General features: G+C 35.5%; 1 long non-coding RNA gene across 1 annotated transcript; it reads right to left on the bottom strand.

Moving 5' to 3' along the window:
• Positions 1–45,235: 45,235 nt before the first annotated feature.
• On the bottom strand, positions 45,236–68,073 carry LOC145679866 (uncharacterized). The gene is made up of 3 exons (XR_014130586.1): positions 68,034–68,073; positions 46,216–46,270; positions 45,236–45,518 (listed from the first exon to the last, which is right to left on the bottom strand). It is a non-coding gene; the product is annotated as an uncharacterized LOC145679866 (long non-coding RNA).
• Between the last annotated feature and the right edge of the window lie 4,016 nt (positions 68,074–72,089).

Here is a 72,089-nt window from a genome sequence, read left to right as displayed (position 1 = left end):
AACAAGCAAATAACATTAATAAGTATAGCCACATACTTGAAGGAGGACACCAGAAAACCCAAACAATTATATAACAAAAACATTATGTTTGTGGAAAATGTGAAATCAGGGTTTTCATGCATACGTCACAAAAACTATTATTTCATAGTCTAGAATGCACTGGTTCCGAAGGACATGAGAAAGAAAATAACAAATGAGGCACATATAAAAACTTATGGTTCCTAGACCAAGGTATTCAATTCTATTCAGTAATTGAGACAGGGTCGCTCGGTCGGAGTCTCGTCTCGTCTCGACTTGCTTTATTAAGTCGGACAGTATCGGGCAGGTGGTACAATTGTATTGACCACTGTAGAGACGCGGACATATTGTCGTCATTCCTGTGTGACAACGATGGATCTGAAAAGGTAACTTGCATATTACATGGTTTTCTATTACACTCTTACATATGATTATGACAGGACGGTACATATCAATTGAATTCTCATAACTGTAGATTATGATAAAACCGAATCGATTACCTTTTCAATTTTTCCTCCAATTATTCTTATAGGTATTTCAATGTGTCAATTATTGTTCATGCAGATCTCAATATATATTGGGATTCTCTAACTTACGAGTATTTTACTCACTCTGGGTGACCCATGTACTAATTAAGAGATGTATTTGGAGTAGAATAGCCCTCTGAAGGATTCATCCACAAGATATTGTAATTATCATAATAAAATGAGATAGCCTAGGGCAATTACTGTGTAGTTATTATGTCTACTCATAAGTAACTCCTTAACACCGATCCCATTGCGTATAGGTTAAGAGAGGATTGGTAAATATCTTACCCTTTTCCAACTTGCTACTGAGGTAATCAACGGATATGGATCTAATATTATTAGCTATCTTTTAACAACATTAATTATCACATTCTCCGTCTGTATCCGTAATTAGTTATCACGTTACCCCTGATATATATATATATATATATATATATATATATATATATATATATATATATATATATATATATATATATATATATATATATATATTACTTGTGATGTTATTGAGGCTTAACAACAATTGAAAATGTATTATTATGCAAAAACATTTTGGGTAGGCCCTACCCGAATGGGGTTCGGTGTACCAAGGGGTGCCTAATTTCTGAATTTTTAAATAGCTTGAAACATTTGTCTCCGAAATGTTTTAAAGAACGTTACAATTAATCGAAAACTGCAACTCGCTACACCTCATGGTTACCGAAATACGGGCAAGTAAATAGTGATACAATAGATATGTGGAGTTTGCGTACTAGATGGCGCAATTTCGGAAAACTAATTACAAATGCCTAATAATAACCCCAAAAGAACTTTAAATCCAAAACAAACACACACACACCTGTGGAGTTTTAAGGGTATCATGGGGGTCAGAAAAGATACATTACCAAGCATGTCTTAACGAAGTTTTTAAGAACAAAATAAGTGTGTCTTTATCGAAAACCATAAGACGCTACACCTAACTGTTACGGATATGGGGAAATAAAAAAAAAGGGGGTCAACATAGATTTGTGTGGTTCGCGTGCTACAAGATAAAGTTTAGAAAAGCTAATTATTCAGGCCTAACGACAACTAGAAGAATACTCACTTTCCATAACAAACGTACACCCCTATGGGGTTTGTGGGTACTACGGGGTTTCTAAACCCACACTTCTACTTCAGTTTTCAATTCCTTTCAGGTACAATAAACAAGACACACAGCTCTGTCCAAAACTGAAAACTGCATGTCAATTGAAAACTGCAAAGGTTGTGGATAGTTTAAAACAGAAATAAGAAGGAGTGTAACAAGTATTTTTTATTTAATTTTTATACAATACAGTCAAACATTCAAAAATGATGGCGTTATTTCATTTTAGTTCTATTGTTTCGTTATAGTAAGTGGAGCCAAATTTGATTAAAATGATCATCATCATCTAACCAACAATTCCTCCAACGATTCCACCTCCAAGAGATCCGAAACCACCATAACCATGGGGGAATCCATAACCAGAAGCCAAACCATACCCACGGAGACCATAGATTCCTGGGTAATGGCCGTGGCTAATGCCATAGCCGTAGCTGCTTACACCACCTGAAAGATAAAACCAATAGGAAAATCAGCAATTAAATTGGCAAATCAGCAATTAAATTCTCAAATAAGAAACATTAGACAAGAAAAGAGTTTAAACACAATTGAATCAGTCATTGCGAAAGGCCATGTGTCCATCCCCACTACATTTTGATTTTATTGCAAATTGGAGACGTATGCGAAAAAACTCGCATCCTCTGTGAAAAAGACCAATTGTCTGGTCACATTATGTTACATATCCTACACTATTGCCTCAATATAATCGATGCCGTTGTACTCGTCGAGTTCGCAATCCAAAGTTTTTTCTTTCTCCTCAACAATTTACTTTGGTGGATATATGGCCTTTTCGAAACGACTGATTCAATTTATGTCGAAAGCGGCGGAAGTTACCTCGTGAGTAAGCGGTTAGTGTGTGGTACTATTGGTTAGGAGAGCCAAGTTCGATTCCAGGAAGTAGCTCATCGGGTTCGGATTCCACGTTAAGCTTTAACTCCACGTCTTATATAGCCTTGCTGCTACAGAACAAGGGACACTAAGCTCAACTCAAATCAAACAAAATAAAAGCGGAGAACACAAGGACAAATTTGAAACACGTTTCTCTTTACTTTCTGTTGCACAAAAACTTACAAAGCACTAAGACTACTAAGAATTTAAATTAATAATTTATTTTAGAGTTTAGATGTCGATAAAAGAGCACACTAAACTATCTTGAACAATGCGATTTTTGATCTGATACGCTTTTTGGTTTATTTATAACTTATTTATAAATTGTTACGAAATTGCATGCGAAATGTGTATATTCCTCCTAAAGTCTTCTTCTATTTAATATTATATTGTCAATTAAAGATAAATTACAATTAAACTATTAAATATTTAACATACCGTATCCAATTCCTTGAACAGCAAGGACGAAAGCAGCCAAGACGAGTAAAATAATCTAAAAATATAACAGAGAACATATATTATCAGCAAGCAACAAAATACTCAGAAGTAAAATATTTCACTTGCCGTACATTGAAGTAGATTTTTCCAACGTGATTAATAAAACAAATGAGCAACCTAAAAGGAGATAAAGTGTAACAAAATATGGATGCTACCCTGAACATAACATTATCTAAGATTCCATATAAAACTAATTTTAAAACCATCCTTTTTAATGAAACACAGAAACATAACATGCAAAATAAGGCATAATTATTGGGAAATAACTCCGTGTTAAATTGTGACTCTATTTATTGCAACCAAAAATTAAACACACAGTAAAGGAACGATTATTCGCAGAATTCGGTGGCAAGGACAACACCGATAATCCGAAGAAAGACTAAAAATGAGGTGCTAACATAAACCAAAATATTTCAGCTAACACGAACAAAACTAATAACTATGTTTCATTGTACAAAAAACGTAACAAAACGTCCGCTATTTTTTGGAAATATTAATGTTTTCTAATTTAATTTTTTTGTGTGTTTGAAAGTTCACAGTACTTACCTGCGTAGGGTGTGCCAGTCTTCAGCGACACTCCCGGATAATCTTAGCTTTACTGTATTAATTACCTTAATAAGTACAATTTAATTAAATGATGTTTCCACGTGTATTACTGCACAAATCTACTGAGAGTTATTTTAATACTATTTCTTTATGCAGTGTCTATTGACTTACTTTTGTTTATTAATTTTATCGCGGTATCTACTATTTAAATGGTAATAGTAGTAACAATAAAATAATAACATAATGCATATGACACTAGGTATGGATTAATTGCAAATTTGAAATGATTTAATCAATCTTTATTCATTATTTATATTTTTTTTAATTCATCAATAATTTTCGTGAACGAACATGTCATGCAAATAATTTAATTTGGTATATCAACGAAAAGTATAATGGCTTCGGAAAGTTGTGTTCGCAGAAGAAAGCAAAAACAAGTTCGCCGCATATCTAATGTTGACCATTCTATATTGCATTGTTTACAATGAGAATTCTCGCGCCAAATGCTTTTCCAAAGTTAAGTCTATGGGCATCCCGCTTTACGATGATTATTTCTGAATGGTATGTGCAATCGGGACATGCGACTCTCAGCACGCGCTCTCAAATGACCGTGTTAAATTCGGTTAAGAATAGTTCAGGCATATCAGAGGATATTGGGATACACGAACGCCTAAGTCGAGTAAAGAAGAAATTCATTAAAATTAGAGCTTTTTCGTATACGAAAGAAATATTTGAAAACCCACAACGTCCAGTCTAATTATACAACCTTTCAAATTAATTAAATGATTTCTATTCTCAAACTTCTGTTTCTAAGGTATACAAAGTAAGATGCGTCATTTAGTGTAAGACCACAGGACAGAACGGGAGCAGGTGCGGACAAATAGGGCCTTATGCAGAGTCGTTTTGTAACGTGATTAGCTCCAAACTAAAGAGTTCGACTAACATATGTTTCCTGTAGTAGTCAGGTTTTTAGTAGTACGCTAACCATGGGTCAAAACGACTCTGCATAAGGAGGATAAAGTTTTGTTGGGAGACACAAGTGTGACTACAAGGGGCGAAATGGGGGTCCGGCCCCCTAAATGGCTTCCAACACCCATAAATGGAATTCTTCTGTTAGGTGTTTATTTATACCTGTTTACCAGAACAAATGAAGAATTTTTATAATAGAACAAGTTCAGTTCCCCGTTTTTCGATAACAAGAATGAGGTTTAATGGATATTTAAAAAGTGCCCGTCCTTTTCCATTTACGAGTGGATTTTTCGAAATTGCAGCAACATATGTTCACTTATTCTTGATCGTAAGTTCATATATCGAATGCCATCCCTTTAGCTCAAGCAAATAACATATTAGGCATTTTTTTGGAATAAAGAAACAAAAACTTGTAATACTAGAAACTCGCTAATTAGGAGCCGAACTTTGAAAAGGCTGAATCTCGTTTCCGAATTATTTCAATTAGAAATTTATATACCGGATTTCATACCGCCTACTTAAAGTAAAACTCACATTGAGTGTACAAAAAATTGGAAATTGGAATATTATACAGAATACCCTTTTACGTATTTGAGGCGGAATTTTCGAAAACGTCGAGACATACGTTGTCTTACTTTTAATTAAAAATTTAAGTGTCGAATTTCACATATGTAATCTTAATGAAACCACATTTGATAGTTTCACAATAAAAGCTTGAAAAGTGTAATGTATAAATTGACCGAATTTTCGGAAATATGCTTAAGCACGTTTTCAGTTATTGTTAACAGGGAACTGATATCTTCCTAGCGTGAATTGCTTCACTTTTGGAAAAAGGTTTCAACACACATTACCCTAGCACTAAAAGGCTTCGGACACGTATTCCGAAAGGAATTTCTTGACATAAATAATGTTTATGTTATATTTCTAGCTATAGTAGTATGGCTCTGATGTAGATAAGACATTCACTTTTATACATAATACAATAGTATAGATAAGAAAGAGAAAATTCTAAACCATTTCAACAAATTATTATAATTACGAACTTTTCAAATGCAAATTAATTAATGGAACACAGATTAGTGTTATTGAAAGAAACACATCATGGAAGGTGTTAATAATTGCGACTGCGAAGTGCACTTGCACACACACATATATTCATACACAAAGCATTATGTGACTTCAATGGCTAAAATGTGGCTCATATAGTCGGCTAGAGTACTTCATAGGCTTTTCCGACACAAAGTTTAATATTTTTTTTTTTCAGTGTACAGAGTTGAAGCGAATAGCGAGAGGAATGGATAGGAAAGAAAAGGAAATGAATTTTTTCTGTTTAACATCCCACGATTATGCCGTCTAGGCTAACGGGAGACGATGAATAAAGCAAGTGAATGATGATGGAAGGGTTGATGGAATGCGAAAGTGGGTGGAGACCTGAGTACCACAATAAAACTCATACGAACACGATGTTATCCACCACAAACTTACTTGACCGGGGATGAACCAGGGACTCCACACAAAGTTCGTAATCACTCTACCAATGAGCCCCCGTGTCATCAAAGATAAGAGTTACGTTTTAGTTTTCTTTGCCTACCAACATTAAAATGGTAACGACTTTTATTAAGTGGTCATAATTTAAGTTTTTGGGACTACAACCCATGAAAGGTTATGCAAGCGCGATGGTTTCTGTTCAGTTAGTTAATGCATTGCCAGCACATTGGTTCCAAGGTGATATTATTTATGGCTCTCTGGACTTGATTTCTGGAAGAGCGCCCAACCCGCTAAACCCTTAACAAGCGTGAGCCTCTGTAGAGCATAGTTTAAGCAGACCAGTAGGGCCAACTGTTGTCGCCCTGAGGTAGAGAAATACTTATGTTTCAACCAGTTGTAATATCGAATGCTAGTAAAAAAAAATATGAAATTCTTATAGAAGTGTAGAATCTTATATCCCCTTCCCCCATGCAAAATCTGAAATCATGCTGCTGGGGGACAGACATTCTGAAACTCTCTCATTTTTAAAAAGTATTATATCATTAACCTAAACCTTACCTGGGATTGGAAAGCCATTTCTGGACTAATTGTTGTAGTGTTTTCTGAACGAACTACTGATGTTAATCCGTGTGTGGTACGTCTTTTTATTTAGTGTACCTCCGTAGGAAAGTTCGTTAGAGAAACTACGGAAAGAAAATTCCGAAACGATTTTGATTGTTAATTCCATTACTTTAATGTTATTGATTTAATGTAACCTTTGAATTCTTTAGTAATTAAATAACGGAAGAGAAATATTCATAGGAAAATCTTTCTTGTATTGTTAAGTTTCATGTCCGAATGGCAATTGATTTTACCTTTAATTAAATATGACATTGTTGTATTGGCAGTTTAATAACCTTAGTCTCTGATTACTAGTAAGCAGTAAATATACGTAATATTCATGTGCAGATTATAAAAATGAGTGTAAAAATATTTGTTCTCGATCTCCTCCTAGACAACTGGATCGATTTTGATTACTTTTGGCACCTGATATGACTTTTATGTTGCTTACGTTTTCATCGTGACAATTGATTAAAATATGCATCTTTACTGGGAGCAAGATTGGGTCAAAACTATAGAGAGAGAGAAAAAAAATATATATCTCGATTCTCTGAACTAACAAGTAACACTTTCCAAGTGTAACGGTCCGATTTTGGTAAAATTTGGCAGGTAAATACTACACATGAAATAAACGAAAACTTGTTTTTTATTTTCTGCGGAAAAACGGTTTTAGGGGGCAAAAGACCTCCATCCAAAATTTTGGAATTTTGACGCCCAAAGGCAAAAACAACCTATCCGAAGTGAACGAAATTGTGCACATGTATTGTAGACGTAAAATGAAGGAATATATAGTTCGTATTTTCCTAGAAAAAAACGGTTAGGTGAGGCACGGACCCCTCCAAACCTTGATCAAGAAATATTAGAAGTGCTAATAACAGTATGTCAGATGTGTGTAAAGGACATGGAGAATTGCAACGAAATTTGTGCAGCGAAAATACGCAAAGAAACGAATACGTTCTTTTTTTTTTTGCGGAAAAACGGTTTTTTGTGGCAAAAGCCCCCACCCAAAATTTTGAAATTTGACGCCCGGAAAGCAAGAAGAAGTTCACGAAGTGAATGAAATGTATATGAAAAATATTGTTAATTATCTGTAGTAGATGGAGGAAAATCTGTTACTTGTAAGTCGGTCATCACAAAAATTAATTTTATTTAGCTCACTTTAGAAGATTTTTATTAGTTTAATTTGTTCAATACCTGTTTTCAAAGATGTAGGAAGGGAAAACAAACAAATACATTTTATGATTATCATATTATTTTGCCTTAGTGCGTTTATTCCCTTTCCCAATATTACTTTTTTTTAAATAAAGGAGCTGAAGTACCTTGGGGGGGGGGGGTGAAACGAAAATAACATTCGTTAATGTGTATGTATGACTTTAGTCTGCAGCGTGGCCATATAGGACAAGACCCACTATTTAAGATGGGTTTTGAATCATTTTAATGCGCTTGATTCGTGGCTCTCTGCCCTAAAAACTTCAAATGTTTCCATGGCAGTGTTTCCTAGTTCTGATATATTTTTTAGAAGAGAGAAGAATAAAATGTTACAATGTTGAAAGCCGTATTTACGGAAAATGTTGGAAAAGAGTGATCCCCACCCGGATAGAAAAGCATTGTAAAAAAGGTTTACTTACTTGTTAATTTATAAGTATTATGAGCGCAGAAGCAACTGCTAGAATTATGCGCATCACTGTCAGGAGTCGCGCATCAGTATTAGAAGTATATGTGTTAATATTACAACAGATACAACCTGCTACTTGAGCGTGTATTTTTCATATACACTAGATAAGTAAGTAATGACCTATAATAGCACCCACTAAACGTTGATAATCTATAAAATTGAAAATGACTATGTGACTTCGAACTCTTGAACCACCTTACCAATGTCGATCAAATTTTCAACATAGATGAGGTTCGACTCTGAGAGTGATATTATCATCACATTTTGACGATTCAATGTAGGGGAGAAGGAGAGGGAGATACATCAAAATAATGCAAAATGACAGATAGTGTTGAATCTATACTCTTCGGTGTTGCTGAAACGAACAGTGACACTTCTGATGCCGTTTAAATCCAAATTCAGCCTCCATTGTCCTTTATGTCCAAAATCAAACGTATTATCCCCGTGTGAAGAACGGGCACCTTCGAATCTTTCATCAGCACGCTTAACTTTTCCAGAATACGCTAAACCTAACAAATTTACCACTTGATCTAATAATTATTGTAATATTTAATATGTTTAATATTACACTATTTTTGATACTGTAAATAACAATTGTAAATAAAATATTTAACTGTATTATAAAATTGAAATTAAATTTCTAGTTTAAATTCCACATGTACTTTTTAAGCAATAAGAGACGGAAAATTAGTGGAAGTACAAGATTATGAGGAGTCCTTATAATGTAGGAAGAAACCGGCAAAGTATGGTGTCGACCCACAATCACCATGGTGTCCACCACAAACACCCGTAGAGAGTCTAGCTGGGGACCGTTATATCAGCAGTATAAGTTGTAAACTAACAAAACATAACAGTAAGAAAATCTGCTGTATCTTTTAACGTGTTATAAGTTGCGGTAAATATACACATGTTTTCGTCATACACCATTAGATATACCTATTCACGCGAGATTTACATGGCTGAGAACTAGATTTATGACCAAAATGAAATGAAATGATATCTTTGTTTTACGTCCCACGTTTATACTGGTTAGGCTAAAGGAGACGGTGATGATGAGAGATGAGTGAAATGGTGGAATGAAGAAAGTGGGAGGAAACGGTTGAACTCCGAGAAAATCCACGAGCACGGTTTTTATCCACCAGAAATAAGGAGACTTAGAGAAGTGTCACTCACCGATTTGTAAGAAACTTTACATACTTGTAGAACATCGAAAAATATTCGACACGTATTTTTTATTTCGGCAATTTGGCGGGCTTAAGGGTAGAAACCACCCTTTGAACATATGGGATGGTATCAAAGAATAGACACAAAACAGTCATTTAATATACAAGAAAACATACTGCCAGGGGAAGGGGGTAGGACAGCTGATTCTGAATCTGGCGTCAAAATTGCAAATTCAAAATGGCGGATCCAATATGGTGATCACAATTACTAAAACTCTTCTCGTTTGAAATGCTTTGCAGTTAGCCAAAAACATTTCATGGTTGGCAGGGGTTACTGCAAGAAGCTTACAGACCAATTTGGAATCCCTTTTCTGTGCTTATTTTAACATACTACACTTGAGGCGAATTAACTCAGTTTTAATAAGCATTCTAAGTAAAGTGAGTCTCTCCAGCTCTCACTACTCAAGGATATTTATTGAAAGTAAGTCTTCTCGCCTCTCCCTATTCGTTTGCTTATTTAAAGCGAACCCCCTGGTCTCTCCGTATATCAGAACTTCATATACCCTCAATTGTTATAATTATGAATTTATTGAGAATACGTTTTACTGTAATGATATTCAGTAAAACAAAGTGAGTGATTCATAAACATTGTTTACACCTAACATATTTTATCACGGCAAAAATTGTACTTAAATAGCAAAGTGCTGCACAACTGAAACAAAATGTTAAATGATTTTCAAACGCAAGTGGGTTTCCTTAAAAATAATAGCTTTTTGTAGCACTCATATCTAATAAGATTTGTAAATCTTGGAGAACAAAACTGATTATGAATTATGATTGGATCTTAATTATATTATTAGGTTGATGTAAATTTATGTTTTAGTTGTAGAGAATAGCAATGTCAGAAAAACGTGTCTAGAATTCTTTTCCAGTGCCTAAAGAAGAACACATGAAAACGCTGAATTCTACTAGTTGTCATTGCAGGAATGATTTCTATTTTAAGGTACTCTTTTGTTCTTAAAATAGGTTCAAAACTTGATGAATTAAAACTACTCCACGAATCTAATAATAAACATCCTGTTAAAATAAGTACAGAAAGGGGTTCCATATTGGTCTGCAACGTTCTCGCAGTAACCCTGCTAACCATGAATGTTCTTGGCTAACTGCACAGCATTTCAAACGAGAAGAGTTTTAGTAATTGTAATCACCATATTGGATCCGCCATTTTGAATTATGTAATTTTGACGTCAGATTCAGAATCAGCTGTCCTACGTCTCTCCCTGGCAGTATATTTTCTTGTATATTAAATGACTGTTTTGTGTCTACACTTGGAGATTTTTCCTAACGTTCAAAGAGTGGTTTCTACCTTTAAACCCGCGTCATTGCCGAAATAGAAAACGCATGTCAATTATTTTTCAATGTTCTACAAGTATGCAAAGTTTCATTCAAATCGGTGAGTGACACTTCCGTAAGTCTCCTTGTTAGTGATGACAACATGAAATGTTATAAAATCCTATCTCGAGAGGCAAATATACCCATTTTGCTCTTGCATTTCCTACGCTATACTAATAACAAAATTTTCTAAACTTAGAAAACATTAACAACGCAAGTAGTGTACATCAATAATTTTCTTCTATGTATGAGTGAACTACTCAAAAATTCCGCTCGTCTATGTTCATCAAACAGTTTATGAACAAGTATTTTCCTTAACTGAAAAAGATAATTGAAAATGCCAGTGAAAATAAGTACATTTTGTGGTGAGTTTAGTATTTTCATCACACTTTTGTTTCACATTCTTCTATTGAACGTAATAAAACTACATAAATTTCGTTGTTCATTCATTTCGCATGGAACGATTTTGAAGTTGGATGTTTCTCGTTTTATTCTCTTCTGTTAAGTCTGTTCTTTCTTTCATTCTATCTCTCTTTTTTTTTAATACCAGATTACAATTAAATTCCTTGACACTTGTTTTTTTGAGATTCACAAGTCACTGCATACACCTAACATTACACTGCAATTGATACTACTTGTCCCTTGTGACAGATCGCTGCGCACACGTGGTGTTCAATGCTGCGTTGCCAGCTTTTGCTTCGAATATTGAATCTACACGAGTGGAAAAAGTGATTTGTTTCTTGTTCCATATATTAACATTTACTGACTGTAGAATGCTAAATGGCACAAAAATGAACTAAAAGGAATGCTTTCAATAACAACCAGATCCAGTATTTAAGTTGACACTCGACTAAAACAATGCGCATTTGTTTAAACTGGCAACGTGCGGAAAAGGTAGAATGTTTACATCTGCAGAGCGAGAGAAATGAACCACTATAATTGGCTGAACGTGCTGTTGCCATAGAAACAGTCTTTCTTGGCTGATTGTTATGACCACGTGCAGCAAAGAAAAAAAAAAACCGAGGAAAGCAACTGTCACAAGGGACAAATTGTATCAATTGAATTATAATATACATTTTATAGCGCTAATAACAAAATTTGTCAATTATCATTAATTTCATATTTATTGAAAATACATTTGTCTACCTCTCCCCCATTGACAATTTTGATGTCGTTAATGGAATAGACATATGAGAAATCCCATAGCTCCTAATAATTTTTTACCAAAATTCCCTTTATCCCATTTCAAGAAATCATTGTCAGTAAGGGAGCCGCGGAGGCTCAGTGGTAGAGCGTTCACCTTTGGTGCTTGGGGTCCCAGGTTCGATCCCCGGACACCGCCAAGTGAACTTTGTGGTGGACAAACACCGTGTGCGTTGGTTTTCTTGCGGTTCTCCCGTTTCCTCCCACTTTCTTCATTCCACCATTTCATTCATTACTCATCATCAACGTCTCCTTTAGCCTCACCGGCATAATCGTGTGACGTAAAACTCAAAGATTTCATTTCATTTTTCATTGTCAGTAAATCCCACAATTTGGGATCTTTCCCCACGGGTTGACATCACTGGCAATACTTCGTAAATTACTTTTGAATTTTAAAGTTCGTATCAACAGAAATACAACTTACATTTATCGGCCGGGTATACAATTTTGGCATTCGGGTAGATCAACGATGAATTTCGAAAAAATACTTATTATTACGGACTTGATCGAAATTTTTTATAATTTCGAAAATCAAAGAGCAAAATTATTTTAGTGTATAACAATGTCACCTTGGAAAAAACCAAGTAACATTAATAAGTATAGTTACACACTTGAAGAAGGACACCAGAAAACCCAAACAATTATATAACAAAAACATTATGTTTGTGGAAAATGTGAAAGCAGCCTTTTCCCGCATACGTCACTAAAACTATTATTTCATAGTCTAGAATGCACTGGTTCTGAAGGACATGAGAAAGAAAAGTAACAAATGATGCACCTATAAAAACTTATAGTTCGTAGACCAGGGTATTCAATTCTATTCAGTAATTGAGACACGGTCGCTCGGTCGGAGTCTCGTCTCGTCTCGACTAGCTTTATTATGTCGGACAGTATCGGGCAGGTGGTACAATTGTATTGACCACTGTAGAGATGCGGACATATTGTCGTCGTTCCTGTGTGACAACGATGGATCTGAAAATGTAAGTTGCATATTACATGTTTTTTTATTACACTCTTACCTATGATTATGGCAGGACAGCACATATCAATTGAATCCTCATAACTGTAGGTTATGACAAACCCGAATCGATTACCTTATCAATTTTTCCTCCAATTATTCTTATAGGTATTTCAATGTGTCAATTATTGTTCATGCAAATCTCACAATATATTTGGGTTCTCTAACTCACGAATAGTTTACTCACTGTGGATGACCCATGTACTAATTAAGAGATGTATTTGGAGTAGAATAGCCCTCTGAAGGATTCATCCACAAGATATTGTAATCATCATAATAAAATTAGATAGCCTAGGGCAATTACTGTGTAGTTATTATGTCTACTCATAAGTAACTCCTTAACACCGATCCCATTGCGTATAGCTTAAGAGAGGATTGGTAAATATCATACCCTTTTCCAACTTGCTACTGAGGTAATCAACGAATATGGATCTAATATTATTAGCTATCTTTTAACAACATTAATTATCACATTCTCCGTCTGTATCCGTGATTAGTTATCACGTTACCCCTTATATATATATATATATATATATATATATATATATATATATATATATATATATATGTATATATATTGCTTGTGATATTATTGAGGCACCCAAATGGGGTTCGGTGTACCAAGGGGTGCCTAATTTCTGAATTTTTAAATAGCTTGAAACATTTGTCTCCGAAATATTTTAACGAACGTTACAATTAATCGAAAACTGCAACTCTCTACACCTCATGGTTAACGAAATAGGGCAAATAAATAGTGATACAATGGATGTGTGGGGTTTGCGTACTAGATGGTACAATTTCGAAAAACTAATTACAAGTGACAAATAATAACCCCAAAAGAACTTTAAAACCAAAACAAACACACACCTGTGGGGTTTTGGGGGTATCATGGGGGTCGCAATATACATTTCCAAACATGTCTTAACGAAGTTTTTAATAACGTAATAAGTGTGTCTTTACCGAAAGCCACAAGTCGCTACAACTAAGGATATATGAAAAAATAAAAAAAGCGCCAAATAGATTTGTGTGGTTCGCGTGCAACAAGATAAAGATTTGAAAAACTAATTATTGAGGCGTAACGACAACTAGAAGAATGCTCACATTCCATAACAAACGTACACCTGTATGGGGTTTTATGCACCATGGAGTTTGTGAACCACCACTTCTACTTCAGTTTTCAATACTTTTCAGGTACAATAAACAATACAAACAGCTCTGTCCAAAACTGAAGACTGCATGTCAATTGAAAACTGTAAAGGTTGTCGATAGTTTGAACAGAAATAAGAAGGTGTGTAACAAGTATTTTTTATTTAATTTTTATACAATACAGTTAAACATTTAAAAAAATGATGGCGTTATTTCATTTTAGTTCTATTGTTCCGTTATAATCAGTGGAGCCAAATTTGATTAACATGCACATCATCATCTAACCAACAATTCCTCCGACGATTCCACCTCCAAGAGATCCGAAACCACCATAACCATGGGGAAATCCGTAACCAGAAGCCAAACCATACCCACGGAGACCATAGATTCCTGGATAGTGGCCGTGGCTAATGCCATAACCGTAGCTGCTCACACCTCCTGAAAGATAAACAAATAGGAAAATCAGCAATTAAATAGAGAAATCATCAATAGGTTCTCAAATAAGAAAATTTAGACTAGAAATGAGTTTAAATACAATTGAATCAGTCATTGCAAAAAGGCCATAAGTCCATCCTCACTACATTTTCATTTTAGTGCAAATTCGAGATGTATGCGAAGAAACGCGCGTCCCCTGTGAAATGACCAATTATATAGTGACATTATGTTACATATCCTGCACTATTGCCTCAAAATCATCGACGCCATTGTACTCGTCGAGTTTGCAATCCAAAGTTTTTTTCTTTCTCCTCAACAATTTACGTTGGTAGATATATGACCTTTTCGAAACGACTGTTTCAATTTATGTCGAAAGCATCGAAAGTTCCCTCCTGGGTGAACGGTTAGCGTGTGGGACTTCGGCGTAGGAGAGGCGAGTTCGATTCCAGGAAGTAGCTCATCTGGTTCGGATCTCACGTTAAGCTTTAACTCCGCGTCTTATATAGCCTTGCTGCTACAGTACAAAGGTCACTAAATTCAAATGAAATCAAACAAAATAAAAGCGAAGAACATTAGGACAAAGTTGAAACGTTTCTCTTTACCTTCTGTTGCACAAAAAGTTACAAAGCACTAAGACCACTAAGAATTTAAATTAATTCACTTTAGCTTTTGTACTTTAGATGTCAATGAAAGAGCACATTAAACTGTTTTGAACAATGTGATATTTAATCTGATACGCCTTTTGCTTTATATATAACTTATTTATAAATTGTTACGAAATTGCATTCTTTATATGTATACATGTCCTAATGTCTTCTTCCATTTAATATTATATTGTCAATTAAAGATAAATTTCAATTAAACTAATAAATATTTAACATACCATATCCAATTCCTTGAACAGCAAGGACGAAAGCAGCCAAGACGAGTAAAATAACCTAAAAATATAACACGAAAATATATTATCAGCAAGCGACAAAATACTTAGGTAGTAAAATATATATTTCATTTACATTGAAGTAGATTTTTCCAACGTGATGAAATAAAACAAATGAGCAATCTAAAAGAAGATAAAGTGTAACAACATATGGATGCTACCCTGAACATGACATTATCTAAGAGTCCATATAAAACTAATTTTAAAACCATCTTTTTTTAATGAAACATTGAAAAATAACATGCAAAATAAGGTATAATTGTTGGGAAATAACTCTGTGTTGAATTGTGACTCTAATTATTGTAACCAAAAATTAAACATACACTAAAGCCACGATTATTTGCAGAATTCGGTGGCAAGGACACCACCGATAACCCGAAAAAAGATAAAAATGATTTGCTACCCCCCAAAAAAATATTTCAGGTAACATGAACAAAAATATTTCACGAACAAAAATAATAACTATGTTTCATTGTACAAAAAACGTAAGAAAACATCCACTATTTTTAGAAATATTGACTTTTATAATGTATTTATTTTTTAATGTTTTACAGCTCATAATACTTATTTGGATGCGGTATGCCAGACTTCAGCGACTGCAGTAGGATTAGAAAACTTCGCGATACTATCGGATAATCTTAGCTTTACGGTATTAAATACTTTAATAAGTACAATTTAATTAAACGGTATTTTCAGTTGTATTACTAAACAAATTTACTGAGTGTTATTTTAATAGAATTTCTTTGTGCAGTCTCTACCGACTTAATTTTGTTTATTAATTTCCTCGCGCTATCTACTGTCTGAAATGGTAATAATAGTAATAATAAAGTGATAACATAATGCATATGACACTAGGTATGGATTAATTGCAAATTTGAAGCGATTTAATCGATCCTTATTGGTTATTTATAAAAATGTTTAAAATTAATCAATTATTTTCGTGAACGAACATGTCATGCAAATAGTTTAATTTGGTGTATCAATGAAAAGTATAATGGCTTCGAAAAAGTTGTGTTCGCAGAAGAAAGCAAAAAGGGGTTCACCCTATTTCTAATGTTGACAATTCTATTTTACATGGTTTACAATGATAATTCTCGCGCCAAATGCTTTTCCAAAGTTAAGTCTATAGGCATCACGCTTTACGATGATTATTCCTGAATGGTTTATCCAATCGTGACATGCGACTCTCAGCACGCTCTCTCAAATTACCGTGTTAAATTTGGTTAAGAATAGTTCAGGCATTTCAGAGGATATTCGGATAAACGAACGCCTAAGTTAAATAAAGAACTTCGCTCCACTTACAACTTTTTCGTATACGAAAGAAATATTTGAATAACCACCACTTCCAGTCTAATTATACAACCTTTCAAATTAATTAAATGTACCTGTTTACTACAAAAAATGAAGAATTTTTATAATAGAACAAGTTGAGTTTCCCGTTTTCGCACACAAGAATGAGGTTTAATGAATATTTAAAAAGTGACCGTCTTTTTTTTTTCAATTAGGAGCGGATTTTTCGAAAACGCTGCAAACATATGTTCACCTATTCTTGATCTTAAGTTTATATATCGAATTCCATTGCTTCGGCTCAAACAAATCACATATTAGACATTTTTTGAATAATGAAACAAAAACCTGGTAATACTAGAAATTCCCTGATTAGAAGCCGAACTTTGAAAAGGGTTAATCTCATTTCCGAATTATTTCAATTAGGGATTTATATACCGGATTTCATATCGCCCACTTAAAGTAAAACTCACATTGAGTGTACAAAAAGTTGGAAATTGGAATATTATACAGAATACCCTTTTCCGTATTTGAGGCTGAATTATCGAAAACGTTCGAGACATACATTGTCTTATTTTAATTAAAAGTTTAAGTGACGAATTTTACACATGTAATGTTAATAGAACATCACATTTGATAGTTTCACAATGAAAATTTGAAAATTGTAATGTATAAATTGACCAAATTTTCGGAAAAATGCTTAAAACACGTCTTCAGTTCTTCCTAACAGGAAACTGATATCTTCCTAGCGTGAGTTCATTCACTTTTGGAATAAGGTTTTAACACACATTACCCTAACACTGAAAGACTTAGGACACGTATTCCAAATGGAATTTCTTGACATAAACAACGTTTATGTTATATTTCTAGCTGTAGTAGTATGACCCTGATGTAGATGAGACATTAACTTTTACACTTAATACAATAGTATAGATATGAAAGAGAAAATTCTAAACCACGTCAACAAATAATTACGAACTTTTCAAATGCAAATTAATTAATGGAACACAGATTAGTGTTATTGAAAGAAACACATCATGGAAGGTGTTAATAATTGCGACTGCGAAGTGCACTTGCACACACATATATACATACACGAAGCATTATGTGGCTTCAATGGCTAAAATGTCTGTCATATGGTCTTCTAGAGTACTTCATATGCTTATGCGACACAAAGTTTAATATTTTCTTTCAGTGTACAGAGTTGAAGCGAATAGCGAGAGGAATGGATAGGAAAGAAAAGGAAATGAATTTTTTTTCTGTTTAACATCCCACGATTATGCCGTTTAGGCTAATGGGGGAGGATGAATAAAGCAAGTGAATGATGATGGAAGAATTGATGGAATGTGAAAGTGGGTAAAAAGGTGAGTACAACGAGAAAACTCATACGAACACGATGTTATCCACCACAAACTTACTTGCCGGTGATTAACCAGGAATCCCACACAAAAGGGATAAGCACTCTCCCAATGAGCTCCCGTGTCATCTAAAATAAGAGTTACCTTTTAGTTTTCTTTGGCTACACAACATTAAAATGGTAACGACTCTTACTAAGTGGAACTATATTTAAGTTTTTGGCACTACAACCTATGAAAGGTTTTGGCCAGCACAATGGTTTCTGTTCAGTTAGTTAATACATTGCCAGCACATTGGTTCTAAGGTGATATTATTTCTGGCTCTCTGGACTTGATTTCGAAACTTCTTAACTCAAGCAGCTCCCCCGATTGCCTCAAGATACTGACGTAATACCGCAAAATTTTATTCTTCCCATAGAGAATAAAATAAGGGATCATACACGCTAAGAATTCGGCTAAACATTAGCTAAATAATAATAATATTTGAAGATAACTTTGTTTCTTAATGCTTTCTATTCGACCCTGCAGATGGTAAATTTGACACATATATTAACGGCAAAGAGTTGAAAAAGATTAACAACACAGTATATAAATAATCTGTTCAAATCTTGCTTACAAGTATTAAAGAAAAAGCTTATGGGAAGTATTTTTCGTAAGATGCTTGTTTTCCGTGACAAATTATATAACATTGGGGATCACCAATCGAGCATACTTCATGAATACAGAATTCATTTCACTATCACTGTACTGAAGTGGGGATGGCTTGAGACGAGTTGGTTCCCTGTCTACGTCACTGATTACCTAACTGAATGCACACATTTACGTTTTCGTTACTATAGTGGTGCATAGTATTGCCCGAGTGTGACCTTGTCCTTTTCCCCAGTTTTATCATATTTCATTCATATAAAGTGAACAAGTTGAATTCCTAGAACATTTTCTTATAAATAGTTTATTAGCATATTTCCTACAGCCTGTGATTTCAATTTTTCATTCTTAAAACTCAAATAATAACATAATAATATGTATGTGTGTATGTAATCATATATGTATATGTATTCTGTGTATGGCAAATTAGTTATGGTTTCACATCCGGAAACGAGACTTCCGTTTTGCTTTAGCATGTAAAAGCCTGGCCTCCATGAAAAAGTATTGGCCCACCCAAGAAAAACTTGCTGAGCTCACACATGTTGGGAAGGGTCAAAAGTTTGGGGGATTTAATATTACAAGATACTATGTCTATGAACTAATGAGTTGGTATTATTTTACTTCTGAAAAGACAATAAGCAATTGTTAAATACTACCATCTATATTCTAAGAAAACGTATTAGAACTAACCTAAGTTATTTATATAAGAACAGAAGGAGTATAGTTGAAGTGTAATATCAAATTTCTATGCTAATCAATCATTTCTCTGTTAAACAAGTATAGTTTTATTAAGAATGTGTACAAATATATGTCTAGTTATAGAGTTTCTTTTTTGTGGGGGAGGGGGAGCGCCCAACCCGGTAAACCCTTAACAAGCGTGAGCCTCTGAAGAACATAATTTTAAGCAGACCAGTAGGCCCAACTGTCGCCGCCCTGAGGTAGAGAAATGCACATGTTTCAAACAACTGTAATATCAAATGCTAATTAAAAAATATAAAATTCTTATAGAAGTGTAGAATCTTATATCCCCTTCCCCCATGCAGAATCTGAAATCATGTTGCTGGGGGCACAGACATTCTGAAACTATCCCATTTTTTTTAAGTATTATATGATTAAACTAAACCTTACCTGGGATTGGAAAGCCATTTCTGGAGTAATTGTTGTAGTGTTTTCTGAACGAACTACTGATGTTGATCCGTCTGTTAAATGTCTTTTTATCTAGTGTACCTCCGTAGGAAAGTTTGTTAGAGAAACTACGGAAAGAAAATTCCGAAACGATTTTAATTGTTATTTCCATTACTTTAATGTTATTGATTCAGTGTAGCCTTTCTATTCTTTAGTAATTAAATAACGGAAGAGAAATATTCATAGGAAAATCTTTCGTGTATTGTTAAGTTTCATATCCGAATGGCAATTGATTTTACATTTAATTAAATATGATATTGTTATATTGGCAGATAATAAGTCTTAGTCTCTGATTACTAGTAAGCAGTAAATATACGTAATATTCATTTGCAGAATATAAAACTGAGTGCAACAATATTTGTTCTCGATCTCCTCCTAGAAAACTGGATCGATTTTGATGATTTTTGTTACCTGACATAACTTTTATCTTGCTTAAATTTTTATCGTGTCAATTTGATTAAAATATGTATTACTACTGGGAACGAGAGAGGTCAAAACTATGAAGGAAAAAATATCATCTCTCGATTTTCTGAACTAACAAGTAACACTTCCCAAGTGTAACAGTCCGATTTTGGTAAAATTTTACAGATAGATACTGCACCTGAAATAAACTAAAACATTTTTTTGTGCGGAAAAACGGGTTTTTGGGTCAAAAGATCTTAACCCAAAATTTTGAAAGTTGACGCCCGAAAGGCAAAAACAAGCTGACCGAAGTGAACAAGATTGTGCACAGATATTGTAGACGAAAAATGAGGGAATATGTATTTCGTATTTTCTTAGAAAAAACGGTTAGGTGAACCACAAACCCGTCCAAACCTTGCTCACGAAATATCAAAAGTGCTAATAACAGTATGTCAGATGTGTGTAAAGGACATGGAGAATTGCAACGAAACTTTGTGCAGCGACAATACGCAAAAAATAAACGAATACGTTTTTATATTTTTGCGGAAAAACGGTTTTAGGGGGCTAAATTCCCCACACAAAATTTTGAAATTTGACGCCAGAAAGACAAGAAGAAGTGCACCGAAGTGAATGAAATGTATATGAACAATATTGGGATTCATCTGTAGTAGACGGAGGAAAAACTGTTACTTCTAAGTCCGTCATCACAAATTAATTTTATTTAGCTCATTTTAGTAAATTTTTATTAGTTTAATTTGTTCAATATCTGTTTTCAAAGATGTAGGAAAGGAAAACAAACAAATACATTTTATGATTATAATACTATTTTGTCTTAGTGCGTTTATTCCCTTTCTGAATATTACTTATTAAAATAAAGCAGCTGATGTACCTTGGGGGGGGGGGGATGAAACGAAAATAACATTCGTTAATGTGTATGTATGACTTTAGTCTGCGGTGCTGCCATATAGGACAAGACCACTGTTTAAGATGGGTTTTGAATCATTTTAATGCGCTTGATTAGTGACTCTCTGCCCTAAAAACTTCAAATGTTTCCATATCAGTGTTTCCTAGTTCTGATATATTATTTAGAAGAGAGAAAAAGAAAATTTTACAATCTTGAAAGCCGTATTTACGGAGAATGTTGTAAAAGAGAGACCCCCAACAGGATAAAATAGCATTGTAAAAAAGTTTACTATTTTTTTTATTTATAAATACTGTGTGCGCAGGAGTAACTGCTAGAATTATGTGCATCACTGTCAGGAGTCGCGTACCGGTATTAGAAGTATGTGTGTTAATATTACAACAGATACAACCTGCTACTTGAGCGTGTATTTTCCATATACACTAGATAAATAAGTATTGACCTATAATAGTAGAATAAAACCAGCCAAATGTTGCACTCTGTCACATAAACAATAAACAACATATTCTTTAGAACCATAAAATTTTTTTTCTTTTGATTTTCTCAAACCCTACGCATGAGGTTTCCACTGACCGATATCATAATGTTCCGCTCAATAATATCTATTGATTTGTATATGTATTATCTTTGTTCATTTTCACCCACTAAACGTTGATAATTTATAAAATTGAAAATGACTATGTGACTTCAAACTCTTGAACTACCTTACCAATGTCGATCAAATTTTCAACATAGATGAGGTTCGCCTCTGAGAGTGATATTATCATCACATTTTGACGGTTCAATGTAGGGAAGAAGGAGAGGGAGATATATCAAAATGATACAAAATGACAGATAGTGTTGGATCTATACTCTTCGGTGTTGCTGAAACGAACAGTGACAGTTCTGATGCCGCTCAAATCCAAATTCAGCCTGCATTGTCCTTTATGTCCAAAATCATACGTATTATCCCCGTGTGAAGAACGGGCACCTTCGAATCTTTCATCAGTACGCTTAACATTTCCAGAATACGCTAAACATAACTAATTTACCACTTGATCTAATAATTATTGTAATATTTAATATGTTTAATATTACACTATTTTTGATACTGTAAATAACAATTGTAAATAAAATATTTAACTGTATTATAAAATTGAAATTAAATTTCTAGCTTACATTCCACATGTACTTTTTAAGCAATAAGAGACGGAAAATTAGTGGAAGTACAAGATTATGAGGAGTCCTGATAATGTAGGAAGAAACCGGCAAAGTATGGTGTCGACCCACCAACACTATGGTGTCCACCACAAACCCGCATGGTCAGTCTAGCTGGAGACCCTTATCTCAGGAGTATAAGTTGTAAAATATCAAAACATAACACTAAGACAATCTGCTGTATCTTTTAACGTGTTATAAGTTGCGGTAAATATACACAGGTTTTCGACATACACCATGAGATATACCTATTCACGTGAGATTTGCATGGCTGAGAACTAGAATTATTACCAATACTCAGTGATGCCAACATGAAGTGTTATAAAATCCCATCTCGAGAGGCAGAAATTTCCATTTTGCTCTTAAATTTCCTACGCTATACTAATAAAAAAAAATTCTAAATTTAGAAAACGTGAACAGCGCAATTAATGTTGTTCAATCATTTTCTTCTATGTATGAGTGAATTATTCAAAAATTCCGCTCGTCTACGTTCATCAAACAGTTTATGAACAAGTATTTTTCCTTAACTGAAAACAATAATTGAAAATGAAATGAAATCTTTAAGTTTAACGTCCGACGATTATGCCGGTTAGGCTAAAGGAGACGGTGATAATGAGAAATGAGTGAAATGGTGGAATTAAGAAAGTGAGAGGAAACGGGAGAACCCCGAGAAAACCCACGAGCACAGTGTTTGTCCACCACAAAGTTCACACGGCGCGAGCTGGGATCGAACCAGAGACCCCAAGCACCGGAGGTGAACGCTCTACCACTGAGCCACCGCGCTCCCGAAAACGATAATTGAAAAATGCCAGTGAAAATATAGTACATTTTGTTGTGTATTTTCATCACACTTTTGTTTTATATTCTTCTACTGAACGTAATAAAATTACATAAATTTCGTTCTTCAGTCATTTCGCATGGAACGATTTGGAAGTATGATTTTTCTCGTTTTATTTTCTTCCGTTACTTCTGTTGTTTCTTTCATTTCTATCTCTTTTTTTTAAATACTAGATTACAATTAACATCCTTGACACTTGTTTTTTGAGATTCACAAGACACTGCATACACCTAACATTAATATGCATTTTATAGGCCTAGTAACAAAATTTGTTAATTATCATTAGTTTCAAGTTTATTGAAGATTCATTTGTCTACTTCTCGCGCATTGATAATTTTGAGGTCTTTAATGAAATAGATGTATGAGAAATCCCATAATTCCTGCTATTTTTTTTTTTTTTTTTACGAAAATTCCCTTTATCCTATTTCAAGAAATCATTGTCAATAAATCCCACAATATGGGATTTTTTCCAGCGGTTGGCATCACTGCCATACTTCGTAAATTACTTTTGAATTTGAAAGTTCTTATCAACAGGAACAGAAATACAATCTACATTTATCTTAAATTTCAATTTATGTTCTTTTTTTTTATGTTCACTTGAATTATATATTTCTACTCATTTTTTTCATTAATTTTGTTGTATGTGCAGATAACAAGTAGATTATTCGTTCATTATAAATATTTTAGATACATCCAAACACGGATTTTCATTGGAATAAATAACAATTTGATACCCGCAGTAATGAAAAATATAATAAAATAACATTAGTAACTGAAACTCTAGCAATTAAAAAATATTTCGATAATAGACACCTAGGGGGAAATTTTGGCAGCAAGATGACGTAATTTGTAATGCAGGATGAATATTGTTCCAGAACTTAGAGTGTCAATAGAATATCTGGAATCAGTGAAAATTTGAAATCATTTGAAACTAGTTGATTTATGACGTGGAAGCGTTGTTTTGGAATCTGAGAAAAGCAGAAACACTATGAAAAAAGCAGAGTAGGGGCTGACTTAGTAGAGCAAGTATTGGCAGTGTATGAGTTAAGTAGGCATGTACCCAAGAGTAGTGTGTTACCAACATTGTCGAATACGCTATGTAAGTTCTTGTTTGTCCCTTACCACTGGCTCTTATCAAACTCTACGTTACCTGCTAGTTCTTTACCATCTCAGCAAAGCGCCCCCAAAGCTAATGTGGGCCCCTCTATAATATTTATGAATATACAATATTTGGCAAACTCGAGTGCAATTTGTCTTAAAATCTTCATATATATATACCTTCTGCATCTGAATGACCCCCCCCCCGAATTTACAGAGAAATCGGCGCCCTTGCATCTCAGTATGGTTTCTTGTAAACAGGATCTGCACATCATGACGTCATAGAATGTTCAGTTAGAAATTACTAGGCTAGTCTGTTTATTTAGTAGGGTGGTTGTAATACTTGTTTCGATTTACCACGGATATACACTTCTGATATTAGTGTTTCAGATCTGTGTTTGTCAAATGAAATTTGAAAAAGTACAATATTTCAAATTACAGTAGAGCGTCGATTATCCGAAGTAATTGGGGGACATGGGTGTTCGGAAAACTGGTTTGTTCGGATAATCGAACTGTACTGTACTGTACTGTACTGCACTGTACTGGACTGTACTTCTACAGCCAATGCCAAACCGACAGAAGTGTGCTGATTGTTGAAACACAGCGACTGGCGGCTTGGCCAGTCAGCAGCGCCTTATGAAGGCCCCATTAGAAACAATGTTCCGCCAGCGGTGGCTCGGTGCGGCGACTACTGTGGGAAACTTGGTTTGGGAGTGAGGGGGATGATGGACGGTAGGGTGGGAGAGAACAGGTGCGAGCGAGTACACAGTTCGGTTAAGCGGTCGTTCGGTTGACCGACGTTCGGATAATCGACGCTCTACTGTAATAATATTGAATGTCAGGTTGAGGAATATTCAGTGTTTCTAAGACTGCTTGTTTTCTCACGGCGCGTTTGTGAAGTACAATGAAGAGTACTATTGCAAGAGAGTAACTGAAAACTGAATTTAGCCTAAGGAGATTAGTTGGAGCTTTCATTGGCCTAATATATTGACAATAATCGGAGTTTGTCCGAATTGTCAGAGTTCTACACTATGCTAGCCGTGACATCACACTCTGGTGCTTGTTTTCAAGGTAAGATTCTTACGGACAGAAAGAAGAAGACAGCAAACCTACCTTGATAGACCCAATGTTAACAGAGGGGGCGCGGTGGCTCAGTGGTAGAGCGTTCACCTCTGGTGCTTGGGGTCCCGGGTTCGATCCCAGCCTCCGCCAAGTGAACTTTGTGGTGGACAAACACCGTGCTCGTGGGTTTTCTCGGGGTTCTCCCGTTTCCTCCCACTTTCTTCATTCCACCATTTCACTCATCTCTCATTATCACCGTCTCCTTTAGCCTAACCGGCATAACCGTGGGACGTAAAACTCAAAGATTTCGTTTTCATTTCCAATGTTAACAGACAAACATTATCAATATAGTCGTTTGTTTTTGCAGAGATATTACTCGTGGATTAATTATTAATCAAACGTTGTTGGTATTGTTTTATTCCATTTCAAGTGCTTCGTCTTCTCCGTTTTTCCCAGTTTATTCTCTGTCTCCTGTCTCTGATAGTAAAAAGAGTAAAATGGTAAAATGGTAAGCCCGTGTTTCTGATCCTGCCTCTAGCTTCTATATCATACATTTCGGAGAAATAACTAACATTAAGCTTTCTCGTGCTGAAATCTGGGTCTCTGTACGTCTTGACATCGAGTCAAATAGATATTGAGTTTTTCCCTTACAATCATGTAGCACGCTGCTTGTATGCAAGTTCACATGACCACCTACAGTTTCTGCTACACCATATACTCGCACCAATTTTACGGAACGAGAAGTCACTTTTACATAGGCTGATAATGTGAACCCGTTAGAACGAAGTTATCTGTGCCATTCGACGTATAGAGTCCTTTGTGAACACATTTCCTGTTCATTTGTACTCCCATTTGTGATATTGTTATCGTATCTGGCTCAGTCTGCACGTTAGAATTTTAAATGCATTAGTTGTGCAAATCTAGATTAACGGTGACATGGTCTCTGTCGATATACTCTAAAACTGTAAACTTGATGTCACTCACTCCAAGTACAGAACCGAAGACGTTACTGGTTCTGTGTGTGCACCATCCTGCTGAAACTATAATTGTTTATATCATAGCCTGCCGTATAAATCCATTCTCGTCGTTCCTTCTTGGTGCTGGAAATTTTCATAAATAGCAATTCACTTGGAGATAATGTGACAAACGCTAGATGCCGATATTATGGCGAAAGTCGTGGCTTATTAGCATTGATGGTGTTTACCCGGTATGTGTTGTCAATACTACCTCGAATGAGGGTATTTTGAATTGTTATTCTTTAAGATTTTATTAATGATTATACTGAAATGTTATTAGTGGGTTGATTTATATTTCTCTGTTCGTGATGTCGCTACGCTTATGTATTCAACGTTGTCTGTACATTCATAAATAAGAAATTTATTTACTTATTTATTTTTAAGTTCTGCTGCCAATGAGTCTACAACTAAGATGTTATTATATGAAGGGCTTATTGAGAAGGCAATGATTATATCTGGAGTAGCATTGTTAATTGCATGGTATCGGATAAAAGCTGTACAGATGCTAGCATTGTTATTGTGCTTAGCATTAAGTGTCTGTTCTCACATCTTATAGCTACCTTCATCATCATCATAGGTATTCGGCCATTATTGGCAGGATACTTGCCGCAATTCAGAAGCTTCCATGCTCCACGGTCCTCAGCTAACCTTCTCATCTTGTAGTACTACTTTTATTCTTTGTTCCCTTCCAATAATTGTAGACTCCTTCTCCCCCTCCCACTCTTTCTTCCCAGCATACCATCTAGCACGTCCCTCATGATACAATTCCTTCTTAACTAATTTCCCAATCAAATTCTCCTTTTCTTTTCAGTAATATCTAAAATTGTTCTTTTCTTTCGCACTATTTGTAACACACTCTCATTCGTTTCCCGCTCGACACAGCTAATTTCTTCAATATTTCTTCACAGCAACAATTCGAAAGCTTAGAGTCGATTTTCATCACATTTGCGAAATGTTCAAATTTCTGTCACATACACTACAGAACTCCACGCAAATAATTTTATCAACTTTTTATTCAAGGTCGCACACAATAGACTTTTCTTCCTCCTAAATGCTTCTTTCGCCGTTCCTATGCTTGCTTTTATTTGACAATTGCATTTCATATCATCACTACTATGGTAGCCGCAACAACTCGTGAAGCCCTTGGCTCTTCAACAACCATAAAACTGTTTTATGTCACGTGTGATGCATTGGAAGAATTCGATATGATTCGTAAAGTTGCCTTCCGAATACGTATTTGAGAAAACGTGAAAGAGCAGAAGTACACCAACAAAGTTGTCAAACATAGAAAATAATGGTGAACAAGCGATAAAAAATTTAAGGAACTTTAATATGAACTCTAACAATTATACGAATAAAACAAAATATAAAACCACGACAGCAACAATAACAACAAAAATAAACAAAATGAAAGTTACCGGGTGTCCGACAGTACTGTGCCCTTCAGATGTTCTTTGTATAGCACAAAAGCTGACACTGGCACAATTTCATGAATGGGAGGGTTGACAACCGGGACACATACTCGCGTTCTATTGCCTGCTGAAATTGGTAGATCTAGGACAAGCTTCATAACTCCTTACCACTACTATAATATTACACAGATATAGAAAATTAGTCACCTGATGTATTTTCTCCCCTTCTACTTCTTTATTTTTTCACCGACCGCTTCGTTCCAGTCACCATGGCCTTTGTGTTTCCAACATTTATTTTCATCCCATATTCACAGCCTTTCTCAAGTTTCCTAATATCTTATTGATTTTCTTTGCAGATTTCGTAACAAGTGCCATATCATCTGCGAATCGTATACGCCTAATCTTTCTACTTTCTACCGAAATGTCAACATCATTATGTACACTCTTTTTCACTATTTCTTTACAATAATGTATCCTTATCGAACTCTCCTTCCAATTGCACTCTTCTCTGTCACTTTCTCCTCTACTCTAACACTCCTTTTTGGTTCCTATGAGTAGGGTATCTTTCTATTCCAGCCCAACTTTCTATAGAACTCTCAACAATAATTCCCTATCCATGGGACCAAAAGCCACTTCTAGATCAATAAATACAATACACCACTTTTTCTTTTTTTCTGTAAATCTTTCACTGATTATATTTTTATAATCCACACTAGTTCTTTTATTAAGTAAATCAATACCACACCAAGATGAGATATGCAAATTACATTTACATTTTGTTCTACGTGAGATCATGATATTACTGCAAAAATAACACTTTTTGTACAGGAAAACATAATTAATCACAATAGTTACATTAATGTTATCATTCTTAAAATTTTTCTTCAAATAATTAAATCAACAATTCCTTAATCCCTGTCACCTACTGGCCGAATTTTAAATTAACATTAATTCGATCTGGAAAGGAGATATCTTGTATCTATCTGTAGAATTTTTCAGACATTATCCTGCAAAAAATTCCATCTTATATATATACAGGACCGGATCCAGGATTTTCTGAGGGGGTTGCACCAATAACTATCAGTACATTTGAATCATTTTTTAAAAAATGCCTTTAGGCATCTGTGATGTGTATAAGGAACTGACTTAAACTATTGTGTTTAGCAAAACCGCTTTCGTTTAAGCCCGAAACGGAAACATGTCATGAAATTTTAGGAAGGTATTGCTATTTCCACTGGCAGTTTGTCACTTTAGATAGTGTATATTCAGGACCATACACGTAACCAGGATTTCGGAAAGGGGAGGTCCGTGATATGAAATACTGTGGTCATCATACCAGGAGGAGCTCGATCATAATAAACTATTATACTGGAATATATATTGGTTCGTTAAACCAGGAGTTCGAAACGGGGGGGGGGGGGGGGCGTGACATGAAATTCTGAAAGCCCAGGAGCTCGATTAATCTAAACTACTTTACTATCAACATATATTGGTTTGTTAGAACAATAAAATGAGGATATGTTGGTAAGTATTTTAATAAACTATGAAGAAGTCTCGAATAAAATAAAATAAAAAAAATATTGAAAAAGATTATGCAATATTTACGTCCTTCCCCTGTTTATTCAAATATAACAATTTTCCTTTCATTATGACCTCAACTATTATAAAAAGTACATATTCACTATTATAAAATGTACATACTCAATAATGTCTTGTAAAATATTTTACAATATCTGCGTTCCTTTCTCTGTTCAATCAAATGTTAACAGAACTTTCTTTTCACATAAATTTTTGTTTTTATTATTCCATCAACTACTGTCTGTTCCAAATGACAGGCTAAAGAAGCAGTAGAAAATTGTTCTTGAAATAACATGTTTGATACTGCAAGGATGCGGTGAAGAAAAATTATGATAAAAAATGTCCATGCTGTTACAGAACTTCATTATACTTTCCGAAGCTTGAAATCTCCGTTACTAGAAATTCTGAAAAATCGGTAACTTTTCTAGAAATTTCAAATTCCCTAACTCCTCCAGGATATCTCGCTCACTTCGCCACAATGTATTGCAAGTGATACAAATCTCCTCATAAGAAAGAGTAACCAAAAGCTTCCTGTAGTTTATTTTTAACTCTGATTCTTCTTTTTCTCATTTCATTTTGTTTCATCCTTCCTTAATTTTTCCATTTGTGGTCTCGAAGGGGGGGTCCGGCCCCCCGAACCCAGCTGGCTACGTGCATGGTTCTACTCCGTTTACAATGGGTCTATTATTGTATTCATAAAAATGGACGCGAGATCATGCCAAACGAGAAATGAAGTTTTCGTCTTGTCTCGCACTTTTAAAAGTAGTTGTATTCTTGCTTCATGTCTCTTTTAGCACATTTCATTTCTTATCTCGCGCCAGCCTTCTTCCACTGGTCTCGTAGTTTCATAAATTCAAGGTCAGACTTTCCTGTCTTATTTCCTGTTCTCATAATATTATATTTAAAAGAAAAAAAAAAACCAGAAAGCTAAAGATTATTTTGTTCTAGTCAATCTTTATATTATTTAATAGAATCTATACAGTTACAAAAATGGCTGTGTTAATTAAACATAATGGCTTAATGTCACCCGAGTTATGTTAAATTTTGACACATACCTGATGATACTTCAACTCCATTGCACTTTGGAGTAAAGTGTTAAAATGGTAGTCGCTCAATAAACCAACCACCTGTTATGCTAAGGAGTAATTTTTGCTACACCCACTGTTTTCTTTTGACAGTTTCAATTCAACTACTTTTACAAAAAAAAAAAATCTTTCTTCTTAAACGAACATGACTTCTATCGGGGCGCGGTGACTCAGTGGTAGAGCGTTCTCCTCTGATGCTTGGGGTACCTTGTTCGATCCCAGCTCGCGCCGTGTGAACTTTGTGGTGGACAAACACTGTGCTCGTGGGTTTTCTCAGGATTCTCCCATTTCACCATTTTCATTCATTTCTCATCATCATAGTCTCCTTTATCCTAACCTGCATAATCGTGGGACGTAAAACTCAAAGATTTCATTTTCATGACTTTTATGACAGGTAATAAAGTGTGGGATAAATTATTGGTATGCGATTATGGGGAAAGAAATATAGTCAGCAACGAAAAGAAACATACTATGTAGTGGAACGACGGATGGCAGCACTTCTACTTATGTAAATGCCTGAAAATTCATACACTTACAAAACCATTTTCATCTAAGATAACAGCACGTTGTTCGTTGTTTGGTATAAATGTTAAATACACTGCTCATAAAGCTTTGCTCATAACAATGAATTAAAATTGATACAAATTCTAAACGTCAGATACTGGAGATTTGTGATGTCCTTGGAAGACAATCTGCAAGCTGAAAATTATAGTATAGGTGTCTCCATGTGTTACACAGCATTGTGAGGTAATTGTATTACCCTTGTTAAGTCACTGCTCTTAACAAACGACAGGTTTCACTGACCAATTTTTATCACTGTTCTGCGTTTGCCAGACGAAAGGTGGTTTTAAAATAACAAAATTCCATCGTCTTACAAAAAAGCTAATAAACAATATACTATTTTTTTTTATCTATCACGCAACATTTAACAGAAACAAGATTTGCCAGGCACAAGCCTGTAAAGAGTACACAACCGTGCCGTCATTTTATTCTCTACACAAAACCGTTTAATAGAACTTTTTAAAAGTAAATTTTAACAACAAACACCAAATTAAATGAACTACCACTTCAACCACATTAGAGGCAAAGAATTGTCTCTAGGCCAAATCGCTAGCCAAAATCTGTAGAAATCTATCACCGCAAAAAAGAATCCAGCCCTTCATTAAAGTACCATCGTTTAAGCCACAAGCATCCTTTTATTGGTTCCGGCAGCTTGACAGGGGTGCACTGAAATTGCGCAAATTTTCACTCCCTTGTCTGTTGATAGATAAAGTCTTAACGAGCATGTAACAAAATTGGAAATTGCGCAAAAAAATGTTGTGCAGCGTTGCCATCATTACTATAAGCATTTGGACTAATAAAAACAATCTCCAAAACGAAAGTCGGTTTGGGGAAAAAATTACAAAGTAATTGATGACAATAGCATTTTCAGTTCTCGCTATTACATGTGTGCACGGACGTTGTTAGAGAGGGAGACGGGGGAACATGTTGCAATCAATAATTTTCTGTATCTTGTCTAGCTTGCCTGTAAGAAAATAGTTATCGGATAACTGTAAATAAAACAAACTTACATAAAATTTAACAAACAAAAAATATAAATATTTCTAGAAGTACCCATTACATATCGTGGACAAGCGTTCAACCAATCACGGATAAAGTACTGGTTTATATTTTCAGTTTTGGTCAATCACAAACAAGGATTTGTTTACATATTTCAGTCTACTACGTATCTTAGTAACTGTCCCTTTACCTTCCTTATAAATAATCCTTATATTTGCACTTGCGTTTCAGTTTCTGTTCTTAGGTGTTGTGCGAAAGATTAGTTATAGCTATATTATTAGCATATTGCAATGTTCCACATGGTGTTGTGTATAAACAACTCTTCACGTTAATGTTTGCAAACACCACCACATGGTTTTGCAAGAAGATTCTACACACCAGATGGATCCACTATCACTTGCAGACGACTGACTTCTTGCTCCTCCTACGAAGCAGACGACGACGACGAAGCAACCGCGCCACCACTGTCTGCGGACCTCTATAAATTTGATGGACGACAGCAGATCTGTACCAGTGCTCTGGTGCCCCTCCTGTTGTTTGTATCGGAACATTAGGAGTAATCTAACCCCAGGCCTCTAGTCTGCTTCGTGATTCTTGACATTTCCTTTCTCCTGGCCTAGCCTGCTTCGGGGCTTTGTCGGGAATCCCATCGTCAGCCGCTTAGCCTTCTTCGGGGCTCTGTGGTAGAGATGCAAGAGTTCGGAAAAAAGCCGGCTTTTTTGGGGAAAAAAATGTTTTTTTCTGCTTCCCTTTTTTGCTTGGGAAATTTTGGGCTTTTTTGAAAATTTTGCTTTAAATTGATAAAGCAGGCTTTGTTTCGCTTCTCTACGCACAAAATCTCATTAAATTAGTGATTGATGTAGGTAATAATATAAAACCTAAAATAAACCATAAATCTCGAGAAGATTTTTTAAAAATTCTTAACATATTTACATTATGAATTCCTAAGGATTAACCAATAGATGTAATAATTTGTTAACCTCTTATACACAAAAGTAAGCACTTTTATTTAAAAAGTGATACACAAATAACTAGCAAAATTGTATGTAGTACTTTTATATCAAAATATCACACACCCTCTTGTTGAAACAATATAAAATAAAACATGAGAGAAATACATTTATATGATAATCTTAACGGCTGCACATCAAGAGCTTGGTTTCAGGTGGTTCTGCACATTCTTGAAACTTTTAAGTTTTAACTTTCATATACATTGTATGGATATGGATATGGTTTCCTAAGCTTATAACCACCCTCACGGTTTACCCAGTCCTGAAGGTTTCTGAATTTTTAACGACAGGAATTAAATTTTTTGTTAAAAAAAAATTATGGAATACATTTAAGAAGAGTGGAAAGAATCAATCACTGTTTCAATTCACAAGAAAGGCGACAAAACTTATTGTAATAATTAACGAGGCATTTCTCTTAACATTCTACTAACAAGATTGATTCCATACGCAGATGAAATTATTGGAGATTATCAGTGTCAATTTAGGGAAATCGATCAAGTATCGACCAGATATTTACTATTCGATAAATACTCGAAAAGAAATGGGAATATATTACCCAGTATAACAGCTGTTTATTGATTTTAAAAAGGTTTACGACTCGGATAGGAGGGCAGTATTGTACAATTCTTACAGAATTTGGAATACCGCAAAAGCTAGTTAGATTAATTAAAATGTGTTTAAATGAATTGCAGAGTAAAGTCCGAGTAGAAAAATTCTTGTCCATGAGCTTCAACGTCGAGAATGGTCTGAAGCAAGGAGATGCGTTATCGCCATTATTATTCAGCATTGTTCCGGAGTACGCTATAAGGAAAACTAAAGATAGCAACCAGGCCCTAGAGCTGAATGGTATTCACCAGGCTATGACGTATGCTGATTATGTAAATTTAATAGGGAATGATAAGAGAACAATAGAAACAAATGCATAGGCCTTACTAAACGCTTGCAGCGACATTGGTTTAGAAGTAAATACACGAAAGTTCACCGGGATCGTCATACGGCAAATTGTGGATGCGTTAAAATTTCAAATAATACTTTCGACAAAGTGGATACTTTCAAATATCTAGGATCAATATTACCAGACCACAATCATATCCGCAAAGAAATTAAATGTCGACTGAAATCAGGAAATTCGTGTTATTATTCAGTTCAATATATTTTGTCGTAGCGAATTCTGTCGAGAAATTTAAAGCTTAAAATATATAAAACTATAATCATGTCTGTTGTTCTGTATTGTTGTGAAACATGGTCGCTTGCGATGAGGAAAGAACGCAGACTGAAAGTATTTGAAAATAAAATCCTGAGACGAATATTCGGACACAATAGGAAGGGGAATGGGGGAAACTTCACAACGAAGAACTGCATAATTTATACGGTTTACTAAACATCGTTACGGTCATCAAGTCTAGGAGGCTCAAGTGGGCAGGTCATGCAGCCAGAATGAAGGTAGGAACGCTTTCAAAGTTTTAACTGGAAATCCAATCGGAAAACGTCCATTAGGAAAACCTAGGGGCAGATGGGAGGACAATATTAAGATGTTTGGTTTCTATTAACATAGAAACTGGATGCAGTTAGCTAAGGATAGAAGTCAATGGAGAGCTTTTGTGAACGCGGCATTGAACCTTCGGATTCCACAAGCCATAGAGAGAGAGAATATATTTAAGTTAAGCACAACTGCACAACAACCATGAGTGAGTGATTATTTTTTGCACTTCTATCGGGAAGTCCGGGATTCAACCCCGAATTCGAGCATTTTGACAAAAGTTTTTCTTAACTCCATCTGTGAATGTAGAGATAGTGCGTGTACTGTGAATCCTGGCCGACTTCCTTTATCGTTTTTAAATCGTTGTTATTACTAATTACCAGCAGTGACGGATTTGCGAAGGGGGTTAGGGTGGGGATGTCTTACAGATTGAAGCCTGTAGTACATGAAAACTTGACCCACGACCCACTGACTCACCACCCACCATGACCCACTCTGACCCACCACCCACCATGACCCACCACCCACCGTGACCCACTGTGACCCACCACCCACGGTGACCCACCATGACCCACCACCCACGGTGACCCACTCTGACCCACCACCCACCATGAACCACTTTCATCCACTTTGACTTACTCTGACTCACCAAAATCCATCGTCATCAACTCTGAACACGATCCACGGCCTCTTCTGAACTGACTAAAGAGTTTACACTTGTATGAAATTGTCACTAATCGGAGATTGAATTTCTAGTCAATCGCTCAAGCACCACTCTATTACAATAACGGTGGATCTGACCTTTGCGCTATAAAATGGTAAAGTGTTTGTCAGTGAGGAAATTGAAACAGTTCGAGGTGGGGGGAAATTAGTGTGTGCCTAAAATATACTTGTACTAAAAGAGTATTCTTGCAAGTGTTCATTTCTAAACGCACTCCAAAAGAAACTTCTATTCGCAGGAAAATACCCCTGTACAATATGGAAAAGATTATGGTTTCTCAGTTCACAGTATTTTTCTCACAAAAGACTTGAAAAATCAGTTGTTCATAGGGTATAAAGGTGCTCGGGTACCCTATTTGAGAGCATCTCCATAAAGTATGCTCATAATTGTGATTTGTGTAATCACTAAAACACCACGTTAAATTTAAGTTACAAATATGCATAATTGCAATTATTATGAATATTTATTCAAAGTAGTTTACCTAAAGCAAAGAAGAGACTTACTAAAAATTAGGTACAAAGTTGAATAACACAAATAAGCCATTAGTAATACAAGTATACATTTTCCATAACTCGTAATTTTCCAGCTTAAAACAAATCTGAAATCGGATTTATTTCCTGTTGGTAACTTTTTGGCGGTAAATCATCCGCAGTGGAATGATGTCCATCTTTCAGCCGAGAAATAACTAGCTCGTCTACTTTGAGCATGTCTAGCGGTGGGCCATTAACATTGATGAACAACAAATTAGACAATGTTTGAGCACTTAGTCTATTTCTAATATCAGTCATCTGTAAATTCATAAGGGGAAATCCCAGTTCGCACTCTGTCGTGGAAATTGGTAATACTTCTATCCGACGTAGAAATTTCTGCAACTCCTCATCGACAATCTACTTGTTAGACTTAAGTCTGATAACGATTTTTCTTGGTCAGGTTTGAAATACTCAGCAAGAAGTATCATCTCTCTATCACCATACAACATCTTTTCCATATCTACCATGTCAGTTGGCAATGCCGACCCATGTAGAACAGAAACTTCATCTACCACGCCTTCGATAGGGAATATTGTGCATAAATTATCAATTAAAGCCTGATAAACTCATGATTTCTTATTTGCTTATAAATTTAATTTTTGTAATTACACATGAAGGTTTGATACCATTACCAAGTTCCCTCCCCCGTCTAGAAAGCGAAAGGGAACGAGGTTCCTGGAAAGTGTTCAGAGGTGAATGGGAATTTCCCTCCTTCTTCAACTTCAATTACCACACTGCTATTACCATGTCAATTTACCACCATGTGTCAAATTATGATGAATTTCAATTATATTATCATAGTATAATTATTTCCTTGTTGAATTATCAATACTTTTCAGTGGAAAAAAGGATGAAATTTCGAAGTTCCAAATCAAAGTAAGTAGACCAACGTAAAGGGAAAAAAGTGTAAAATTTTCCATACAATTATGCGTACAATCCAAACTTCAAATTTCCGTGTAATTAAGCTTACAGTACAAATTTCGTGCCTCTTTTTCTCACAACTTGATGGGTTGATTGGTCTGTGCTGTAAGCGCTCCATATTATAAACATAAGCCTCAGCAATTATTATAGCAGAAAGCAATGGGTATATGAAGCCAAGCACTGTATTTTTTGTTTCTGATTTTTTTCTTAAATAACATCGATCGTTTTCGATCATTTTTACAAACCAACTCACTACCAATTTTCCATATATAGAAAGTGCCCCCCCTCCACATAAAGGAGAATTTTAAAAAATGCTAACGCACATTCTGTTTATTTTCAATAAAGAGTTAATACACTGAATTTCATCTCCGTAAGTTTAACGGCTTGCGAGATACTCATTTTTTTTTTCGCAAAAATTCGGATCCTCACTACCTCCTTAGGATATTATGCATTATAATAAAAGCAATATAACATCCCAGTTTGGATTAAGGCCTAACTATATACCAAAAGTCATTTCATTTGACTTTGTAATTTGACCATGATGATCAGGCACACATTCAATTTTTTATATAATAATTTATATATTACAGTGCTTCAAAAATGTAGTTTTTCCAGTAGTTAGCTCTAAAAACTCACAGGTCTTGAAAGCCAAGTGGTAGTATAAGTCCTATTGCTATTATTACTATTAAAAATATCAATATCCAAAAGTGCCTGTTCTTTTTTCACTTAGTTAGATATACTCACCTCAGGTAAGTAGACAGAAACAAGTGGAAAATGAAGGGAAATGAAGGTCTTGAAAGTAAAACGGAGACAAATTTACCAGTCTTCAGAAGATACTGTCTACAATGATTGAGCAGAGAGCGTTGGTAGATCATACTGAGTCGGTGGGTCACAGTGGGTCATGGTGGGTGGTGGGTCACAGTGGGTCACGGTGGGTGGTGGGTCACAGTGCGTCACATGCTGTTGACCCACGACCCACTCAGAAAACTTGACCCACTTGACCCACTGACCCACCGACCCACTGACCCACTCCATATCTGGCCTGTACTCCGAAATTACGGAATTTCTAAAACAATCGAAATATTTGTTATTACTTTACTCATCAACTTCAAGCTCTCCTCAAATAAAAAATAGGTATTTTCAGAAAAACTAAACATTAATATGGAAAACCCCTCCCAAAATACTTTTTAAATCCGCCACTGATTATCAGTATAAAGTGGTTTTCAAGGTTGAATCCGGAAGATTATTGCTGAATACAAACAAAACGAAATATTAGTTATGCCTATACTCATAAACTTCAAGCTCCTCCCAAATAAAAATTAGGAAATGTTAGAAAACCCAAACATTAAGCAGAGAAACACCTCTCAAAATACTTTTCTGAATCCGCTACTGATTATTTCTATAAAACTGTATTCAAGGTTGTATCCGGAAGATTATTGCAAAATCATTGCACAGCTACAGTATAACAAAAATGTGGAAGTACACTCCGACAGATATACTGACAAACGTACGCTCTGACGGATATATTGAAAAACATAAGTTTAACATATGTGCTAGAAGCTAGAGTAGGCCTACTAATCTCCAAGAAATGAAACACGGATGACTAAAAAGAAGTGACGTAGAGAGGAAAAAAATATCGATAACTCAGAAGTTAAAATAAAGTTATTTATCCTTTACAACTGCCTTCAAATACTACGTACTGTATGTTTACTTTAATTCATAAAATATATGCTCCATCCATTATGACGGTGAATTCCAGAGCGAAATATGGTATTTAGGTCATGAAATCTTATTTAACTTTAAAGTAAGCTTATACTATAAGAAAGCTATTCAAATAGAAAAATCATGAAAATGAAAAAAGCCAAAATTTCCAAAATTCTCGTTTTTTCCCCCCAAAAAACGACTTTTTATGTGCAAGAAACCATCGATTCAAAAAAGCCGGCTTTTTTGCATCTCTACTCTGTGGCCACCTAACCAACCCACTGCTTGCTTCGGAGCTTTGAGTCCCTAATTCCACTCTGCTTAATCGGCTTCGGAGCTTTGTAGAGATCCTGTCTGCGATCTCTCGGTCAAAGACTACCTATATCTAACCCTGCAAACTTAGAGAAATTATCTGTATAGTATTTTTGTAAAATACTTTTTATAGCGGAACTTTTATAATACAAGCCGGTAGTGGGAGTCGATTCTGGACGCTTTTTTTATTAACGCTCTACTTACAACCTATATGGGACAGAGTTGTACAAAAATGAAAATGAAATCCTTGAGTTTTACGTCCCACGGTTATGCCAGTTAGGCTAAAGGAGACGGTGATTATGAGAAATGAATGAAATGGTACAACGAAGATAGTGGGAGGAAACGGGAGAACCCCGAGAAAAACCACGAGCACGGTGTTTGTCCACCACAAAGTCCACACGGCGCGAGCTGGGATCTAACCAGGGACCCCAAGCACCGGAGGTGAACGCTCTACCACTGAGCCACCGCGCCCCCAAAAGTTTTACAATATAAACTGTTACGAGAATGAATAGTCAGTATACTGGTTGCTTACATAATAAGACAATGATATAACAAGCCAATGAGAAACGAGAATCACGAGCCAATTGGGAACGAGAATTAATAGCAAATTTTAGGTGAGGAAGGTAATATAAACAAGAAGCAATAAACTGGAGAATTATTAGTGAAACTTCCAGGTTGGAAAGTGTCATGAAAATGATGTCGATAGTGAAGGGAATTTCGAAGGCCCAAAGACCAGCAGAAGTCAAAAGGAGTGAGTTCGTCATGAGGAAATTTATGCTGAGTTTAGGAATTTACAGATAAAACATGAGAAGGCACGTATGACATTTCTAAAAGCTGTAGGGTTTAAATTCTAAGGATTTAAGATGTAAACGTGAAATGTTCTGTATATAATATATATATATTGTTTTGTAAATATTAAAATATAGTGCAAGTATATCTCACAAAGGAATAGCATTTCTACAATTTATTTCGGTACAAAATTTCAAAGAATTTCCTGAATCCTGTTGTTGGCAACTTCGCGGTGGAAATTTACGCAATTTCAGCACTTTCTGCTCCTTGTTAATATGTTATAGATTACAGAGATTATCAACGATCTAATGCTTAAAAAAAATTCCGCAATGTCGTTGCACTGGCTTGACAGAACAAAAAGTCCAATTGTCAAGACCATCGTTAATTTGATTATAATTGGCGCTAGGACAATCATACAACAATTTAAAAATATATTCACCTTAATTTTGAGAAAACTGCAAATTTTTGAAAAAAATTAAACATGGTAAGTGTTCTTTCCTATCCAGGAAAGGTCAGATACTATCGGACGGTGTATTACCTCGTACAGTGTATGGATCTTATTTTTGAAACACGATAGCAACACTATTTTGCCACGTGTTAGTAGTTCTTTGCAAGGGAAGCGTGGCGCCAACACTCCGAGACAGCAAGTTGAAAGGTGTAAGGACACTCATGTCCAAAATTATTGTAGCATGTCTATAAATATATTGTTGTAGGAATACAACGTGATAACGATTTCGCCCGGTATTTCTTATAATGTTAGTATGTGTATAATCGGCAAATACATGCATGTGACAAATTTCATGTCAAAAGACCAGTAAATAAGAATAATAAAACGAAAATAAAGCTTTCTTGTCCATTTAGCAACATTTTGTTTCACTCATTCTAATTTTCGTATTTATAATTCTTTTGCTATGAAATTTACCACAAATGTATATTTCCCGATTATACACATAGCATTAGTTATTAAAAGTACCCTGCAAAATAATTATCAAATTATATTTTTACAAGAAGACAGTTATAGATATGCGACAATCATTTTGGACATGAGTGTACATGTGGAGCAAAGATGTGAAGTTTTTATGTAGTTTCTAATTTGTACGTATTTAATTTTGTAGGCTAGTTATGGAAATAAAAGTAAGTTAAATATAAATTTAAGTAGTGTTTAATTTCTTTTGTAGGCTTTGTATCCTAATTGGGAATATATCATTGCCTTCATTACAAGAGAAATTCCTTCGAGACACATTATTATCATGCGTATTGATCGGGAGGTATCGGGCAAGGTATTGGCGAACAATATCAGACAGCAATATTCGAAGTTTCGATGCGAAATCTTATAGTTTTTTTCATTTCTTTCAGGTAAAAATGGACAAATGGATAGGTAAATGGGCAGAGGAAAAGATGAAAGCTGCAATTGATAAAGTGATAGGTGATAAGATGAGACATTGTCTGGGACATTTTGGCAAGTTGGGTGGGACATTTTATGATGGCACATATTTAAAGACATTAATCGCTTGTGCTTCTTTAGTGCTGAAATGTGTTCTCGTTTTAATGTTTATGCAGTAAAACTTACGATGTTATTCACATTTCTAAAATTTCGGTCAAATTAATGTCAGGTTCGCCGAGACACTTTCCGAAAATATTTTCAATATGTCAATGTAGTCTTCAACATTTATGCTCGAAAGAGCTTGAATTTTATCTTTTGTTCAGGGAAACTAACGTCGTTATTAGAGACATAACGAGAAATAGAATGGTAACATTCATCATATCAGATGTATGAACTTGGTACCCCGACTTGAAGTTCCAACGATGAGATCACTGTCATTCGTTAGTGTATCGTTTGTGCTCATCTGTGCACAAGATCCCATCGTTTGTGCTTTATTAGTTCCGGAGATATAAGCGAAAAACTGATAGAGAGCGAAGTTCACGCTACCCCTATGATTTCAAACACAAACTGTCAAAGCAGCGTCAGTGGTTAGTGCATCGTTTGTGTTCGTTTGTGCACAAAACCCCATCGTTTGTGTTAGGTACCACCCGAGCGTTTGCTTGGTGGGAGTGACGAAAGCCCAGGAAACTTCATTCAGGATGACTGGCCTCAAAAAGCTTTTTACATTTTTTCGACCGAGTGCCCCCAAAGGGAAGCGAACCCGAGACCTGTCACACCTAAGGCGAGAGCATTAGCGACTACGCTGTGCGGGGCTACTACAGTCAATTGAAATTTTAAGATGTTTTTTTCTTTCTTGTTTTTAGAAGTTAGGATCTGAATCGATCGAAAGCAATGATAGTATGCCAGGTACAACAACAACAATTGTCAGAGTGGGGTGAATCATTTTTTTAAAGGAATCCCTGCGTTCCATACCAATATACAAAGTGTCGAATTTCTTATGGAATTTATGTTGTTAGTAGTTCTCTCTACAATACCAATAATGTACAGGTAGAGCAGTGGAGGATTTACGATTTTGTTTCGGGAGGTTTTTTTTTCCTCTTTCGGGAGGGGGGGGCTTTTACTTAAAAATGTGAAAATTCTGCAAGATATTTCATATACTTTACTATAGTAAGCAAGATTTCGGGGGGTTAAGCCCGGAAGCCCCCCTAAATACGCCAGTGAGGTAGAGACAAACTTACCAAGGTCGTACGAAAACTAGTTGGCTCACATTTCATGAATATCAAAATCATAATAATATGATATAGCAGAATAATAAATGACAAGAGAAGTCGCATTCAACTCATCCAGAAATAATTTTCTGTGATATTTTAAGTTTAGATTTTTCCTAATTCTTGCGACTAATAGAATGTGTATCCTTATTAATATATTAATAGATACACAACTCTTATTCCTTGAAACAGTACTACATTAGAAAACTTAAATTCAAACTGCTGAATTCATTACTAATAGCAAAGAGATTATATTTACAGAAAATCACCTTATTTATTATAGAATTTACTGTGGGGTCTCTATTGAGCTCCTAGAGTACTATAAATGTGCTAATTCTACCATATTAATCCTTGGAACATCCAGCTATTTTGGCTTGTGGGCCTCACAAGCTCCCCCCTTGGTATTCCTAATAGAATTCATAACAGTAACAACATAATTTATTAGCATAGATGCAAGGATTTAATTCAGGTGGAGCCCATAGGGTTGATCACTCACACCAATTTCGTTGGATATGGTTTTCGCAGCAGACGAAAAATAATTAAAAGTGAATGTTTATCATTAAACAATTGGTGGAATGAGAATGTAAATGGGAAACAGGAAAATTTACGGACAGGATGTTGTCCACCACAAACCCATACCCTGGCATCGAATCAGGGACCTCACTCTCATTGTGTTAGCGTTGCTTTATTACTTCTATTCGTCACCCTTCGTGTATGTTCATACATACAGTATCTATTTAATATTTAATACGTTAACGTCCACGGAGGTAGACCCATCGCTAGGAGAAGACCAGGAGAGATTAACCTTCCTGCGTTTACTTTCAGCCCATTGAAATTCTTAATTATTTACATACATAAATACGTTGAAAGAAATAATTAACACTTCTGACGAGAGTATACAGTGTAAAGGTTTCGACAACTTAATGTTATCTTCATCAGACACCAACTCGAACTAACAGAGTTAGTGTCTGATGAAGATAACGTTAAGTTGTCGAAACCGTTACACTGTATTTTAGTTTTTATAAATAAATGTATACTCTCGTCAGAAGTGTTAATTATTCCTTTAGTGAGTTCCAGGGTCGTGATGGATAGAGTTGCATATGTTGAAAAAAAAAGCACTCAAGAATATAAGGTGTACTGAAGGTAGCTTCTTCACAAGAAAAAAAATGAATCGCTCCCCCAGTCAACCAGCATTAGAATTTACTCGTCCCCTATTAGAAATTCCCTGAAAGGAGGGTGTCCAATTTCACCGTAGTTGCAATAAGTAGAAGCCAATAAAGTTTTTTTTCTGAAAAAAATGTTTAATCAAATTGAGGAGTATTAGGATTTCATAATACAAGGTGAATATTAATTTAGTGAAACATTGAAACGAAATCATCATCGTCTTTTACATGTTTATTATCAGGACTGCATATTAGTTTACTTCAGTTCAATGTGACTAACAAGTAGTTTAAAACACTCTCTCCATGAATCTCTAGTTGCACGAAAAATGTTCTACAGTATAAATGGAGTAATCATTACATCAGCGCTTGAATGCGATTTTTGAGGTTGAAAACGTAGGAATCTAACTTGTTTATACTCTCTTTAATCTAAATGAATAATGGTATGGAATCCCAGGAATGGGAGGCTCAGAGTAGGGATGGCCAAAAAGTTAAAGTTCTGGCGGAACCGGTTCTCGAAGATTCACAATGGAGCTACTATACAGAACGGCTAAAACCAATAAACTCCTGGTAAAATTTCAGTGCTATTTAATATGCCGCATATTCCACATTCTCTTTTACATCGTGAATCCAAATTCAAAATGGCCGTTTTCAGTATGGCGGCCATAATGTTCATATTTCCCAATATATAGCAGATCTAATACTAAACATTTGACCTTCATTTCGGTGGCCATTCAGTAAATCCTTACCTCTCTGTGTTGTTGAGCCCTACGGTCGGCCATATTTCTTCCGGCTCTCATGCTTCTCCAAGTTGCCCTCAACCGCAATAAATTTGCATATGTACATAGTTTAACACTCACTTTCATATCTGATACATGTCGTTCGGCAACTCAAATACCCCATTCGGACTCTTCACTTGGTGAGATATCTTTCGTAGCAACTACTCAATGTTTATACAGTAAGGTAAATATGATACACGAAATTATTTTTCTAATATGGCATAAAATGAGTCAAGAATGAGATAGATTTGACCCAATGAGGAGCAAACTACTATTGACATTTAAATAAATACTTTCGTAAAAATTGTTCAATTTTAAAACAATATGTTTTATATATCTATATATAGAGGCTTTATCGCAACCCCAATTGCTTAGAGTGAAAGATAGTCAAATATGAGTATTCACTTAACCTCAACACGCTTTTACAAAAGTCGATACTTTTGTAAATGTAGTGTGTCCTTTTTCTTAGGATTCCCAATTTTCTCTTTTGTTTGGAGTTGAAATATATAGGTAAGTAGTATTGGAATAAATCCTCCTTGATTTTAAAGTTTAAAAAATCAATAAAAAGTAATTAAAACACTACAATTTTTATAGAGCATAGTGAGTGTTTTGTTGTATGATTTAGAATTATTCCTATAGATTGAAGTAGAAATAAAGGATCGTTCGTCCGAGCAATGAACAGTGTGAATAGTTCGATTTAGTTGCATCATGAAGTATGCACTTAGAGTACCAGCTAACATGGAAAATACATGATGACCGTTGCACTCTTACATATTTGATATCTTCTGTATAATAGTACAATCATTGTGTCCCAGTCCAAGTGTTCAATTTACTAGAGATATCAGAATGAGTATGACAAGCACAAAATGGTTGTGGATGGTAAAAACAGAAGCAAAAATGAGTTAACAAGTATTTTTATTTAGTTTTTAAAAATCCAGCCAAATATTTTCTTTTAAAATGATGGTATTATTTCATTTTAGTTCTATTGTTCCGTTATAGACAGTGGAGCAAAATTTGATTAAAATGATCATCACCATCTAACCAACAATTCCTCCAACGATTCCACCTCCAAGAGATCCGAAACCACCATAACCATGGGGGAATCCATAACCAGAAGCCAATCCATACCCACGGAGGCCATAGATTCCTGGGTAGTGGCCGTGGCTAATGCCATAACCGTAGCTGCTCACACCACCTGAAAGATAGGCCAAATAGGCAAATCAGCAATTAAATAGGAAAATCAGCAATTAAATAGGAAAATCAGCAATTAAATAGGAAAACCAGCAATTAAATACAAAAATATTGAATATCAGGCTAGGAAGAAGTTTAAAGACGATTTCTGTCGAAAGCGGAGAAAACTGCCTCCTGGCTAAGCGGTTAGTGTGTGCGACGTTGGCATGGTAGATCCGAGTTCGATTCCCGAAAGTAGTTCACCTTGTTCAGATCTCACGTTCAGTTTTAGGTCCCCATATTATATAGCCTTGCTGCTACAAAGGACGCTAAACTCAAATCAAAACAAACAAAACAAAAGCGGAGAACATCAGGACAACGTTCAAGCACATTTTTCTTTAATTCTGTTGTACAGAAAGAATGAAATCTTTGAGGTTTACGTTCCACGGTTTGTTGTACAGAAAAATTTCAAAGTACTAAGAATATTAAGAAACTAAATTAATAAAGCCTTCTATATTTTATAGGAGTATGGAAGACCACATTAATACTGTTTTGAATTATGCGACCTTTGATTTGATACACGTTTTGCTATTACATATATTTATAAATTGTTACGAAATTGCATTTAAAATGTGTATATTCGTTTTAATGTCTTCTTCCATTTAATATAATATTGTCAATTAAAGATCAATTACAATTATACTAATAAAGATTTAACATACCATATCCAATTCCTTGAACAGCAAGGACGAAAGCAGCCAAGACAAGTAAAATAACCTGAAAATATAACAGAGAACATTATATTATCAGCAAGAGAGTAAAAACTCAGGAAGTATAATATTTCACTTACATTCAAGTAGATTTTTCGAATGTAATTAATAGAGAAAATGAGCAACCTAAAGGAAGGAAAGGTAGAATAATCATGGCCCTAAACATGATAGTATCTAAGAGTCCAGAGGAAACTAATTTTAAAACCATGTTTTAAAATAAATAAAATCTACAAGCATAACATGTAAAATAAATCATGGATAAATGTTGGGAAATAACTCCGTGCTGAACTGTGACTCTAATTATTGTAACCAAAAATTAAACATACAGTAAAGTCATGATTATCCGTTGAATTGAGTGGACACGAGGTGCTAAACGAACAAAAATATTTTAGCATAAAAACTATTTTATTTTACAAAAAAAAAAAATATGAGCCTTATGCAGAGTCGTCCTGACACGTGATCAGTGTCATACTAAAGAGTTCGACAGACATGTGTTTCCTGCAGTAGTCAGGCCTTCAGTATGACGCTAATTATGCGTCAAAACGACTCTGCATAAGGCCCAATAAAACGTGCACTATTGTTGGAAATAATGATTTTTTCAATGCAATTTATTTTTATGTTTTAGAACATATAATAGTTATTTGCATGCAGAATGCTAGTCCACAGTGACTATTTATGAAAAATAATTGAGTGCGACTACAGCAGGATTACAAAGTTTTTTCGCGGCACTTGCGGATAATCTGGGTTTTACTGTATTAATTAATTTAATAAGCATAATTTAATTGTTATATCCACAAATACTACTAAACAAATGCCATTTTAATAGAATTTCTTTATGTAGGCTCTACTGACTCAGTTTCTTTATTAATTACACCACGCTACCTAATGATCAAAATGATAATAGTAGTAATAATAAAATGATAACAAAATGCATATATAAAGATAACCAAGAGAGTTCTCTCGTTTTTTTTTTTTTTTTTCACTCACCACCTTTGAATATCGATATGACACATAACACGTACCTGGACGATCAAAAATAGCCCCTTCAGCATCGACAGCCTTCTTAAAACGTTCTGAAAGGCCATGAATTTCATCGCGGTATAACTTGGTGGGCCGTGAAGCGAAGGTATCAAGTGCATTTTGCACCTCTACTAGGGGTTGAACTGGTGTCCTCTAAGGTGATTGTCCAAAGAATTGAACAGGTGATAATCGGACGGTGCAATATCAGGTGAGTATGGCGGAAGCAATAGTGTTTCCCATCCAAGGTGTAGAACTTTGTTCCGAGTCATCCTATCCACCTGGTGTTTCGTGTCCTGTAACAGGAGGACTCATTTGCGATTCAGAAGAGCTGGCTCTAGAGTTTTGATTTTTTCTTGAACATGACTCAACTGCTAAGAGTACACAGTTGCATTGATGCTCTGACCAGCTGGTGGCAATACCCGATGCACGATGCCGCCAGCAATAAACCATACACACAAGATTACCTTCTTCTGGTGCACTGTTGCTTTCGGCTGTTTTGGAACCGGTTCATGGGATGCTAATCAATGATGACAGCACGGTAGACCCTCGTACAGGACCCACTTTTCATTATATATCAACATCCTGTTCAAAACTGGCTCCTTTCTCAGGCGAGATAGCAAAGAAACACAGGTGTCTGCTCGCATTTCCTTCTATCCCGGAGTCCAATCATATGGGACTCAGCGGCCCAACTATTAGTGCTTCCCAAGTTAATAAAGGTGCTGCCACTCCACGGAATTGTAGTCCCAGTTCCTCACATGCCTGGCTATTATACGTCGCAATTGGTTCTTGAAGATCTTTATTTTGTGAGTGTGTTCTTCTTCCGGCACGTGGTTAGTTTTCCAGTGTTTCGTCACTGTCCTTAAACTTGTTAAACCACCGCTTCACTATCCGCCTAGTCACGACACCCTCACAAAAGGCCTGGCATATCTTCTGTCCCGCTGCAGCAGCGTTTGATCCCAGTTTGAAGTCATACAGCATACACGCCCTTATGATGCTCTAAGGAGGTCAAATGTTCACTCTGTCCTTACGCAAGTTCACGGTGTAACTGAATTACCCCAACCAGGTAGTATGTGGGATATATCCACACCAACAACTGACCTTCATTTTATCTCCATTCGCATTCAACTCACAGTGTAGGAGCCCATTGAACACAGACCTCCATAAAAAAGTGACAGAACTTTCTTGGTTATCTCTATCATACTAGCTATGCAATAATTGCAAATTTGGAGAAAGCGATTGACCTTAACTGATTATTAATGGAACATTTTAGTTCATCAATTGTTTTCGTGAATGAATACGGAACGCAATTAAATTTAATTTTTCACATCAGACATAAAAGTATAATGACTTCGAAACGTTGTGTTGCCAGAAACAAACGAAAAGGCCTTCGCCCTATTCTTAATTTTGAAAATTCTATTTGCTATTGTTTACAATGAGAATTCGCACGCCAAATGCTTTTCCAAAGTTAAAGTCTATGGACATCCCATTTTTTTGGTGATTATTTCATAAATATATGACCGATCGAGACATGCGACCGATACGGCACTAGCGTACTCTCTCAAATCACCATATCAAATTTAGTTTGGAATAGTTCAGGAATCTCGGAGATCCAGGTTGTCGGTGATTATTCCTCAATTGTATCTCCTATTGGGACCCGACCTCTTACGACACTCAGCCCGCTCTCTAGAATCAATATGTGAAATTTGGTTAAGGACGGTTCAGGCATTTCAGAGGAATATTTAGATAAACGAACGCCTAAGACGATTGGTTAAGGACGATTCAAGCATCTCAGAGGAATATTCAGATAAACGAACGCCTAAGACGATTGGTTAAGGACGGTTCAGGCATCTCAAGGGAATATTCAGATAAACGAACGCCTAAGACGATTGGTTAAGGACGATTCAGGCATCTCAGAGGAATATTCAGATAAACGAACGCCTAAGACGATTGGTTAAGGACGATTCAGGCATCTCAGAGGAATATTCAGAGAAACGAACGCCTAAGTCCAGTAAATAGGAGCTTGTATTTGCTCCAATTACAACTTATTCGTATACGCAATAAACATTTGAAAAGCCACCACGTCTAGTCCAATGATACAAACCATTCAAATTAATTAAATAATTGCTATTCTCAAACTTGTGGCTCTAAGAAATACAAAGATAGATGCGCCATTTAGGATGTAATGTGCCATTACAGTCTAATGAAATTATGTTTTTAATAGGAGGGTGCCCGAAATTTTTTGCACCGACTGTACTTGATGTTTAACAAAAAATTTCTGGCTGTTCATATAATTCGTAATTTTATTTGTTATTCTATTTCAAATTAACATGGAAAAACTGTAAAAAATTCATTGGGAATGATAGTTTTGGGAATCAATATCTGTATTTATATTTTAAATTAGTTATAAGTCTTGCATATGGATATGTAAATGGATTATTACAATTCTTACGGTGTCAGTGCTATCCGAAAATATAGATCCACTATTGGACGGAACTTTCCAGATCAAATAACCAATCTAAAATTCGACAGAATTTTCAGGACCACCCTTCACCTCTCTTTTAGATACCTAGGTCCTTCTAAAATCTAGTTTAATCCAGATTTTACCAAATTTTATTCGCTTCAAAGCCCCACCGCCAAAATGCTTAGTTTTGATTGGCTGATAAACCCACGCGATGATATTAGGGCGCAATTATTCCATTCCAAGCCGGAAAATCTTGCTGACAACAGCCAGATTTCGATCGTCGAGCTTAAAAGGTCGCAACGGAGTGAGAAAAACTGCAGTAAAAGGTAAAACTAATATAATAGTCGAATAACTACCAAGCAGGAAGCTACGGAGCCATAATTTGTTAGTTTTTCATAGTAAAAACCGGACTGAAGAAATAAAAAATAGATGACGCCATGTTGTGCAGATATTGTTAGTTATGGACAGGCTTTGTAAAGTGCATCAGTTTGCGAGTTTTCTTAGGAATCTATAAACAGTTTCGGAGGAGTGGTGTTTTCTCCCTTAAAATATTCTTATCCTTAAAATTATTCCTTCTCTAGTTACGTAAGGCCTGCCTCACTACCGTTTGTGTTCGTGTATGTAGTGGATGTGATTTCTTTTTGTATTTATTTATTAGTCACATGGCGGTATTTAATTTTGTGGTAGTCAGTCCAGTAATCACAATGCACGTGTAAATTTCAGTAAGGGCTCCTATCTGACTCCCAAATTGGGAGTACGGCTTCCAGCGGGATGAGTTGAACATTCAGTTTGTTCCGGGTTCCTGCCCCTTCAGGGCAGGGGTCCTATTGTTAGCTAATACTCCGATATGTCCCCTCAGGGCATCGATTAAATAGGTCGAGTAAAGAATATGATTTAGTAAATATAAGGGCCAGTTGGCCCTGTTCATTTCTTTCCTTTCGTTACCTTTCATAGAGCCGATTTAACATGGTAAAATCTGAATGATTTCAGTGTATATTTATTAGTATAACATGTATTAATGTAGTGTGTAGTATGAATGTGGCATGATGTGTCTTGTAGTTCGAGTAGTATGTGTATATTTGTAATGTAGTATCAGTGATAGTGATAATTAAGTGATGAAAGAGTGTGTTGGACAGTGTAGTATTTACTATGCGATAAATTTTTATTACTCCGTCATTAAGTGAACGTAATATAGTATAATAATTCCGTGTACAAGGTCACATTCAGTTGTTCAAGGGTTCATTATATCGTCGCTAGCCCTAGTGTCAAAAGTCAGTACTAACCGCCATTCTTCCGTCGAGGTGCTTAGTGATTTAGTTTTCATGAAATTGACCTTTCTTTCCAAAATAAAACCTAGAAGGTATAATTCACAGCCCATATGAATGTACAGTTAGGTCAAGTGACCCAAAATTAATATATTCTGAAAGTTTCAACATTCTGCATAGTCTAGAAATCTAAATATTTAAATAAATAAACAATACGTAAATTTTTAACAGAAGTCGGGCGATATGATGCTAGTTCTTCGCTTTGAAAATATATTAAATGTCCATTTTTCTTCGTGGCTGTAGAATTTCATTGTTGATGCAGAATTTTATAAACATTAGACATTATCGCAGATAATTCTATTTTCAGTGAACATACATAGGATTTTTTTTCTTTCGTTCTTAATAAAGCTACCAAGTATTACATAGTATTGTGTGTGTGGTAAAAGAGTCTTGGGTTCGAGTGAGGTTGTCGTGCGGTGATCGGAATGGGAAAATGTTTGTAGTGATTATAGATTTTAAAGTATTATGATGAAATGTGTAAATAGGCTGGGCGTAGATAGAGGAAACAGGGTGTTTGTAGAATATAGCGTCGTGGCAAATGAATATTAATGTGAATATGAATATTAATAAGTATATGAATATTGTAGTAAATGAATATAGAATATAGGACACCCATATAGTTAAATATATAGTAGCCCAGTGAATACTTCGCCGCGTGTTGATATATAGATATTGAATAGATACGTGTAACTACAAACATCTCAGGTTCTGACCCCTGCACCATAATATCACGCGGACCGGAGGGCGATATATAGTCGGACTACGGTAATACTTTGTAGTTTATGTGTCATAATAGTAATCAACCATAGTAATACTATCTGATAGAATGGGTAGCATCATATAATCGTTGACTAGACATATTGAATAATAAATTATGAAAAGACAGTAGCAGTTATACAACAGGGCTGTGGTGAATTATATTTTCTGGTCGGTTTTAAAATAGAATATTCTGCTCCGTGAGATTTTTTTTTCTTCACGTTACCTACTCGGGCTAGCTTACAATGTTCATGGAGGCGACAGCTCTGATAGGGTACAGAATCAAAACAATTAGTTATTGAAATTTTCGCGTACCCGGATGTCGACCCCTAGTCCCTTTAAGTATTTTCATTTCTTTTCTTAGTTTAATTAGACGAGGGAAATTAACGACATCCCAGACCGTGGCGTGTCTGCGCGGGGTAGCTATCGGTGAGGTTTGGCATAGAAATCACCGATCCAAAATTCAGTTTATTTAATTTTTTTTTTTATTTCGGCAAATCATTAGTTAGGGATATCTTAGATAATATTTCTATTCTAGTTTCATTACTGTCCTCGAACCTTCTTAGTTTTTCTAAGGGGTCGAATATTTTTTTTTCTTAGAGATTTCAAAATTGGGGACGCAGTTACCTGGTCCCTTTCCCCCTCTCCTTTTATCCTGCTGGTCTGGGCCGGATACGGGGATCGGATTTCAATCTTACAAGCAAACTCTTGTGGGATTGGGATCTGATGGACACAGAACTTGCATCCTTGGCAGCAGGGCGCCCCTTGAGTCTACGTATTTGAGTAGACCACCCTTTTGGCATGTTAAGAATATTTTGGCTATGGATTTTGTTGAGAGCGAAATTCGACTTCTGTCTTTGTAGCGTTAGTTATTTCCCACTTAAGTCTTTGGCGCCCCTATTCTTCGTCTTCCTTCTTCTCTATCTCTCTCTCTGTCTTCATTTCTTCGAGATTTTTTTTTTAAATTTTCAACCTTCCCCCCCCCAAGATTTTGAACTTGTTACTTACGATTTATTTAACGTACAACTCTGATCTGAAATTACCAGCTGAGACGTTGCAAGACACGATTCATGAATGGAGTAGATAATGATTGGGTCCTCCATCACATTTTGACCGATCGCCGAAATGAACAAAGACTTAGTATTTGACGACACTTCGATTACGTTCTTTCACCGTCGTTCCTCTTAAGTTTTTTTTCTTAATCCGTTGGTCACTTTCCTTTCTGTTTTGGTTTTCAATTACTTTGTAGTTAACATGGGCCCAGAAATTGTATTTTGATTTACCTAGTTATATCTAGAAATGCTCTGTGTTACGTGCCTGCCTCACAAAGTTTTTTTTTCCTTCATGATTTAAATACGAATTGATTATATAAAAGTTAAAAATTTATAGACGCGCGGTATCAGATAAAATTTAATTTGTTTCCAAATGTAATGTTGGAAGTCATTTGTTTTCTTGGACAATGTTGCAACCTTGTAAAATTTTATTGTTGGGGATGATTAATTTAAATGTGTGCGCATTTATTATAAATATATATATATATAGAGAGAGAGAAATAAATACTTCGAAATGTATGTGTAATTAGTATGTGAATATGATGTTAAAGTAAAAGTATGATATTAAATGTATTATGAATATATGTAAGAGCGCTCGTGTCTGTCCCCCTAGACGTGTATTGGTTGCTATAGTTTACCAGAAGTCTTCCGACGAATTTAAGAATGTAGATTTTGTTAAGAATACCGCCGTGCACTTAAGTAATTTTCCTTTTCCTCTGAATCAATGTAAGTGATAACCTCTGTACTTATATAATGGCATGCATTGAAAAAATATCGGCAGGTCTAAACGTAACCCACATCATAACAAATATTATCCCTGAACAATTAACCTAAAACCATTGTGGAAAGTGCACCTTGAATCCTTCTCACCTACATGTGTATCCTGTGACTTGACCAGTTTTTTTTTATCCTCAATTTGAACCATCATACTCCGTACACCTGTGGAAGATCATTTTTTTTTTAATCCGAACCATATATAAACATATACGAAAGTGATCCTAATGAAAGGTCTCGTGAAGTGTCCCAGTGTTGGATAAATAACTTGAAATTATTCGATTAATAAATTTGGAAATAGACCGTCTAAGAGGAGAAACTTCCTCTAGTGAAAGTTATTTTCTCGAAATCCCTAGATGGGTATAGACGTAGCAGTGTGCGATTGCAGATATAAACTGTTACCAGTTACAAACCAAATATAGACGACGAATGGTTTTGTAAACCAATAGATATATATATATACATATAGAGATATATATAAATGACCACAAACTAAGTTAAATGGAGCGAAACGTTTTGGACACTACGACTAGTGCGTGAGTTGTGATTTGGACGCTCGAAATTATTAATATTTTAATATCTCGATGTGAGGTAGAGACTCATATAAGTTCTAATACACCAAAAAGTTTTTTTTCTTCCCTCTTTGTCCAATTTTTTTTTAAGTGAAATAAGTTTTTTTTCTTTTGCGTATGTCGCAAATCATCATTTTGCTTTAGCATGCCTAAGATATGATACGTGTAATTATTTTTTTTTCTTTCTTTTTCATTTGTCAATATGATTGAATATATAAAAAATTACTAAAATATAACACTATGTACTCTATTAATATATAACCAAGAACTTGTGCTTTTAATATTTTCTTCATAATTATTTGTTTTGTCCTTTTTTTCACTATGAATGTAATAAACTATTTGTACCTTTGTAGTTAGTTGGTTTCCTTTAAACATATATACACTGTCCTGAGTGAGTGAGCGTGTGAATGCATGATAGATTTAATATAAGTAATTTTAGTGATATCATTTGTCATATTAACATCTGTAATATATGTGTCATGTTTTAATATATGTGTTAAGGTAAATAACCTAGGTCATGAAGGACCGTAACTAATGGTTTAAATCGGCTCGAGGAGTGAAGCAAAAATAGCAGGATAAGCCTAAATACGACATCTTTCTTCCAGGAAGTTGAAATTCTTATTGATACGATACATAAATTTATATTGAGTTTATAAGTTTGATTTTTTTTTTCCTGGCTAATTCATATGTGTGGTCGATCCTAGAGGACAGAGTTCAGATGCTGGATAGTTATCAATCACCGGTTGGAATAACTTTACAAAGAATTAAATTTCACTTTTCTCATTTCCAGGTCTAGGTCTGGGCAACCCCATGATCGTGGTGCCTGGAGCTAGGTCTGGGTGGTATGAGGGAACATGTGTCTATTCCGAAGCATTCCAAAATTGATTAGTTGTTAATAACATTTAGAATGATTCATCTTTCAACGACTTTCCCGACCTTTTACTATATTTCCGGAATTATCCAGTAATCTGTTTCTCATTAAAATACCCTATCTCTTTTCTTTCTTCTTTACCTACCTCCTTCTTTTACCCTTCTACTTTCTTCTCTTTCTTTCCTATTTCTAAATGAAAGAAAACGGAGTCATGATTGAGAGTAGTCGCTATTGGCACGGTCAATAAGTTGTTTCGATGAGTTTTCTTCGGGAGTCCGATATGGAATAATTAACAATAACAAAAGGTTTATTGGAAGTTACTCTATTGGAAAATAATCTGGATTTCAATCAGTAAGTGATCTTTCGTAATCGTCCTCGTTAAAGAAAATTAATTTGTAGCGACTCCTCTACATTAGCTCTTTTATCTTCGTTAATTTTTTACGTATTTTCTTTCAATATTGGCGACCGTTGACATCGGACAGTTACCATGGAAACAATTGTTTTCCCTGGTAACGGATCTGAAATTATTTATTAAACACTGTTTAGGATCGAGCACATATTGACTTGGCCACAAAAGGTGCATAATTAAAAAGTTACAGTGAGATTAAATAATTATAGTCATTGGCTGTTCTGCTATCTTTGTCTCTCTCTGTAGAAAGGGGGAAATGAAGGAATTTGCTAAAGTGACTTCTAAAATTTGAAAATGCTGGAAGTTGACCCAAGGAGGGAATTAGATAGGAGTCCCTTAATTTATGAATAGTACCTGATTAATAAGTCTTGTTAGTTGATAAGTATATAATTGCATGTGTTTATATTGTGTCTTTTTGGGTGTAAGCTATGGCAACCAATAGAGAAGTCGTATCACACGAGAACGCGGAAGTCTCATGTACACAATGTACATTAGAAAGTAGTGAGAAAAGAGCTCGCGTCTCTCGTAGGCTAGTGAGGTGTCACGAATGTGGGCTGAAATGGATACATTTCAGTTGTATCAATTTAGAGGATACTGCGGAAAATGCAGAAAAGGTCCGGGCTGGTGAGATAGTTAAATATTGTAAAGAATGTGAAGGAAAGCTCCACCAGTCGCGTGAACCCATGAGTTTATCCTCTGAAAAGGAAAATGAACATCCCGATTCGGACGGTGAACGAGGGTATAGTACCCCGAAGAACCGAGGCCAAATATCTCCAGTGGAGATATCTGACCTCGATGATGATGAAAGAGATGGGGATCCAATTGGTGATAAACCCAAAGAAAAGCAAAGGAAGACTGGGTCATCTAATAATGACGCTCTCCTCCTTTCATTGCAACAAATGCTACAGGAAATGAAACGCGAAATAAATGGAAAAATAGATAATAATAGCCTGGAAATGAAACGCGAAATAAATGAAAAAATAGATAATAATAGCCGAGAGATGAGACGCGAAATGAATGAAAATAGCCGCGAAATAAATGAAAAAATAGATGCCTCGAACCGAGAAACCGAATCTCGATTCGAAGTATTAACTCACAAAATAGACAACATATGTTTGGACTTTGCTTCCTCAATAAACAAATTGAGAGAGCAAACGTCTACTGACATCGATTTGGTCAGATGCGAGGCTCAACAGTCCATAAAGCAACTTCAGCAGGAGACTGAAAGTAAATTAGATCATGTAAATTCTGAAATTGAAGAAATGGACACAAAATTACATAAAATCGACAATAAACTGGAAACACAGCAGGCCGAAATTGATAGTTTAAAGTCAACCTTGTCAGACTTATCATTGAAAACCGAACTGGAAGTAACTGACCAGAAAGTTTTGAAAATTCAAAATGACATAGTAAATATTCGAAAAGAAATGACAAAATCTAGTCGCGAAAAATCAGAGGTAACCTATCCTTTCCCCGGTAGCGATTCTTCAGGAATATTACCCGCTACAACTACCCGTAGCGCAGGAAAAGAAAATTTAATGTCGGTTGATGCACGGGATATTGCGACGCACTACCCCATGCATCGGTCAGAACCCAAGTCGTGGTTCAATTCTAATAGTGTGCCGAATCAGTCGAGTGTTGTGACGACTACGGTCACTAGCGTGAGTGCTCCCTCCTTACATGGAGGTATACAATCACATAGCGTGTTGCCGGGAAAAGGAGATGGGTGCCATTCTGAGTTGTTGTTCATGGGTGCGATTGGTCCGGTGATGGAGCCCAACATGTTCAATACGACCAACAAAATCCCTTTCCCTTACATGGGTAGTTATAACACCGCTACTACGTCGTCGGTGGTAAATCCGGTGACGACTCCGATTGTGCAGGATAATATGTTAATTCCCAGTAACTATTCCCCTACTCATGTTAGTATGAGCTCTAAAGTGTCCCTCCGGGATATTGAACATTTTCCCACTTTCGATGGGAACATTGCGAACTGGTTACCTCGTGTTTTCCTGCTACCTAAAAGGTGAACTCGCAATTTTCAAGATCTTAAGCTTTTCAACTGTACCGAGGACAAAAAACGGGAACTTCTATCTCAATACCCAAAGTGAATGTTACACTGTCTCATTTGAGTGTATGAGAGTATGAGTGAGTAGTTAGTTTATTAGTATTAATACATGTTAATTCTATTCACCAAAATTTTGTTATTCAAACAAAATTTTTTTTAACGACGCCGGGGAACTGTAATGTGCCATTACAGTCTAATGAAATTATGTTTTTAATAGGAGGGTGCCCGAAATTTTTTGCACCGACTGTACTTGATGTTTAACAAAAAATTTCTGGCTGTTCATATAATTCGTAATTTTATTTGTTATTCTATTTCAAATTAACATGGAAAAACTGTAAAAAATTCATTGGGAATGATAGTTTTGGGAATCAATATCTTTATTTATATTTTAAATTAGTTATAAGTCTTGCATATGGATATGTAAATGGATTATTACAATTCTTACGGTGTCAGTGCTATCCGAAAATATAGATCCACTATTGGACGGAACTTTCCAGATCAAATAACCAATCTAAAATTCGACAGAATTTTCAGGACCACCCTTCACCTCTCTTTTAGATACCTAGGTCCTTCTAAAATCTAGTTTAATCCAGATTTTACCAAATTTTATTCGCTTCAAAGCCCCACCGCCAAAATGCTTAGTTTTGATTGGCTGATAAACCCACGCGATGATATTAGGGCGCAATTATTCCATTCCAAGCCGGAAAATCTTGCTGACAACAGCCAGATTTCGATCGTCGAGCTTAAAAGGTCGCAACGGAGTGAGAAAAACTGCAGTAAAAGGTAAAACTAATATAATAGTCGAATAACTACCAAGCAGGAAGCTACGGAGCCATAATTTGTTAGTTTTTCATAGTAAAAACCGGACTGAAGAAATAAAAAATAGATGACGCCATGTTGTGCAGATATTGTTAGTTATGGACAGGCTTTGTAAAGTGCATCAGTTTGCGAGTTTTCTTAGGAATCTATAAACAGTTTCGGAGGAGTGGTGTTTTCTCCCTTAAAATATTCTTATCCTTAAAATTATTCCTTCTCTAGTTACGTAAGGCCTGCCTCACTACCGTTTGTGTTCGTGTATGTAGTGGATGTGATTTCTTTTTGTATTTATTTATTAGTCACATGGCGGTATTTAATTTTGTGGTAGTCAGTCCAGTAATCACAATGCACGTGTAAATTTCAGTAAGGGCTCCTATCTGACTCCCAAATTGGGAGTACGGCTTCCAGCGGGATGAGTTGAACATTCAGTTTGTTCCGGGTTCCTGCCCCTTCAGGGCAGGGGTCCTATTGTTAGCTAATACTCCGATATGTCCCCTCAGGGCATCGATTAAATAGGTCGAGTAAAGAATATGATTTAGTAAATATAAGGGCCAGTTGGCCCTGTTCATTTCTTTCCTTTCGTTACCTTTCATAGAGCCGATTTAACATGGTAAAATCTGAATGATTTCAGTGTATATTTATTAGTATAACATGTATTAATGTAGTGTGTAGTATGAATGTGGCATGATGTGTCTTGTAGTTCGAGTAGTATGTGTATATTTGTAATGTAGTATCAGTGATAGTGATAATTAAGTGATGAAAGAGTGTGTTGGACAGTGTAGTATTTACTATGCGATAAATTTTTATTACTCCGTCATTAAGTGAACGTAATATAGTATAATAATTCCGTGTACAAGGTCACATTCAGTTGTTCAAGGGTTCATTATATCGTCGCTAGCCCTAGTGTCAAAAGTCAGTACTAACCGCCATTCTTCCGTCGAGGTGCTTAGTGATTTAGTTTTCATGAAATTGACCTTTCTTTCCAAAATAAAACCTAGAAGGTATAATTCACAGCCCATATGAATGTACAGTTAGGTCAAGTGACCCAAAATTAATATATTCTGAAAGTTTCAACATTCTGCATAGTCTAGAAATCTAAATATTTAAATAAATAAACAATACGTAAATTTTTAACAGAAGTCGGGCGATATGATGCTTGTTCTTCGCTTTGAAAATATATTAAATGTCCATTTTTCTTCGTGGCTGTAGAATTTCATTGTTGATGCAGAATTTTATAAACATTAGACATTATCGCAGATAATTCTATTTTCAGTGAACATACATAGGATTTTTTTTCTTTCGTTCTTAATAAAGCTACCAAGTATTACATAGTATTGTGTGTGTGGTAAAAGAGTCTTGGGTTCGAGTGAGGTTGTCGTGCGGTGATCGGAATGGGAAAATGTTTGTAGTGATTATAGATTTTAAAGTATTATGATGAAATGTGTAAATAGGCTGGGCGTAGATAGAGGAAACAGGGTGTTTGTAGAATATAGCGTCGTGGCAAATGAATATTAATGTGAATATGAATATTAATAAGTATATGAATATTGTAGTAAATGAATATAGAATATAGGACACCCATATAGTTAAATATATAGTAGCCCAGTGAATACTTCGCCGCGTGTTGATATATAGATATTGAATAGATACGTGTAACTACAAACATCTCAGGTTCTGACCCCTGCACCATAATATCACGCGGACCGGAGGGCGATATATAGTCGGACTACGGTAATACTTTGTAGTTTATGTGTCATAATAGTAATCAACCATAGTAATACTATCTGATAGAATGGGTAGCATCATATAATCGTTGACTAGACATATTGAATAATAAATTATGAAAAGACAGTAGCAGTTATACAACAGGGCTGTGGTGAATTATATTTTCTGGTCGGTTTTAAAATAGAATATTCTGCTCCGTGAGATTTTTTTTTCTTCACGTTACCTACTCGGGCTAGCTTACAATGTTCATGGAGGCGACAGCTCTGATAGGGTACAGAATCAAAACAATTAGTTATTGAAATTTTCGCGTACCCGGATGTCGACCCCTAGTCCCTTTAAGTATTTTCATTTCTTTTCTTAGTTTAATTAGACGAGGGAAATTAACGACATCCCAGACCGTGGCGTGTCTGCGCGGGGTAGCTATCGGTGAGGTTTGGCATAGAAATCACCGATCCAAAATTCAGTTTATTTAATTTTTTTTTTATTTCGGCAAATCATTAGTTAGGGATATCTTAGATAATATTTCTATTCTAGTTTCATTACTGTCCTCGAACCTTCTTAGTTTTTCTAAGGGGTCGAATATTTTTTTTTCTTAGAGATTTCAAAATTGGGGACGCAGTTACCTGGTCCCTTTCCCCCTCTCCTTTTATCCTGCTGGTCTGGGCCGGATACGGGGATCGGATTTCAATCTTACAAGCAAACTCTTGTGGGATTGGGATCTGATGGACACAGAACTTGCATCCTTGGCAGCAGGGCGCCCCTTGAGTCTACGTATTTGAGTAGACCACCCTTTTGGCATGTTAAGAATATTTTGGCTATGGATTTTGTTGAGAGCGAAATTCGACTTCTGTCTTTGTAGCGTTAGTTATTTCCCACTTAAGTCTTTGGCGCCCCTATTCTTCGTCTTCCTTCTTCTCTATCTCTCTCTCTGTCTTCATTTCTTCGAGATTTTTTTTTTTTAAATTTTCAACCTTCCCCCCCCCCAAGATTTTGAACTTGTTACTTACGATTTATTTAACGTACAACTCTGATCTGAAATTACCAGCTGAGACGTTGCAAGACACGATTCATGAATGGAGTAGATAATGATTGGGTCCTCCATCACATTTTGACCTATCGCCGAAATGAACAAAGACTTAGTATTTGACGACACTTCGATTACGTTCTTTCACCGTCGTTCCTCTTAAGTTTTTTTTTTCTTAATCCGTTGGTCACTTTCCTTTCTGTTTTGGTTTTCAATTACTTTGTAGTTAACATGGGCCCAGAAATTGTATTTTGATTTACCTAGTTATATCTAGAAATGCTCTGTGTTACGTGCCTGCCTCACAAAGTTTTTTTTTTCCTTCATGATTTAAATACGAATTGATTATATAAAAGTTAAAAATTTATAGACGCGCGGTATCAGATAAAATTTAATTTGTTTCCAAATGTAATGTTGGAAGTCATTTGTTTTCTTGGACAATGTTGCAACCTTGTAAAATTTTATTGTTGGGGATGATTAATTTAAATGTGTGCGCATTTATTATAAATATATATATATATAGAGAGAGAGAAATAAATACTTCGAAATGTATGTGTAATTAGTATGTGAATATGATGTTAAAGTAAAAGTATGATATTAAATGTATTATGAATATATGTAAGAGCGCTCGTGTCTGTCCCCCTAGACGTGTATTGGTTGCTATAGTTTACCAGAAGTCTTCCGACGAATTTAAGAATGTAGATTTTGTTAAGAATACCGCCGTGCACTTAAGTAATTTTCCTTTTCCTCTGAATCAATGTAAGTGATAACCTCTGTACTTATATAATGGCATGCATTGAAAAAATATCGGCAGGTCTAAACGTAACCCACATCATAACAAATATTATCCCTGAACAATTAACCTAAAACCATTGTGGAAAGTGCACCTTGAATCCTTCTCACCTACATGTGTATCCTGTGACTTGATCAGTTTTTTTTTATCCTCAATTTGAACCATCATACTCCGTACACCTGTGGAAGATCATTTTTTTTTAATCCGAACCATATATAAACATATACGAAAGTGATCCTAATGAAAGGTCTCGTGAAGTGTCCCAGTGTTGGATAAATAACTTGAAATTATTCGATTAATAAATTTGGAAATAGACCGTCTAAGAGGAGAAACTTCCTCTAGTGAAAGTTATTTTCTCGAAATCCCTAGATGGGTATAGACGTAGCAGTGTGCGATTGCAGATATAAACTGTTACCAGTTACAAACCAAATATAGACGACGAATGGTTTTGTAAACCAATAGATATATATATATACATATAGAGATATATATAAATGACCACAAACTAAGTTAAATGGAGCGAAACGTTTTGGACACTACGACTAGTGCGTGAGTTGTGATTTGGACGCTCGAAATTATTAATATTTTAATATCTCGATGTGAGGTAGAGACTCATATAAGTTCTAATACACCAAAAAGTTTTTTTCTTCCCTCTTTGTCCAATTTTTTTTAAGTGAAATAAGTTTTTTTTCTTTTGCGTATGTCGCAAATCATCATTTTGCTTTAGCATGCCTAAGATATGATACGTGTAATTATTTTTTTTTCTTTCTTTTTCATTTGTCAATATGATTGAATATATAAAAAATTACTAAAATATAACACTATGTACTCTATTAATATATAACCAAGAACTTGTGCTTTTAATATTTTCTTCATAATTATTTGTTTTGTCCTTTTTTTTCACTATGAATGTAATAAACTATTTGTACCTTTGTAGTTAGTTGGTTTCCTTTAAACATATATACACTGTCCTGAGTGAGTGAGCGTGTGAATGCATGATAGATTTAATATAAGTAATTTTAGTGATATCATTTGTCATATTAACATCTGTAATATATGTGTCATGTTTTAATATATGTGTTAAGGTAAATAACCTAGGTCATGAAGGACCGTAACTAATGGTTTAAATCGGCTCGAGGAGTGAAGCAAAAATAGCAGGATAAGCCTAAATACGACATCTTTCTTCCAGGAAGTTGAAATTCTTATTGATACGATACATAAATTTATATTGAGTTTATAAGTTTGATTTTTTTTTTCCTGGCTAATTCATATGTGTGGTCGATCCTAGAGGACAGAGTTCAGATGCTGGATAGTTATCAATCACCGGTTGGAATAACTTTACAAAGAATTAAATTTCACTTTTCTCATTTCCAGGTCTAGGTCTGGGCAACCCCATGATCGTGGTGCCTGGAGCTAGGTCTGGGTGGTATGAGGGAACATGTGTCTATTCCGAAGCATTCCAAAATTGATTAGTTGTTAATAACATTTAGAATGATTCATCTTTCAACGACTTTCCCGACCTTTTACTATATTTCCGGAATTATCCAGTAATCTGTTTCTCATTAAAATACCCTATCTCTTTTCTTTCTTCTTTACCTACCTCCTTCTTTTACCCTTCTACTTTCTTCTCTTTCTTTCCTATTTCTAAATGAAAGAAAACGGAGTCATGATTGAGAGTAGTCGCTATTGGCACGGTCAATAAGTTGTTTCGATGAGTTTTCTTCGGGAGTCCGATATGGAATAATTAACAATAACAAAAGGTTTATTGGAAGTTACTCTATTGGAAAATAATCTGGATTTCAATCAGTAAGTGATCTTTCGTAATCGTCCTCGTTAAAGAAAATTAATTTGTAGCGACTCCTCTACATTAGCTCTTTTATCTTCGTTAATTTTTTACGTATTTTCTTTCAAGGAGGGCCACAGGAAGGAACAGGAACAATTGGAGAACCAGAAAAGTTTTGTTAGGAGATAGTGTATGACCACTGGGGGAAAGAAGGGGGCCTGGCTTCCCAAATCATACTCCCCTAAATGGAATTATTATGTTAAGTGTTTATTTCAATCTGTTAATTACAGTAAATGGAGACTGCTTCTAATAGAACAAGTTGAGTTGTCCGTTTCTTGCACATAAGAATGGGGTTTAATGAATATAAACAAACAATTTGAATATTCGAATATTTGCAATTCTTTTCTCCCTTTAGGAGTGAAAGTTTCAAAAATGCTGCAACATGTGTTCACCTATCCCTGATTATAAGTTTATATATCGAATTTCATACCTCCAGCTCAAGCAAATCCTCGCATTAGGCATTTTCTGAATAGAAAAACAAGAAAAAAATTGTAATACCAGATATTCAACATTAGTAGCCGAATTTTGAAAAATTTGAACTTCGTTTTTGAATAATTTCAATTAGGAATATAGATATCGGATTTCATACCATCAACTTAAACGAGCACTTATATTGAGCGTATAAAAAATCAAAAATTTGAATATTACAGAACACCCTTTCTCATGGCGAAATTGTCGAAAACGGCGAAACATACATTGTTTTATTTTTAATTAGGGGTTTAACCTCTTCACGGATATGGCATCAAATGATGCCACATATTTATCGGGAAAATAATTGGATTTTTTTTTTCCACGAAGAAGATTGCGAACAGAAGGTAAGTAAAAACAAGTGCTTCAGAATATTATTTCTACTTACCTTCAGTTCGAACTGTTCTTTGTGAAAAAAATTCGGATTATTTTCCCGATAAATATATGGCATCATTTGATGTCATATCCGTCAAGAGTTTAAGTACCTAATTTAACATGTTTAACCTGAGTTAATCATCACATTTCAGAGTTTCACAATAAAGTGTTGATATTTATAACATTTAATTGACCCAATGTTCGAAGAATGCTTAAAGGTGTGTTCGGTTATTGTTAACGGGAAATTGATATGCCAGGTTTCATCTTTTTTACTGTAAGACATTTTATTTTTGAAAAAAGAGTTTGAACACACTTTAACATCGTCTAGGATACGTATTTCAAAATTATTCCTTCTTCTTTCTTTTGATGACAAAAGCAATTTCTTGACATAAATAATGTTTGTGTTATATTTCCAGCTATAGTATTATGGCCCTGATGTAGGTGAGACATTCACTTTATATATATATATATATATATATATATATATATATATATATATATATATATATATATATATATATATATATATACATACAACAGTACAGATATGACGGGGAAAATTCAAAACCATATCAACACATTATAATGAATACGAACTTTCCAAATGCAAATTAATAAGTGCAACACTGATCAGTGGTATTGCCAGAAACACAACATGGAATGCGCTAATATCTAATTGCCATTGCGATGAAGCACTTACACATAGATCCATACATAAGTACACTAAGCATTATGTGGCTTCAGTAGCTGGAATGTGGGCCATATTGTAGCCAGAGTACTTCATAGGGTCTTGTGACACGAATTTTAATATTTTCTTTCAGTATAAGCACGAGAAATAAATAAGACAGAAAATAAAAGGAAATGAAATCTTTTAGTCCCACAGTTATACCCTTTAGACTAAGGGAGACGATGATTAAAACATGCGAACGATAATGGAATAATTGATAGATTGAGAAAATGGGAGTATGCCGAGAAAATCCACGGACACGGTGTTGTCCACCACAGGCTTAGTTGGCCAGGGATCGAAACAGAGGCCCCATGAACCACAGGATGGGCTCTGCCATGGAGCCATTGTGCCCTCACACACAAGAAAGAAATGCCTTTTAGTTTTCTTTGCCTATACAACATTGAAATACTAACTACTTTTATTAACTAGTACTAAATTAAAGTTTTTGGCGCAACAGCACACGAAAGGTTATTTGCCAGCCCGATGGCTTACGTTCAATTGAGTAATGCATTGCCAGCGCATTGGTTCCAAGTTGATATTATTTTTGGCTCTCTGGACTTGTTTTCGATACCTGTGAATGCAGACAGCTCCCCAATTGCCTCATGATACTGATGTAATACCGCAAAATCTTAGTGCCCCAAGCGAGAACAGAACAAGGGATCATACACACGAGGTCATATGCACTAAAAATTTGGCTAAACAGGAGCTAAACTATGATAATATTAAGATATTCACTTTCTATTTTTAATGCTCTCTATTCGGTCTTGCATATGGTAAATTTTGAATCATATGGTAACGTAACGAGTTGAGTAAGATGAAGAATACAGTATATAAATCTGCTGAAATCTTGTGTAGCATGAAAGATTGAGCTTACAGGAAATAATTTGCTTCCTATAAAGATGTCAGTATAATGCTTGTTTTCCGTGATAAATTTTATATACATAAATTTTATATTTAATGTAATATATATGTATATATGCTACATGAAAGCAGAATTCATTTCGTCATCACTGTACTAAGGTAGCGAGGGTTTGATGCGAGTCAGTTCCCTATCTACGCCTCTGATTACCTTAACTGGATGCGCACAGTTGTGATTTTTACCACGTTTTCATTTATATAAAGAAACTTCTAACAAATTGGCTTCCTAAAACAATTGTTGCTCTTATAAATAGTGTATTGGTGCATTTTCTTCAACTTTTGATTCTAATTCTGTAAAATCGAGACCCAAATAACAGCAATAATAATATATATGCATGTAATCATGTATGTACGTATATATATATGACAAATTAATAACTAAACTAAAAAACTAACTAATTAATTAATAACTTTACTCTGCAGTAGGCTGACATGGGCTTCTAGCCATAGTGTATGAAAACATTATTGATTTTAGTTAAATTAATAATGTTTTCATATCCTAAAAGAAGACTTCTGGTTCACTTTAGCATGTAAGAAACCGGCTCCCCCTGAAAAATATTTGCTCCACCCCAAGAAAAATTTTCTGGGAGCACCGATGTTAAAAAAATTTACTAGATCCAATATTACTAGATACTACGTCTATGTAGTATTCAGCCAGTGTTGTGCGCCTGAAAACACGATAAGCAATTGTAAAATACTGCCATCTATGTTATAAGAACAAGAAATTAGGAAAACCAAAAATGGATCAAAAGATTGCGATCTTGGCCAGTATTTAGTTTTTGAATCAGGAGCCACTAAAGTTTTGGCCGACCCCTAATTCGAGTTTTCGTATTTTCTACGGAATAAGCACATCATATTAAGTTAACTGATAGTTTGGGTTTGGCTACACTATATGTAGTTCTCCAGATATAAGGCCTACAAGAACATTTTTGATTGAAATATATTGGATTTTTTATCCAAAAGGTATTAGAACTAAGTTATTTTTATAAGAACAGAAAAAGTGTAACTGAACTATAATATCAAATCTCTATGCTAATCAATCATTTCTTTGTAAAACAAGTGTCGTTTTGTTAAGAGTCTTCATCCCGGCGAAATTAAAATACCGCTAATTTTACAGTAATTATGTGATATCTTCAAATAGATAAAAGATAATTGAAATATGGAACAAGTGCGCCCTAGACAATATTATTTTGCGTGAGGTACCGTTATCACAAGTCACCTAGTGGCTTTCCGATTTCAGCTGTTTAGAAACGCGAAAATAAATGCCGATTTTCAAAATGGCTCGAAATCGAAAGCAGATAAGTGAGTCGTGATAACGGTTTCTCATGTAAAATAATATTGGCTAGGGCGCTCTTGTTCCACATTTCGATTATCTTTTATCTATTTGAAGATATCACATAATTACTGTAAAATTAGCGGTATTTTAATTTTGCCGGGATGAAGACTCTTAAAAATGCATACAAATGTATGCCAAGTTACCAATTTCTTACTCTTTTTTTCCTGGGAGCTGGGCGTCCTGTGTGATTTTGAGGAGCATCGTTTCAGAAGGCCAGTGGGACCAATTGTAGTCGCCCTGAGGTTGAGAAATACAATACGTATATTTCAACCAATTTTATATTAATATCATATGCTAATAAAAAAAAGTGTGAAATTCTTAAAGAAGTGTAGAGTCCTTCATCACCCTCTCCCGAGCAAAATCTGAAATGATGCTAGGGGACAGACATACTGAAACTCTCACAGTTATTGCATTCAACTAATTATTCAACTGATTCTTACCTGGGATTGGAAAGCCATTTCTGGAGTAATTGTTGTAGTGTTTTCTGAACGAACTACTGATGTTGATCCGTCTGTGGTACGTCTTTTTATTTAGTGAACCTCCGTAGGAAAGTTTGTTAGAGAAACTACGGAAAGAAAATTCTGAAACGATTTTTAATTTGTTTTTCATTAATTTAAGCTTATTGATTTAGTATAGCAATTGAATTCTTTAGTAATTAAATAACGGAAGAGAAATGCTCAGAAGAAAAATTCTGCATTGTGTTGTAAGTTTCGTATCCGAATGGCAATTAATTTACGTTAAATATTTAATTCCAATTTAATGAAATATCACATTGTAATATAGGCAGCTTCCTAAGCGTTTGTTTCTGATGATTACCAGTACAGAATAAATTTATGTGAGTGTGAGTAATATACACATGATTGTAAGGATTTGTTCTCCAATAACTCCTAGATCACTGGACCAATTTTGATGATTTTCGGTACCTGACGACTTTTATTAGCTTAGGTTTTTTTATTATGTTACTTTGATTAAAATGTATATTATAAGATTAAGCAGAAGGGGGTTAAAATTGTGAGAAAATTTATTATCTCACTACCCTCTGAACTAAGGAAGATGAAACTTGCTATATAAATTCTTCATTTAAAATTATAGTATCCTTGAACCAAGGTTTCTATGAAATGTTTATTTGTATGTGTAAAGTATTTTAAAGTAACGGTCTTATTATGAAATAGATATATTGTTTGACCATTTTTCATGTTATGTTTCTCATTTTATTTAAATATTAATTTACATTTAAGGAAATAGATTTTGAGAAGAACCTTGCGCAGAACGCCATAATGCGTTGTTGCCAAATTTGTACGTTTATTGTGGTAATCACAATAACAACATTCCTGGAATCTAGCGTTGCACATCGAGAAGCGGAACTTAGCTGCGAGTTGTAGTAAGGGTCGAAAACTAGTATCCAAGCAGAATTGCATGATTACTTCCTTTATTATCAGGCATCAGTAAACATCCGAGTTTATCTGGCAATGCCGCACTATTCAAGCAGTGTTTAGCATAGTACCGTGAACAGTTAGTGATCCACCTTGAGAATTTTATTTATCGCCTTGAATTATCTTTTTTTTTTTCCTCTGTCTTTCATTCCCATCAAACGATGGGCGGGCGTCAGACGGTGATGCCGTCTCTATGGCCAGAGTGGTGTTTTTAGTATTTGGAGAGAATTATTGTGGTTGGATACAGGGTGCTAGTATAGAGGAGATGCAAGCAAAAGCTTCTCAGTTATAGTGATGGTGTGTCCAAGTATCGGAAATGCCACTTGTCAAGGGATGGGTTAGTGTGAGGTGAGGTAGAGAGGTTCTTCAGTGATGTCTTGTGAAAGCATGTATTGCGATAAAGGTATTATCTATAGATATGAGGATGGTGTTGGTATATTAGACGCCCAGGGTCAGTCATCAGAATTGGTTTCGCGTTCGTAAATTGCCAGTAGATGGTCGATTGGAGGATATCCAGTACGGGGGAGAGCAGGGGTCTCACTTAGGAGGGCCGTGAGCGTTTCATGTGATGTTGCTATATGGTGAGTAATGTATCTCGTGCGTAAGCGATAGAGGTGGTCCAAGATATGAGGCATTGTAGTGCGTTGATAGAGCTCAGCATTGGGGGTTCGATTAGTTAAAGAGTAAGCAATGCGTAAGGCCTGCCGCTCGAGGAGTTGTAGGCGATTATAAAAGTGAGGGGTCGCCGAAAGCCAGGCTAGATGACCGTACGTCATAGCTGATCGAACGAAAACTTTGTAGGTGTACAGTAAGATGTTAGCATTTAAGCCCCAGGTTGTGCCTTTTAAGTTTCTCAAGAGGTTGAGTCGACGGCGGACGTCTTGCTCGAGAACAGTCAGGTGGGTGCGCCATGTAAGGTGTTTATCGAAATGAACCCCAAGATATTTAACACTATTGCTGAGCGAGATCTCTGAGTCCAGTACCATAATACGTAGCCGCTCCGGAGTGCGTGTGGGACAGTACTTGTGTTTGTTGCGAGCAAAAAGTGTCATTTGGGTTTTGGTTGGGTTTAATTTTAATTTCCAGCGTAAGCACCAGTAGATTAGGTTATCTATGGCTGCCTGTAATTGTAGATTAATGCGCTCGACAGAGGATCCGAAAGCGAGATAAGCGGTATCATCTGCGAACTGCAAAGCATGAATTGGCGGTGAGGGAGTAGGCATGTCAGCTACATATAGGATGTAAAGAATTGGAGAGATTACGGATCCTTGAGGGACTCCTGCTCTTAAAAGAAATTCGTGCGAATGTTCTTGGTGCAGTTGGATAAATGCACGCCGCTGGTAGAGAAAATTGGCGATCACTCGTACATAATGAAGTGGGAGTAGGCGCTATTTGAATTATCTGTTTAAGATAAATGTATCTACTTAATTATTAAATAATGTTATTGCGTGTGCAGAGAGTAAGTAGATAATTCTAATATAACAAATATTCTAGATACAGTCAACCACGAGTTTGAATTATAGTAAAGAAAAGTTTGATTACTGTAATGAAAAACATAATAAAACAGTATTAATTAGTAAGTAAAACTTCAACAAATAAAACTTACTTCAACAAGAGGTATCTAGGAAGGAATTTAGGCAGTAAAATAACGTTGTAATGCAGTAAATATAGCATCAGAATTTAAAATTTGTCAATAGATCTTGAATCCGTCATAAGGTTAGTGATTGGTCTGTCATTTCTAATTATCGATTTATGATAGGGATGGGCACGAGTGAGTTCTCTTTGAAACTCGACTCGACTCGAAACAGACATCTTTGAGCTCGACTCGAGAACTAAGCTCGAAAAATTTCCTCCAACTCGACTCGAATTTGGATCGAGTTTCGAGTCGAGTCGAGCCAAAACGAGCCAATTCGAGCTAAACCCTCTATGTAGTTCCAAGTACTCTCTTCAAGTATCCTACATAGACAATGCAATTATCAATGATATTACTACTACTACTACTACTACTACTACTACTACTACTACTACTACTACTACTACTTATTATTATTATTATTATTATTATTATTATTATTATTATTATTATTATTATTATTATTATTATTATTATTATTATTACAACACTGTGTATAACTATGAAAGCTAGGCGATTTATATCTGAATACTGAAAACTAGTTGACTGTCGATCTCGGTCGTCGATAAGTCTTCAGGAGGCAAGGACATCGGTCACGAGGTTCTAAGTTTGAGTTCGGGATGAACAAATATTGGGGCTCAAGACAAAAATTGTTAAAACTTGTAGGGCGACGGCCAAACATGTTCAAAACTGCTCGGCCCGGGTTTACAGGTCATCAACGATCGAGCAGTTCGATTCACAGCACAGCTCATTCACCATCGAGCCCAACCGGGAAGTGACCCGAGACAGCAGCTCACCTAATCGAGCTGACTCGAACCGATGGCTCATCCGAACCGAACCGAGCTGATTCTCACACAACTTAGCCAGTTCGAGCCATTGACTCAGTTGATCTGATCGAATCGAGCCGATGGACTCGTTTTAACGAAGATGGCTCATCTCAACCTAGCCGGCTCGAGCCATCGGCTCGATTGATTCGAGTCGATGGCTTGTCCCAACCGAGCCGATAGCTCATACCAATCGAGTCGGCTAGAGCAGTTCGCTCAGTTAACCGACCCGAGCGAATTGACATCACTATCCGTGTTGGGCTTCTGCCTGGACTCAAAAATTCGACTATGCAGGTCTCATCCTTGATGGTAAGAACTACATATTTATATTAATATATACTTGTATATTGGTGCTCAAAACATTTTAGGCTGTCTCTTATAAAAATCTATTGTCGTCTCCTTATCGAGACGAGACGAGACGCTAAAAATATCCCACAAAAAGCACTAAAAATACGAGACGAGATGCACCCCTGTCGTGAACCACACTAAAAGTAGTCCACATTACTGCTTACAGTTCTCATGGTTTTCGCTTTCCAGTCTAATCAGGCCATGATTTCAAAGCGAGTTAAAGCGAGCTGAACAAGCGAGCCATTTATCAAACTCAAC

The sequence above is a fragment of the Thermobia domestica genome, chromosome 2 (genome assembly GCF_964235325.1).
Source record: "Thermobia domestica chromosome 2, izTheDome1.hap1.1, whole genome shotgun sequence".
Classification (NCBI taxonomy): Eukaryota; Metazoa; Arthropoda; class Insecta; order Zygentoma; family Lepismatidae; genus Thermobia; species Thermobia domestica.
This window is presented reverse-complemented; position numbering and strand designations above follow the sequence as displayed.